At 42.5% G+C, this 72,089-nt stretch overlaps 1 long non-coding RNA gene across 1 annotated transcript; it reads left to right on the top strand.

Moving 5' to 3' along the window:
* Positions 1–13,348: 13,348 nt before the first annotated feature.
* LOC109575022 (uncharacterized) lies at positions 13,349–31,234 on the top strand. The gene is made up of 4 exons (XR_002183165.2): positions 13,349–14,327; positions 14,644–14,821; positions 19,880–20,003; positions 29,951–31,234. It is a non-coding gene; the product is annotated as an uncharacterized lncRNA (long non-coding RNA).
* Positions 31,235–72,089: the final 40,855 nt, after the last annotated feature.

Genomic DNA, 72,089 nt, shown 5'->3' with positions numbered 1-72,089 from the left:
CATATCCAGAGAGAGCCTTCTAAGTAAAACCATACTTTCTTCTGTTGTCAGATGGGACATTTCATCTGAACATTGTTGCTTCATTGTAGGACCTTACTAGAATCCCAAATCTTGAATTTTTCCTTCCATTTTTCCTGATGCACTTTGTAGGCACAAGCCTGAGTCCCAGCAGACCATTGCTCTTCACCTCATCACCTCTGCTCAGACAAGTCCATGTTTTAGGTTTGTATTTTACTGCATCCCACTCCTGGAATCAAATTCTGTATCCATTATGAATCCTCTTGTGGAATAAACAGAAAAGCTGGTTCAAATTTGCTTAAGCAATAAAGGAATTTATTTGCTTTTGTAACTCGAGGTTCAGAGATAAGGCCAACCTCACAGTTAGCTTACCTCCCGGTGGGATTCACCCACTGTGCTCTTTCTCCTTATCTGCATCCTCAAGTTCTTTCCATTTTAGGGGCAAGACGGCTCCAACAATCCCTGTCTTTATATCTTTATCCTCTGATTCTGAGAGGAAAAGCAGAGAAAGCAACTTTGATACCAAGATTGCTTGCTAGAATCCCAACTGGACTATTTAGGTTATGTAGCTCCCTTAAACCACTGGGGAGTTGAATATGTTTAGCTTAAGTCAATCAGTACCCATCCCATGGGTGGTATGTGGTAATAACAGACATCAAATTGAAAACAACAGACTATTAGAAAGGGGAAAGAGGATTCTGGGTAGACAACTAATAATATTCCATCACCAGCCCTCTTAAACTTTCTACTAAGCCTTTTAAAAATAACTTCATGTTATCTTTTTTTTCAAAAGATAGCATTAATCTGTATTTTAAATTATCTTATTTATTACATGTCTCTCTTTGAAGAATCTCAGTCTCCATGAGAACAGTGACCTTATCCATCTTATTCATTTCACTTATAATTCAATGGCTGGCATTTGTGAATATTTGCTTAATGAATGAATGAAGGCATTGCATTTATCCTGCATCTCTGAGACCTTACAGCATAATGTCCCAAACCTCTAGGGTAGGCATACTTTACTTGAGATGTTTGGGATTAAAGCTTCACAGCTGCTAAGTGAATAGCCAAAACCTGAACTCCGGCTTGCTGATCCCACATATCGTGTATTTCTGACTATCCCAAGCTGTTCTTGTGTGCTAAAATAAGCCCTCAGAGTCTTAGCACAGCTGCATTCAGAATACATACAGGAAATACATAAAATATCATGACAGCCAATGTCCAAATAGTCATTTGAAAGATAAAGAGGAGTCTAAAACTGGCATGAATTGATATTTATTTTTCTGCTATTAACTACCAACATGCTCTGAGTGAAAATCATATCTGGCCTAATGCCATATGAAAGAATGGGATTGATCTCATTTTCCTATGGCAATTTCCTATAAGGCACATTATAATTTTGTTTACTGCATGTTGCCTCTGTTGAAGATAAATCCTTTTTATCCAATAGAGTAGTCTGATCAACAGAGCGAAGAATCAATAGTAACTGACTGTTTACTATGAGCGAGGTACTTCATTCATTCACCATCCCTTCACTCATTCATTTACATCTTTCCATTCTTACACTTTTATTGAATATTTATATAGTACCTTCCATGTGGCAGGTGTCATGCTAAGGGAGAGAGAGACAACAGTTAGCACAGTCTAGAGAAACACTGTAGTCCATCGATTAAGGTAACAAACTCTGGAGTCAGAAACATCTGAGTTTGACACTTGGTTCTGCTGTGACCTGTGAGATCTTGAACATATCTTGATTGCCTTATCTGTCTCTTTAATATGCTTCATTGCATGAAATTATTCTTTGATTCAGAGTTGTGCAGCTTGAGTGAGATAATATAAATGCTGTATTTGCTGTGTCTCACACATAGTAGTTTCTCAATTAAATGTTATTTTAAATTACCAGATGATCCCTATCTTCAAGTTGCTAATGATGAGTGAAGAAAACAGACATATATGTCTTTACACTTAATTTCAACCAAACAATCTGACATAAGTGTTATTTTTCCCATTTTATAAGCAAGAAAATTGAGAATTTCAATAATTTGTTCAGTTCAGTTGTCGTTCAGTCGTGTCCGACTCTTTGAGACTCCATGAATCACAGCATGCCAGGCCTCCCTGTCCATCACCAACTCCAAGAGTTCACCCAGACTCACGTCCATCGAGTCAGTGATGCCATCCAGCCATCTCATCCTCTGTCGTCCCCTTCTCCTCTTGCCCTCAATCCCTCCCAGCATCAGAGTCTTTTCCAATGAGTCAACTCTTCGCATGAGGTGGCCAAACTACTGGAGTTTCAGCTTTAGCATCATTCCTTCCAAAGAAATCCCAGGGCTGATCTCCTTCAGAATGGACTGGTTGGATCTCCTTGCAGTCCAAGGGACTCTCAAGAGTCTTCTCCAACACCACAGTTCAAAAGCATCAATTCTTTGGTTCTCAGCCTTCTTCACAGTCCAACTCTCACATCCATAATTTGTTCAAGGCCTCAATTAATAAGTAAATGAGGTAGATGTCAAAATTCAAAGATGCCTGCACCCGAAGCCATTTTCTCTCTAATTGTCTGCATGAGATATTGAGAGACAGTAGTTCTAGTCCTGATTTCAGTCCAGTGGTTCTCAACCTTGAAGAGCTTTTGTAAAGCACCAAATGCCAGGACTCTGGGCTTCCCATGTGGCCCTAGGGGTAAAGAATCCATCTGCCAATGCAGGAGACATAAGAGATGTGCATTCAATCCCTGGGTCAGGAAGAGTCCCTGGAGGGGGGCATGGTAATCCACTCCAGTAATCTTTCCTGGAAAATCCCACAGACAGTGGAGCACGGAGGGTTACAGTCCATGGGGTCACAAAGAGTCAGACACGACTGAAGCAACTTAGCACACACACATGCCAGGACTCTGTTGCAATTCAGTTAAATCAGAATATTAGGATAAAGGCTGATCAGGCATCAAATATTTTCAAAATCTCCCAAGCAGATTCTAATGGCTAACCAGAATTGAGCCCTACTCTTGATTATATTCTTTGCAGCCAAAGATGGAGAAGCTCTATACAGTCAGCAAAAACCAGACCGGGAGCTGGCTGTGGCTCAGACCATGAACTCCTCATTGCCAAATTCAGACTTAAATTGAAGAAACTGGGGAAAACCACTAGACCTAATTTGATTTAGGTATGACCTAAATCAAATCCTTTATGATTATACAGTAGAAGTGAGAAATAGATTTAAGGGCCTAGATCTGATAGATAGAGTGCCTGATGAACTATGGATGGAGGTTCGTGACATTGTACAGGAGCTAGGGATCAAGACCATCCCCATGGAAAAGAAATGCAAGAAAGCAAAATGGCTGTCTGAGGAGGCCTTACAAATAGCTGTGAAAAGAAGAGAAGCAAGAAGCAAAAGAGAAAAGGAAAGATATAAGCATCTGAATGCAGAGTTCCAAAGAATAGCAAGGAGAGATAAGAAAGCCTTCCTCAGCGATCAATGCAAAGAAATAGAGGAAAACAACAGAATGGGAAAGACTAGAGATCTCTTCAAGAAAATTACAGATACCAAGGGAACACTTCATGCAAAGATGGGCTCGATAAAGGACAGAAATAGTATGGACCTAACAGAAGCAGAAGATACTAAGAAAGGGTGGCAAGAATACACAGAAGAACTGTACAAAAAAGAGCTTCATGACCAAGATAATCATGACGGTGTGATCACTCACCTAGAGCAGGACATCCTGGAATGTGAAGTCAAGTGAGCCTTAGAAAGCATCACTATGAACAAAGCTAGTGGAGGTGATGGAATTCCAGTTGAGCTCTTTCAAATCCTGAAAGTTGATGCTGTCAAAGTGCTACACTCAATATGCCAGCAAATTTGGAAAACTCAGCAGTGGCCACAGGACTGGAAAAAGTCAGTTTTCATTCCAATCCCAAAGAAAGGCAATGCCAAAGAATGCTCAAACTACCACACAATTGCACTCATCTCACACACTAGTAAAGTAATGCTCAAAATTCCTCAAGCCAAGCTTCAGCAATACGTGAACTTCCAGATGTTCAAGCTGGTTTTAGAAAAGGCAGAAGAACCAGAGATCAAATTGCCAATATCCGCTGGATCATGGAAAAAGCAAGAGAGTTCCAGAAAAACATCTATTTCTGCTTTATTGACTATGCCAAAGCCTTTGACTGTGTGGATCACAGTAAACTGTGGAAAATTCTGACAGAGATGGGAATACCAGACCACCTGACCTGCCTCTTGAGAAACCTGTATGCAGGTCAGGAAGCAACAGCTAGAACTGGACATGGAACAACAGACTGGTTCCAAATACGAAAAGGAGTACGTCAAGGGTGTATACTGTCACCCTGCTTATTTAACTTATATGCAGAGTACATCATGAGAAACGCTGGGCTGGAAGAAGCACAAGCTGGAATCAAGATTGCCGGGAGAAATATCAATAACCTCAGATATGCAGATGACACCACCCTTATGGCAGAAAGTGAAGAGGAACTAAAAAACCTCTTGATGAAAGTGAAAGTGGAGAGTGAAAAAGTGGGCCTAAAGCTCAACATTCAGAAAACTAAGATCATGGCATCTGGTCCCATCACTTCATGGGAAATAGATGGGGAAACAGTGGAAACAGCGTCAGACTTTATGTTTTTGGCTCCAAAATCACTGCAGATGGTGACTGCAGCCATGAAATTAAAAGACGCTTACTCCTTGGAAGGAAAGTTATGACCAACCTAGATAGCATATTGAAAAGCAGAGACATTACTTTGCCAACAAAGGTTTGTCTAGTCAAGGCTATGGTTTTTCCAGTGGTCATGTATGGATGTGAGAGTTGGACTGTGAAGAAAGCTGAGTACCGAAGAATTGATGCTTTTGAACTGTGGTGTTGGAGAAGACTCTTGAGAGTCCCTTGGACTACAAGGAGATCCAACCAGTCCTTTCTAAAGGAGATCAGACCTGGGTGTTCATTGAAAGGACTGATGCTGAAGCTGAAATTGCAATACTTTGGCCACCTCATGCGATGAGTTGACTCATTTGAAAAGACCCTGATGCTGGTAGGGATTGGGGGCAGGAGGAGAAGGGGATGACAGAGGATGAGATGGCTGGATGGCATCACTGACTCGATGGACATGAGTTTGAGTGAACTCCGGGAGTTGGTGATAGACAGGGAAGCCTGGCATGCTGTGATTCATGGGGTCGCAGAGTCGGACATGACTGAGCGACTGAACTGAACTGAAGTGAACAACTCAGTAGTCTTCCAGCCTTGACAGTCTGATCCTTCTCTGTGAAAGAATATGAAAATGTTAGTCTCTGGGTCATGTCTAACTCTTTGTGACCCCATTGACTATAGCCCATCATGCTCCTGTGTTCATGTAATTCTCCAGGCAAGAATACTGGAGTGGGTTGCCATTTCCTTCTCCAGGGGATCTTCCCTACCCAGGGATCAAGCCTGGGTCTCCAGCGTTGCAGACGGAACCTTTACCATCTAAGGCACCAGGGAAGTCCTATATAAGGCAGCAATTGTTAGGATGAGATCAGCCTGATGAAGCTGAGACATTTCAAGACTTTCTATGGGACTGGGGTTCCATAGTCACAACAGTGTACTTTAAGGGGAAAGCCAGTGTGGGCAGAAATCCCTTTGTCTCAGGCCATAGGCATGGTGTTATAAGACGTAGCACAGTACCCACTTGGCATACCCAGTGGCCGTGTAAGTGCTGGTGAAGGACGGTGGTGAGAGCTCAGTCTCCTTCAATGGTGCATTGACAGATCAACAGCATCCTTCACACATGCTGGAGGGAGCAGCCTGGGAAATGTCCCAAATAAATGCAGCTGCTCTTTGTTTCTGGAGAGGATGCCAATAACATTTTGTTCCTTGGGGTTCTCAAGAGTGAAACTGTGTGCATAGCTATAAAAACAAACAAACCCCTCGGGATAATTATCATACTAACCAATATGTCATATAGACATTTATTTAAGCTAATTAATCACAGCTTGTATTTTGAGCTATGTTCTCCCAGACTTTATATTGAGATATTCAATGAAGGGAAGAAGAAGAATTTATTAGGGGATACCCTCTGGGACATTTTAGTCAAAGTCAAAGCTTCTGCGGCTCCCTAAATAGGAGTCATTTCAGGAACTCATCCCAGAATCTGGTAAATCTAACTTGCTCACTCTCTGATGTGTTCCCCTTAGCAGTTCTGTAGGATACATGGTCAGGTATCACTGTGCTTATTTCACTGAGTTGGAAACTGACATGTCAAAAGGTTAAGCGACTCACTCAGTGACTAGAAAATGCATAGCCTCCATTCAAGCATACATCTCTGGATTCTCAATTCTCAGGTTATTCAGTTGAGTCAAGAGGAAATTATACTACTCAGGCACACCATAGATGAGAAACCAACCAACCAAATGAAAGCAGAGACATTCTAGTAAAAACACTGGCATTGGATTCTCGTTACTGACAAGCTAAGGTTTTACTACTGCACTCTCTCTCTGGAAACCAAGAAGAACATGTACCAGGTTAGTAAGTGGGAGCCAGCCTCTGGTTGGGTCAGATCTTTCTCTTTTCTCTTTACCCCACTCCTATCTCAACTAGCAAGCGATGCTGAGACTCTATGTATCCAATTTCTGGCATAGGACAACTAACCCAAAAATGTTCCTTAAAGGTTGAATAAGAAAATTTCTATCCGTGAAAAGATAGTTGAGAAAGAGACATCACAGCTAAGCATGGGTGTGAGAATTCTCGAGGCCAGAATATATGACTCGGGCTCCGACAGAGTCTGCAACAATGATGAGTGTCCTAAAGTGCTTACCATGGTACCAGACCCTGTTCTAAGCATTTTACATATATTAATCCACTTAATCTTTAAAACTCTATAAGACAGGTATCTATTACTACCTCAATTTTTAAAAGGAAAATAAATGAAGAATAGAGAGTGTACGTAGTTTGCTCAAGGTCACACAACTCAGAAGAGAAAGAATCGGCCTCTGAGTTTGGTGTCTTAATCAACGTGCTCCTAGTTCAAGTATTAGTCGCTCTGTCCTGTCTGACTTTTTGCGACCCCATGGACTGTAGCCTGCGAGGCTCCTCTGTCCATGGGATTCTCCAGGCAAAAATACTGGAGTGGGTTGCCATGCCCTCCTCCAGGGGATCTTCCTGATTCAGGAATCAAACCCACGTCTCTTATGTCTCCTGCATTGGAGGCAGGTCCTTACCCCTAGCGCCACATGGGAAACTCACTCAGTTGTATTCCAACTGTTGCTATCCCATGGACCGTAGCCCACAGGCTCCTCTGTCCTTGGGATTCTCCAGGCAAGGATACTGGAGTGGGTAGCCATTCCCTTCTCCAGGGTTTCTTACTGACCCAGTGATTGAACACAGGTCTCCTGCATTGCAGACAAGATTCTTTACCATATGAGCCTCTAGGGAAACCCATACTGAATGCTAGGATTCTATTAAAAATGAAACTTTTCTTCAGAGAAAGACTTCTAGTCATGCTTTAAAAATACTATATCTTCTATTTCAACAGAAAACTTGCCTTTTGAGGTTTCAATTTTTTATTCTGGACTATCAACACAGCTTTTAACATGAAAATCTCAGCAGAGGAAGCAGAATAGAGGAGCTCTTCAAATCCAGAACTAGACTAGATCAGTTGATCAGGGATATAGGTTTGCCAAGGTGGGTGGTGAAGAGAGTAAAGCAATCTTTTTATAAGTCAAATATAGAGATTGTCTAAAAAGTGCTCACAAATCACGGTATGCAAAGACACGTCTGTGGAATCTGTACTCAGATAACTGAAATACTGAGGAGCTGGACCCTCATGGAATGCATTCACTTTTCTCCCACCCACTGACTTCTAACCTTCTCTGTTGGGGTCTTTCTTCCTCACATCTTGATGGGACTTCAAGCTGACCCCTTCCTTTTCCAGTCGGTCAGGTTTCAAGGGCATCTCATTTTCAGGTAAACAGTCCAGCTGGTCTAACCCAGCACTTCAATCTCTCATGCATTTCGAATTGCCCCTCCTGCCTGCCCCGGGGCTCAAATACCTGCATTAAGGAAGGGAGAAGAGTATGGACCATTTCTTATTCACCCTCTCAAACTCTCTCCCCTGCTGATACTGCTGCTCTTAATTCCTCAGAGGGCTTCCGCCACCTGCAATGTGGGAGACATGGGTTCGGTCCCTGGATTGGGAAGATCCCTTGGAGAAAGGAACAGCAACCCAATCCAGTATTCTGGCCTGGAAAATTCCATGGACAGAGGAGTCTGGCAGGCTACAGTCCATGGACTTGCCAAGAGTCAGATAGGACTGAGCTTCTTTCACTTCACTTAACTCCGCAGAACCAGGTAAGGGCAGGGGCAGAGCCTTACCGCCCAGCACTGTAGCAGTGTGGTTGCGAGCCCTCCACATGGCAAATCTTGGCCTTTTCTTTCACTCATCCTTTCCTCTAGTTGACAGCTCCCAGAGGAGACTATTATCTCCCAGCTGGCCACTCATGACCCCTTCAGCTCCTGTGTGACAGCTGACCCTTTAGTCTTCTTCTGCTGGGTTGTCTAGTCCCTGAGGGCAGCCACCTTGGGTGGGTCCTTTCAAGGCAAACAGAGCCTGGCTTCCACCTGAGGTGGCCCCCTGAGCCATAGATGAAGGATGACGTCCACCCTCTCCCACCACAGAATTCAGTGTTATTTACTGTCCCACCACCCTCCTTCTTCCCCCAAACCATTGGGTACAATTCCATCAATTTTTCCCCTTTGGACTTTCATAGGCCCTGTGACCTGCCGACTCCGGAGAACACTTGTCAAACTCTACCCCAAATTTTTAAATCCATGGCAGTTTTGAGTTTCTATAGTAATGCAAGCAGCTAGTTTGGGGGTAAATGTGCAAGATTAATTCTCCCCTCCTGGCCAAAACCCTGGTATCTTCTACACTGTCTCCTACAGTTAATTTGAGTAGGGGGAGGGGAAGAAATATTTTGGGCTCAGAGAAATCCTCTCTTACTAACCTTTCAGCACTGCTGTTGCCTTTTTATGTGTAGGTGAAGATGGTGATACACTGTGGATTGCAAAACTGGTTCCAAACTCGTAGCAAGTCTTGCTGATGACCTCACATCTACTGCCCTCAGCTTTGAAGCCTGACAGTCAGGTCCATCCTACTTCACATCCTGCTGCAGAAGTAAGACAGCTGGCTACTTCTGTAAGGTGCTTAGAGGCATTTTGGTCACCCTAAGAGTAAGCAAATTAGCACCTCAAGATGACTTCCAACATACAATTTTAATATTTATAAACTGAAACTGTGCTTGCTGATTTTTCTAACCATAGAATGACTCCTAAAATTTCTTGAAAAGTAGGGGAAATTTTTTTCTTTCTTTTAGGCATATGGAAAAGTAAGGTGTGTATAATATAGAAAAGGCAATGAAGGACCCTTAGTTCTACAAATATACCAATCACGTAAAAATAAAGAGGTCTTAGCAAAAGTGTGAGCAGAATGTGAGCTTCTAAAAGTAGTCTCCACCCCCTGCACCAATGCTGAGCCAAAGAAGAACTTGAATAAATAAATTCCATCTTTACTTCTGGAGAGGAAGAGAAGTATCATGAGAATGTACTATTAAATGCCTAGTGAAACTTCAAATTCAAAGAAACAGAAAAATATAAATCTCTCTCACATTACAGGGAGATTGATAGCTAGATGATCTCCTCTATTTTGACAGGTTGATATATAAGCTGTTCTTTCCATGTCATTCTTTTTTCCTTCTTACAGAGTCCGTGTGTGAATCATCACGCTCTGGGTGAATCATAAAACTATACAAGTGAACACGGATAATTACATGACTTTTAACTGGGAGGGAATAATGGCTTTAGTTCCCTGATGGAGCCATCTTACCCAAGCATAGATTTTCTCTCAATGTGCAGCCAAGAGTCATGCTTCCTTGGTCAGAGGGTCTGATTGTCTGATTTCGTGGAAGGTTCAGGCTCAGTGACCAATGAGACTCCAAAGGGCAGCAGATGCAGCTTTCTCTGAATCCCGGTCCCAACCAAGGGGAGCAGCCCTTTCCCAGGGCTGGCAGTGCCCTAGGCCCCCGCACTGCCCCTGGCTCTCCACCCTCCATGGCCAGATCCCTGGGCCTGAGCCTGGATGGTGGCAGGAGGTCAAGGCATATAGGAACAAATTTTCCCCCTTTCCACTCTCACAGGACATCAAGTTGGCACAAAAAGTGCCAAAGTACAGGAGACTGGCTTAATAACTGGGATTTAGTCTCTTCCTTCAAAATAAAAATAACATGCCTTCAAATTGCAACACGTTCCCTTAACAATACCGCACAGATTATTTCTGGAACAGTGGTTCCAGCTGTGGCACCTTCCTCCCAAGTGTTTCACATGCATTAGCTCACTGAGACCTGACACCCAGGGGGCTGTTGTTGTTAGTCACTAAGCTGTGTCCAACTCTTTGTGACCCCATGGACTCTAGCCCACCAGGCTCCTCTGTCCATGGGATTTCCCAGGCAAGAATACTGGAGTGGGCTGCCATTTTCTTCTCCAGGGGATCTTCCTGACCCAGGGACTGACCCCACCAGCTCCTGCAGGCGGATTCTTTACCACTGACCCAGCAGAGAAGTTCCCCTCTCCCAGGAGTAGATGGCACTAACATTCTGAGCCCTCTTTTAAGCCATGAGTCACTCCATTGGTTGTGACTTTCTTTCAGTCACATAGCTAATTACTCTCAGCGTCACGACTTAAAGTCAGTTTCGTCACCCTTAGAATCCTACCACCTTAATTGAGAGGAACACTACATAGCACTTTTGAAAGAATGGTTTATTTTTTTCTGATTACATAAGTAATTTATATTCATCAAAAGAAAACTACAAAAAATACGGGAAAAAGAAAGAAAATTGGAAAAACACTAGGAAGCACCAGGAAACAGAGAAAAATCACCCATATTGCCTGTCAGAAACGACGGCTGCTTTTAACATTTGGTTGTTTGTGTAATCTCATATGTCCATTTTCCTTTAAAAATGGTTTCATATTGTGCATACTGGTTTCTTAGGAAGTTTCTTTCATTTTCTTCCCAATTATAAAGGTAATACACGCTGATTATAGAAAAACCAAAAATCACAATCATAAAGAACATCAAAACCATCCCGTAATCCCACCCACCAAGAAGTAACCATTAAAAAGCAACTTCAGTGAATTTGACATTTAGAAAGCCCATAACCTTGCAACATGCCCCTAAAGCAAGAGTAAGATGTTTTTGGGAAAATGAAGGAACTAATACTTTGCCATTATCCTGATTTAGAAATGAGGCTGATTTGTCTAGAATGAATGCCTCTGCATTTCAGTCTCCTTGTTTGTATATATAAGAGTTTCCAATTAACTTCACAAGAATATCTTCAGGATCAATATTAAAACATTGGTTGAGAATTTTGAGTGTTCTGAAAGAAATCTACACTCTCCAGGCCATGAGCCACACTCATTCAGTTGGAGGTCCTCCTGCCGGGCCAGGCCACACAGAATTGGGGCCGCATGAAAATAGAATAAGGTGGTTTGGCTGGAGATCACCCTCCGGCTTTTTCTGGGCCAGAGAATGGAAGGAGCTGACAAAGCAGAGCAGGGTGTGTAAGATCACTGTTGCTCGTGTCAAAACCGTCCAAGTCCCGTCCATGTGCAGGTGCTAAAGACTCTGGGAGGGAGACAGCTCTCTTTTCCAGGGCATTTATATTGACTTTTTTCTGAAATTTTCTTTTTTGTTGCTATCTCTCTAAATCGCCTTGAAAATAGTCATCAGTATGGGGAACAGGGCAGCGTCTGACTTACATTTTTCTTAGGGATATGGCTGTGCTGACAAGAATTGAGTCGACACAGTGGCTTAACCAGTCAACTGGCGGCACTGAGATTGGAAGAGGAAAGTGTTTCGATGCTACAGAACAGGAAGTCTCAATGGGAACTTACAAGACAGGTGGATTTTTTATTATGGTTGCACAGAGGCCCCTAGAAGCAAGCACTCAGGTATGTGCTAGCTTGCTAAAATAAAACAGAACCAATCAAACTGATAAAAACCTTAATCATACTCCCGACGTGTACCAACCCACTGTTGTCTCGTGTTATTCCCAGGCCATGTGCTTCTCAAGGCCTGCTCCTTCTCCTGCACATCCTTGTGGATACAGCAAATGGCACCACTGTTTACTCAATTGTTCTCAGTCCAAATTCCTCAGCATCATTCTTGAACACTCCCCTATCCTCACTCCCCAAATCTAATTACCAAGTCTTGCTGATTCCACTTTCTAAATATATCTCAATCCTCCACTTTTTTTCCATCCCCAGTTTGTCCAAGCAACAGTCATGTTACCTGGCCCACTGCTATCGACCCCTCACTGGGGTCCCATTTCCATTCTTGTCATCCCCCAGCCACAGCAATCCTTTGAAAACACAAATCTGACAGTGTTCCTCTTCTACCAAGAACCCGCTAATGTTTCCCCACAGTTCTTTTAATCAAAGAGAAATTTCCACGCAGTAAAATCACTCCATGGAGTATATGATTATGGAGATTTTCACGAACACAGACTGGTACAACCACCACAGCATGCAAAATATAGAACAGTTCTTTTGAGTAATTACGAATAAAACTGTTATAAAAACTCACAGAGTCTTCTGTGTGAAAATAAGTTTTCATTTCACTTGGATGTGGTGTTTCTGGACTGTATGGTAAATGTATATTTATCTTCGTGAGTAACTGTGAAGCTATTTTTCAAAGTGGCTGCACCCCTTGCATCCCTATGCTGGTGGGATAAAGTCCAGACTCCACATTAGGTCCTCAGAGTCCTCTACCCCTAGCTCCTGCCTGCCTCTCCATCCACAGCTCTCTCTATTACAGCCCCCCTTTCCATGCTTTATCACCCAATCTCACTCAAACTTCTTTCATTATAGTGATAAACTCTTACTAATATCTAGGACTTCCTATATGCTCAGTCTTTTGCCCAAGATAACCATGCATCCATCTTTACCTGAAGAACTTTTTAATCTGACCAACTTGCTGGTTTAAACATCACCTCTGCCAAGAAGCTTTCCCTGAATCTCCATTAGGATCCCCCATGTATGGATATTTCCCTCATTCACTCAACAAAGGTTTGATGAATAATAACCAGGATCTAAGTTCTGTTCCAGGCACAGGGGAGAAATCAGTGAATAAAATAAATTTAAGTCCAGACTCTTTATGAAGCTGAGAGATTAGAACATCGGGTGACAGCCAGCGCTATAAAAACCTAAAGCAGAACATGTGGGGTTGCTATTTTAAGCAGGACAATCGGAGGACACCTCTGAGCAGAGGACATCTCTGGGAGGAGAAGTGTGAGTGAAATAAAGAAGGAGCTCTGAAAATAGCTGGGGAAAGATCATTTCAGGCAGAGTAAACAGCAAGGACCAAGATGTTAAGATAGGGACTTCCCTGGTGGTCTAATGGTTAAGACTCCATACTCCCAATGCAGGGGGCATGGGTTCCATTCCTGGTCTGGGAACTAAGATCCTGAGAGCTCCAAGACATAGCAAGGAAAAGAAAAAAAAATTTTTTTCTAAGTTAAGCAGAGACATTACTTTGTCAACAAAGGTCCGTCTAGTGAAGGCTATGGTTTTTCCAGTAGTCATGTATGAATGTCAGAGTTGGACTATAAAGAAAGCTGAGTGCCGAAGAATTGATGCTTTTGAACTGTGGTGTTGGAGAAGACTCTTCAGAGTCCCTTGGACTGCAAGGAGATCCAACCAGTCCATCCTAAAGGAGATCAGTCCTGGGTGTTCATTGGAAGGATTGATGCTGAAGCTGAAACTCCAATATTTTGGCCACCTGATGCAAAGAGCTGATTCATTTGAAAAGACCCTGATGCTGGGAAAGATTGAGGGCAGGAGGAAAAGGGGACAACAGAGGATGAGATGGTTGGATGGCATCACTGACTCGATGGACATGGGTTTGGGTAGACTCCGGCAGTTGGTGATGGACAGGGAGGCCTGGCATGCTGTGGTTCATGGGGTCGTGAAGAGTTGGACACGACTGAGTGGCTGAACTGAACTGAAGACAGAAAAGAGGTTGGCATGGGAGGCTGACATGTTCGGGAAGCAGCCTGGAGACCCTTGATGGGAACCTAGAAAGGTAGGGAAGAGGCACGGAAGATGAGGCTGCATATCGGGGTGTTTGCATAACGCCCTCCACCCCATCAAAGCATCTGCCACGCTGCATTGTTACTCCCTCTGAAGTTGCCTTCTCCTCTCAACTGTGTGCTCTTTGAGGCCAAGAATGGTGTTTGCTCTGTTTATTACTTGTTGCAAGCTCTTACGCTGTGACTCCTGCATGGTAGGTTCTTTTTTTTTTTTTGAAATATAGTTAGTTGGTTTACAATGTTGTGTTAATTTCTCCTATGCAGCAAGGTGACTCAGTTATACATAGATAAAGCTTTTTCCATTATGGTTTATCACAGGATAATTAATATAGTTCCCTGTGCTATATGGCAGAACTTTACTGTTTATCCATCCTGTATATACTAGTTTGCTAATCCCAAACTCGTAATCCTTCCCTCCCCCACCCCCTCGCGTGGCAACCACAAGCCTGTTCTCTATGTCTGTGAGTCTTGTTCTGTTTCGTAGATATATTGATTTGTATCATATTTCAGATTCCACACATGAGTGGTAGGTTCTTAAAAAATATTCAAATGAATGAGTAGTTGGACTACTTCAGCGGCACAAAGACTCTTGACTGAATGACAAATTCTCGAGAAGATGGCATGAGCCCATATTACCAGCAGAGAAAAGGAGGCTCAGATTACTGAAATGACTTTCCCAGAGGCAGAGGTGAGTAACGTGGCTGGAATTCAGCTTCCTCGTGATTATAGCTCCCTCTCACAATATCTGCTCACAATATCTGTCTTTTCTGAACCAAGAAGTAACAAACTCTCATACTCAAACATTGTTCTGCCCATTCTCATTATGTCTGCTGACCTTGAATCTGAAAGAATATTCTGGACCATTCCTTAGAGGTAGCAGGTCTTTTGTGTTTTTTAAGCAGTCCAGGAGCTCGCAAATGTTTCTTTCTTTTTTTTTGACCTACAGAATGATTAAAAAAAACTGGGACACATGATCTTAAAAAAACAGTTGCTTGTTTATTTTGAAGAAGTCTAAAGCTGCGGCAGTGCTGGCTCTGTAATGTCTGTGGAAAAACCCATCAGACTGAGGAGTGACTGTCCCTTTATGCAGAGGCGCACCTCCACTTTGCCACAGCCCTCAATACTCCTTGGTGCCTTGTGTCTGGTCCATTTCAAAAGTTTCGGTTACTTGCCTGGAGGGTAACAAAATGTGGTTTCCTGCCCCATAGCACATGCTGCAAAGCTTCAACACTTTGGCCACCTGATATGAAGAGCCAACTCCTTGGAAAAAACTATGCTGGCAAAGATTGAGGATAGAAGGAGAAGGGGGCGGCAGAGGATGAGACAGCATTACCGACTCAATGGACATGAGTTTCAGCAAACTCTGGGAGATAATGGAGGACAGGGAAGCCTGGCATGCTGCAGTCCATGGGGTCGCAGAGAGTCGGACTTGACTGAGAGACTGAACGATAACAAAGCACAAGCTGTCGGGTCCCTCAGTGGAGGGGCTTTGAGAACCAGGGCCAGGCCTCTGCGTATTCTATTTCTCTTTCCAGCACATGTAGGTGGTTGAGTTCAGAATAGGATGACTAGGTAGAGTAGGCTAAAAATCGGGAAGTCAGAAAAGAAAGGTGATGCCCCCAAAGAGCTGCATGCAGCAGAAGAGATTACGAGAAGGCTGCAGGGGAGCCCGTGTCCCTCCATCCAGCTCAGGGCACCGGCCTTTGGGTCTTACCTGTTGATAAGCCCACAATGGTTTACAATGTCAGCCAACAGAGCCCCTGCTTCCCCCTTGACTATATAACTCAGTATTCCAGCTGCTGTACACTGTCTACATTACCGTTCTATCAAAGACATCAATGCATATCATGTAGTACCGACTCAAGTCATGGCCTGGCTTGGGAGAACTCCAGAAGAGAGCTGGAAGGAATTTTCCATGCCAAGTTATATAATCCAGGGTCTACCACAAATCCTGGCACACAGTTGCTGAATAAATACTTGTTCAAGATGAATGAACCTCGTGCGAGTTACTTTTCTTCCCACTTCATCTATAAAGCAAGGGGTTTTCATTTAGCTACTCTTTAAGATGTTGTAGAGCTCAGATATCCTGTAGTTCTATGGATTTCTAAGTAGTTACAGGCAAAGTGGAGGTCAGCAATAAATACCAGGGTCTCATCCATTTCCTGGGCAGAGTAGAACAGATTTTAATGATCGCAGAAAAAGAATCAAGAAGGCTCTGATTTTCCACTGCTGAGCTGAGATAATGCCATTAGTCACAACTGTGTTTCTCAGCCTTGGTGTCAGAGCACGTCGATCCAGAGTTTACACTCTGCATATGAGTGAAGTTTATTGGTTAAAAATGAATTCATCAGAAATTTGCCTCCAGGACTCGAGACATGTGGCTGAAATGGGTGTGATATACAGGTGAGGCCAGCCTGCACAGGCCGGCCAGGTGGCTGGGGCTGCCCGGCTGCTAGAATTTAAAGAGCCCTCCCAGGCCCCTTGCTGGATGATTTCCTTCTGTTAGCCTGCTTCAGTGCCTAAATCCCCACTATTGGTCATACCTCTGAGTTAAGGCCCTGAAAGATGGAGTCCAGATGCTCCAATATGCAATGAGGGATTTTAAATCCAAATATTTGCATTCATTACATTCATTACCACTTTGGAAGAGTAATTTTCTCCAACAATAATGATGATATTTGCCATCTATTATTGAGCACTGATCCTGTCCCAAGCCCTTTACACATGCTGAATGCTTTTTATTTTCATCCACACAACCCCCTCTGTGACAAGTACTATATTTAGCCCTGTTTATAGGCTTGGCAAGAGCCAGAGGTCATACAAGCCTAAGTGGAGTCAAAACCAGATTCTAGATTTTTTTTCTCTCTCTCTCAGGATAGAACTGACACACAGTTCAGTGCACAATCTCAATGCACAGCTGGGTACATGTTTCCATATGCACACCCTTACACAACCATCACTCAGGCTGAGACAGAGAACATTTACAGCACCCCAGGAGGCTCTTCTCCTGGGGTGTCCCCTCACCCAGAGGGACACGTGGGCCTTCCCAGGCAACCCCTCCTAGTCAGTCCCTCAGCACCCTTCCTCTGCAAAGGATTCAGAACCTGGAAATCTACCTATTGGGCTACGTGAAGGGAGGTGGTGGCCCAGACACACTCACATGGAGGGGAAAAAATCCAAAAAAAAGAATATTGGGAGAGGGCAGGGTACTGAGGTAGCAGGAGGGAGCTGTCCCTGGGGAGAGGTGAGGGCTTGTCCCCAGGTGCCCGGGGACACCCAGCTACTGCCTGGTCGGCTGGGAAGCATCTCCAGAGCATGAGGACCTAAGCGTGCAGAGACTGTCGCAGGAGTGCCGGTCCTGCATATCAAGCAGTGCTGGTCTCTCCCACTGCCGGGAATCCCAGTCTCTAACAAGAACAGAATGCTGACAAGTGCAAAGGAGATGTGTTTGCTGGCACAGAGTCCATGGGGCGGGAAGACAGGCCAACGCAGGGCTCCCACAGGAAGTTTCAAACCCACTTTATAATTCTTAGTTTAGCTATCATCAACTCTTCCCAGATCCAAGGCTGTGTTTTCCCTTTGCCATGTTTAAATCTAGCTTCTCCCTCCTATTGTCTTTCTGTCTGTCCTACAGATCAGGATGCTAGTTTGGAATTGTATAACCTCCTCGGGCTTCTGCACAGCCCTGATAGCATCCTCTATGAGACAGCTCTTCTGCCAGCTGTCAAGTGTTGACCGGCAGCTTGTATTTGATTATTCTTATCGGTTCTTCTTTAATGATGCATCACCCTATCTCCAGATCTGAAGTCCTAAATAATTGGCAGGCATTAGAAGACACACCTCAGGGAAACCTGGTAACTTAAACTGCAGGGCAATTGAAGATAAAGAGCTGTATATGTAGGTTTTTGCTGATGGAAAATGAATGACATTTTGCAAATGGATGGAAGGGTGAAGAAAGAGGGAAGTCAAGGTGGTGGAAAGGAGAATGAAGAGGTAGGTAGGTAGGAGAGGGGGAGAGGGAAAAGGGAGAAGAACAAAATAAAATAAAGAGCATGAGAGGGAGAAGGATGAAGGCGATAGTGAGAAGGTGTGGAGGGGGGAGACGAATTGAGAACAAGTGGAGCAGGGAGATGGCAGATGTGGTTCAGACTTTCAGAAGATAGGAGAGGAGTCTGTAAACTCCTCTTCTTATTTTTGTTACTTGTTTACAATACCTGAGTAGCTGATCACTACCAGGCATCTAAGCCAGTGGATGCTTACAGAAAACTAGATGCCAAACATTGCAAATATTAAATAGTCTGCCCTGTGATGTCCCTAAATGCACTCACACTTAACAGATAATGGGGTCATTATGTAGATAGATCAGGAAATACATTTGGCCCTTGTCAGTCACGTCCCATTTTACATAGCTGCTGCTGCTGCTGCTAAGTCACTTCAGTCGTGTCCGACTCTGTGCGACCCCATAGACGGCAGCCCATAAGGCTCCCCCATCCCTAGAATTCTCCAGGCAAGAACACTGGAGTGGGTTGCCATTTCATAGCTGAGAGATTATAAAAGATGGGAGAGAGAGAGGCAAATAGAAACAGTAGGGCTGCGTACTCTCTTCTTTACAAATTCAGTTGGAGAGATTTCTTCAGCTCTAACCAACCATGCTACAACTGGACATGCTGCGTTTCCAGAACATTCCATTAAAGGAATCTGGGAAGAATGTAATGCATCTTGAAAAATTTTCTATTTAAGCCATTTAAAATTTTTGTAGTTATGTTTATTGGGAGTAAAGTGCTATTTGCTCAGTCATGCCCAACTCTTTGCAATCCCATGGACTGTAGCCCCCTAAGTTCCTCTGTCCATGAAATTTTCCCGGCAAGGATACTGGAGTGGGTAGCCATTCCCTTCTCCAGGGGATCTTCCTGACCCAAGAATCGAACCCCAGTCTGCCACATTATGGGCAGATTCTTTACTGTCGGAGGCACCAGGGAAGCCCTATAGGGAGTAAGTAAAAGTGAAAGTCGCTCATATCCAGCTCTTTGCGACCCCATGGACTATGCAGTCCTTGAAATTCTCCAGGCAAGAATACTGGAGTGGGTAGCCTTTCCCTTCTCCAGGGTATCTTCCCAACCCAGGAATCAAACCAGGGTCTCCTGCACAGGAGGCGGATTCTTTGCCAGCTGAGCTAGCAGGGAAGTCCCAGAAGGGAGTAAACCCTCTTGTTAAAACTGAGCTCCCCAGAATGGTGAATCCCTCCCCTTCTCCTCCATGAATTCTACAGGACCCAACTTTTCTTGCATGAGTTTGTTTCCGAAGTTATAGAAGGCCTCAGAGATCTGCTAAATGGTGGGTCTGTTTGGTTGTTTTGGGGGCAACAAAACATTTTACATTTTATCATTCAGTTACCATTCAATAATGTCCCCTGCTAGTTAAAAGACTCCTACAGTTGAGGAAGTTAAAATTCTGCCATAAAGAAATTCATTTTGAAGCATATAAAAATAATGGTTCAAATGTATAATGATACTCTACTTGCATTTTTCCTATGTGTGTAAGTATAGTGCTGATATCATATAAAAAATAAAATTCTGAATCTAGTTATCTAAATTTAAATCTTAGAAAACCTGTTTAAGGAAGGCATCTTAGTGAACTAGAAACACTATAAACTACATGCCTTTATAGTTTCAGTACTTCCTTATCTACTGAATGAGTATTATTTTTTGGGTAATTCATATATTTATTTATTCATTATTCCCTCCAGAAATATTTTGTTGAACTTAGTATGTGCCAGAGTGTACTAATACCTGAAGATGTGGCGAGGAAAGGCTCATTCCATACTTCCATACTGATGCACAGAAATGATGAGAGATAATCGACGGCTATTGGTATTTATTTCATGTATTTATTTATTTTTTTAATGATTTTTTGGCTACCCTAGGCTAGGTCTTTACTGCACTCGGGCTTTCTCTAGTTGTGGCGGGTGGGGGCTAGTCTTCGTTGCGGTGCTGGAGCTTCTAATTGCAGTGGCTTCTCTTGTTGCAGAGCTCAGGCTCCAGGGCGCGCGGGTTCAGTAGTTGTGACGCATGGGCTTGGCTGCTCAGCAGCAGGTGGATCTTCTCAGACCAGGGATCTAACGTGTGTCCCCTGCATTGGCAGGCTGATTCTTACCCACTGCGCCACCAGATGACTTCCTTATGGAGTCATCCATACTTCCTCATAAAATGTAACTAACTGTACCTAATTATTTCAAAACTTACTTATGTAATATCGGCCTCTTCACATTAAACTATTAACCCTACAAGAGAAATGACTGTGCTATCATTCACCTTTCTCTCTCCCATCACTAACCCAAAACTTGACACATGGTATTGACTCAGTGGGCTTCTCTAGTGGCTCAGTGGTAAAGAAACCATCCGCAAATGCAGGATACTCGTGTTTGATCACTGGGTCATGAGGATCCCCTGGAGGAGGAAATGGTCACCCACTCCAGTTAGTCTTGCCAGGAAATCCCAGGGACAGAGAAGACTGGAGAACTACAGTCCATGGGGCCGCAGAAGAGTCAGACACGACTTAGCGACTAAAGAGCATTTACTCAGCAAATAGTCCTCCAATGTATGCATTTATCATAAGGTAACATTTGGGTTTCCCTGGTGGCTCAGAGGTTGAAGTGTCTGCCTGAAATGCGGGAGGCCTGGGTTCGATCCCTGGGTTGGGAAGATCCCCTGGAGAAGGAAATGACAACCCACTCCAGTATTCTTGCCTGGAGAATCCCACGGACGGAGGAGCCTGGTGGGCTACAGTCCACGGGGTCGCAAAGAGTCAGACACGACTGAGCAAGTGACTTAACAACATTTAAACAGCACTTAAATCCATTATCTCATCTAATCTTGATAACAACCCTGTGAGGTAGGTCCTCTTCTCCCATTTTACAGTTAGGGAAATTGAGAAAAAGAGAAGTGAAGAGACTCGCCACAGGTCACACAGCATAACTGAAATTCAAATCCAGGCAGTGCTCTGGTGCTAGAATCTGTGTATTTATCCACTATACTCTATTGTCTATGAATGGTCAGTGAATAATGAATTCACAAATGAATAAATGAATTTAAGTAGTTTACAGGCTCTGGACTATAGGATCACTAATTGTGATAGGAAGATGTTAGACTTTTCCACCCGAAGTTTAGTACAAGGTCTTTTAACAGTTATCAGAGTATCATCAAGCACCCTCCATTTGTTACTGAAAATGTGCTATCTGCTGATCAGGAATGCCTGAGACTAGTGGCCTGTGTACACTCCGCTATGCTTTGCACTTTTCTTCCCTCCACTTGAGTTGTGTCATTCCCAAACCTGTTTGTTCCTTTTGTACTCACTCTAAGCACATAATTGAATTAAAAATTATGTAAATGCATAGAATATAACTGGAAAAAGAAGTAAAGCTGTTGTTTCTATGAAAACTATCCTGATGTAGATATGCAAGGATGAGTCCTATCTGTATGTCAATTTTTTTAAATAAACAGTGAATTTGTTTTCACTATTTCAGCATTTTATTTTAATGCTGAAAAGGCAAGTTAAAAGTTTTGGAAATATTTTTTAAATGCAAGAAGTTTCATTTGAAAGTTGCTTCCAAATAATGTGTGGAAGAGGCGATGAAGATGGTACAAGAATTCTAAAACATCCTGAAGGACTTTTCACTCAGATGCCTTTGCCTGTGGCTTTCAGGTCAGTTCAGTGGCTCAGTTGCATCCGACTGTTTGCGACCCCATGGACTGCAGCATGCCAGGCCTCCCTGTCCATCACCGACTCCCAGAGCTTGCCCAAACTTATGTCCTGAGACTAGTGGCCTGTATGCTGTTTGCTATGCTTTTGCGTTTCTGTTGCCTCCATTTGAGTTGTATCATTCCCAAACCTGTTTGTGCCTTTTGTACTTACTCTAAGTACATAATCGAATTAAAAATCAAGTTGGTGATGCCATCCAACCATCTCATCCTCTGTCGTCCCCTTCTCCTCCTGCCTTCAATCTTTCCCAGCATCAGGGTCTTTTCCAATGAGTCAGCTCTTCACATCAGGTGGCCAAAGTTTTGGAGCTTCAGCTTCAGCATCAGTCCTTCCAATGAATATTCAGGACTGATTTTCTTTAGGAATGACTGGTTTGATCTTCTTGCTGTCCAAGGGACTCTCAAGAGTCTTCTCCAACACCACAGTTCAAAAGCATTAATTCTTCAGCACTCAGCTTTCTTTATGGTCCAACTCTCGCACCCATTCATGACCACTGCAAAAACCATACATAGATTTGATTAGAAGGACCTTTTCAGTAAAGTAATGTCTCTGCTTTTTAATATGCTGTGTGGGTTTGTCACTGCTTTTCTTCCAAGGAGCAAGCATCTTTTGATTTCATGGCTGAAGTCACCATCTGCAGTGATTTTGAAACCCAAGAAAGCCTATGGCTTTAGATTCTCACATAGAGAAAGCACTCAGGGACATTAGGCTGTAAGGAATCTCAGTCAAGAAACCCATTTTCCTAGATATCCATGCAGACTGACTTTAAAAAGTAAGGGAATGAATGTGCATTTATACATTTTAAGATAAAATGAAGTACTTTGAAATGTGTCCCATAGGGTTAATAGAAGCTTGTGCCTTCATAGAAGTCCTTGAGTGTACCTTACCAAACATCAGATAAGGGAGTGGCTTATTAAAAACCCCTCTGTTTTTTTTCTCCCTGTATTTTAGCTTTAAGTTTTTTTAAATTTATGTATTTTAATTGGAGGCTAATTACTTTACAATATTGTAGTGGTTTTGCCATACATTGACATGAATCAGCCATGGGTGTACATGTGTTCCCCATCCTGAAACCCCTCTCCCACCTCCCTCCCCATCCCATCCCTCAGGGTCATCCCGGTGCACCAGCCCTGAGCACCCTGTCTCATGCATCGAACCTGGACTGGCGATCTGTTTCACATATGATAATATACATGTTTCAATGCTATTGTCTCAAATCATCCCACCCTCGCCTTCTCCCACAGAGTCCAAAAGACTGTTCTTTACATCTGTGTCTCTTTTGCTGTCTCACATATAGGTTTATCATTACCATCTTTCTAAATTCCATATATATGCGTTAGTATACTGTATTGGTGCTTTTATTTTTGGCTTACTTCACTCTGGATAATAGGCTCCAGTTTCATCCACCTCATTAGAACTGATTCAAATGTATTCTTTTTAATGGCTGAGTAATACTCTATTGTGTATAGGTACCACAGCTTTCTTATCCATTCGTCTACTGATGGACATCTAGGTTGCTTCCATGTCCGGGATATTATAAACAGTGCTGCGATGAACATTGGGGTACACGTGTTTCTTTCAATTCTGGTTTCCTCGGTGTGTATGCCCAGCAGTGGGATTGCTGGGTTATAAGGCAGTTCTATTTCCAGATTCTTAAGGAATCTCTACACTGTTCTCCATAGTGGCTGTACTAGTTTGCATTCCCACCAACAGTGTAAGAGGGTTCCCTTTTCTCCACACCCTCTCCAGCATTTATTATTTGTAGACTTTTGAATCGCAGCCATTCTGACTGGCGTAAGATGGTACTTCATTGTGGTTTTGACTTGCATTTCTCTGATAATGAGTGATGTTGAGCATCTTTTCATGTGTTTGTCAGCCATCTGTATGTCTTCTTTGGAGAAATGTCTGTTTAGTTCTTTGGTCCATTTTTTTGATTGGGTCGTTTATTTTTCTGGAATTGAGCTGTAAGAGTTGCTTGTATATTTTTGAGATTAATTCTTTGCCCATTGCTTCATTTGCTATTATTTTCTCCCATTTTGAAGGCTGTCTTTTCACCTTGCTTATAGTTAAAAACCCCTCTGTTTTTAACATGCCTTTGCTAATTGAGCTAGTTGGGTTTTTTTTTTCTTCTTCTTCTTCTTTCTTTAATTGCATATCCTCCAAGCTTCATGTAACCTAGGTAATCTATAACCAGATTTCTTAACCACCCCTATAGATAAAGTCTTCCACATATGGGTCTCTACAGTAATGGGGGTGTGCGGTGGGCAGGGGCTTGTTTTTCAGAAACTGAAGTCAGCTCCTGCCCAGTTCAAACAGGTCAAAACTGGTTGGGTCCACCGACTCCAAAGCTAGGACTGCCCCAGTGGCTGATGGGTGACCTTTTAATGTCAAAGGGATTAAAAACTCCATCTTCAGGTCATGCTGCACACCTCCATTTTTGAACATGCATCCCATGAAGACATGCAGAACAATGGTTCACCTTTTCTCCGCCTCCAATCCCCTTTCTTGCCTAAGACCCCCTGGCTCATTAATCCCATAAGCATATCAAACCCCTCACCTCTGGGGAGGCAGATCTGAGTCTTGCCCTCCTGCCTTCTAGACTGACTGCCTTGAGGATAAACTCTTGGTTACAAACCTGGTCTTGTCAGCTTTTGGTTTGCCTGGTTCACTAACAACTTTAGGCATGTATGTATCCTCCTCTAGGATTCCCCTATTCAATCAACATCTGAGTAGGTGCACATGGATTCCAAGAAACTTCTTCAAAATCGTGTGTTTCATCCTGAAGTGTACATGGAATTTGCATCCCATTCTGTGGTAGATATTAATACTGCTCATAAAATATTTCCAGTTCTTCTGGACACATAGTAGGATTGCACTATCCTGCCCCTCTTTGAAGATGAGTGGGGCTCTCTAACATGCTTTGGCCAGTGAGGTGTGTGTGGGCATGACAGGGGTTTCCAGATGGCTGTGTGTGTGTTGGAGGGGGTTCTCACTCATGTCCGACTCTTTGCGACCCCATGGACTGTAGCTTGCCAGGCTCCTCCGTCCATGGAATTCTCCAGGCAAGAATAATGGAGTGGGTTGTCTTTCCTTTCTCCAGGGGATCTTCCCAACCCAGGGATCAAACCCACAGCTCCTGAGCATCTCCTGCATTGCAGACCGATTCTTTACCACTGAGCCACGGGGAAAGCCCTCTAGATGACTGTGTTAATACCTAATCATGATGTGCTATAGTTGTCTTTTCCTCCCCTAAGACAACAGGCAAAGTTCTACAGAGATGCTACAATGAAAACATGAAACATAGGCCCCAGCTGTCATGGATGTGTTCTGTGAATGAGAAATAAGCTTTTTTGCTTTAAGTCACCAAGATTGGAAATTGTTTGTTATCACAGCATAATCTGATCTATCTTGAGTAATACATATTCCATGATGCATCTGTATTCATTTAAATTTGTTAATAACCCCCCTCCAAATCTGAAGATACACTGAGCACCGCAGAGAGACATACCACCTTGATTTAGTGACTTTGTAGGCTGTCTCCGATCTTTTCCCACATGAAAAGCATACAATCAGAGCCTTTAGGATCCCTTCAAATGCTGATATTAAGTCATGCTGTGTATGAGGAGAGAACAGGCACCCTATGAATGTTGTGCCTATGTCGCTTAACTAAACCAAATAAAATTAATTTGATTGGAGAGCTGTTATATCTGATTGTGGAGCAATTGATTAGATTTCCATAGAGTCAATCTGATTTCATTGTTATTGTTCCAGTTGTCTTAAATGAGGGAATTGGATTGCACAGTGATCCAACTGATTTGTTTTGGCAATTGGCCTGCCAAATGTTGGCCATGTAGCCAGCACCACTGTTTGACCCTGGGACAGGATGTGTAATTAATTCACTTGAATGTTGAATTCAAGCATTTTTTTCCTACAAGCTGCTATGTGTCAAGCACTGTCATATACTGAAAAATATTCATCAGCTGTAAATATTTAAAATGTACAATCGCCCCTGAATACATGCCACACCAAAAGGTCTAAACATTCTACGATGCTGTAAACTTTGACTGGGTCAGGCTTCAATTTTAAACTCTTTGTAGGCCTTTTTCCCTGTAGGGCTTCATTCCAACGTTGCATAAGGATCAAAAATGGATTGTTCCTGCCCCTTAAAAACAACTGATTCGAATTCCATTGATTTAAAAGGAAACTACTTATGCAATGTTGGAAGAATAGACTCGAGGCTTCAGGGGACCAGTGACTTGTCTATGCACCCAAACAATGCCTGAGTTTGTTGTTAACAATATTTGATGACTACATGAATGAATAATTAACTAATGATTGAGGAGTCCCAATATTTCTTTATTTCAGTTATTTTTCAGTGAAGCAACGTAACTTCTGAACATGTGAAGCAATGGAACTTCATGATTAAGTGCTTTGGCTTCGCAGTTGGTCGAGTCTGAATTTGATTTCTGATTTTGCCGTAGTTGCAAATTGCATTTTCCAAAGATGGTCAAAATAATACCTCCCACTCCACATAGTCTTTTGCAATATGAACTTGACACTCCCTCATAATGAGGTAGCCAATGTCTCCACTCTGTTGAATCTGTGTGAACCTTAGGACTGGTTTGAGCAATATAATTCAGCAGAAGCGATGATGCACCAGCTACAGACGTAACCCTTAACTGGCTTGGCAGCTTCTGTTTCCTGACTGTTGGAAGCCAGCCACCATATAAAAAGCACAATCCTTTGAAACATCAAGGTTCTGATTGAATTCTTGCATAGATAATGAAAACACAGAGAAGGAATACCTTTTGGGAGAGAATTGGATGGGTTCATTATCAAGCATGTTGGATATGCCTTGCCTTTGGAACTCATCATTTTAGTAGGGAGTTGGCTATATGGGTTTGAAACTCAAAAGAGAGATATAAGCTGGAAATATAAATTTGGGAGTCAACAGCAAATAGATGGTAACTGAAAACGTGAACACAACTGAGAGTATCTTTTTATAAAAGCATATAGGATGAGAAAAGTAAGTGGTCCTGGGGCATAAATATGAGGAACAGAATTATGTAAAAAAAGGGCAGGGAAAGAACAACTGAAAAGAGATGAGGGACAGAGGTACAGAGGGTAGGTGGAAACCCAGGAGACTTCTGTGCCACTGATCCTGGGAGGGGACTTCAAGCAAGAAGGTGTAGGGATGTCCCTGGTTATCCAGGGACTAAGACTCTGCACTCCCAATGCAGGAGGTTCCATCTCTGGTCAGGAGGTAAGATCTCATGTGCCTTGGGACGACTAAGCCCACAGACCACAACCACAGAGCCAATGCCACACAGCTAGAGAAGAAGCCCGTGCACTGCAATTACAAATCCTGAGTGCCGCAATTAAGACCTGACTCAGCCAAATCAATAAATTAACTAAAGTATGTATTTTTTGGAAAAAGTCTTTCTTCTTTAAAAAAAAAAAAAATAGTATGGAGGAAGTTACTTGGTGGTTTAGTCATTAGGATTTGGTGCTTTCACTTCTGTGGCCTGGGTCCAACCCCTAGTAAGAGAATTAAGATCCTACAAGCTGTGAGGTATGGCCAATAAACGAATAGATTAAAAAAAAAAAAATACAGTATGGATTTAATGTAACAACAAATGGTACCAAATCGAAAGTCCAAAGACTGACTCCTCATCATCAGGCTTTCCGATGTCATGTGCCACATGAAGAGGCTCTGAAGCATCATCTGTATTCAGTCCAAGTAATCAGACTCAGTTAAGTCATGAAACACATCAGTTTGCATGAGTCTACTCTTTCTGCTGCTGCTGCTAAGTCGCTTCAGTTGTGTCCGACTCTGTGCGACCCCATAGATGGCAGCCCACCAGGCTCCCCGTCCCTGGGATTCTCCAGGCAAGAACACTGGAGTGGGTTGCCATTTCCTTCTCCAATGCATGAAAGTGAAAAGTGAAAGGGAAGTCGCTCAGTTGTGTCCGACTCTTAGCGACCCCATGGACTGCAGCCTACCAGGCTCCTCTGTCCATGGGATTTTCCAGGCAAGAGTACTGGAGTGGGGTGTCATTGCCTTCTCTGACTCTTTCTGCAAGGAGAGCTAAATATGGAGAAGCAAAGTGGGGAGAAGGAACATTTGAAGGGCGAGCCTGCAGAAACCAGCTCCAGCGATGTTCAACAGGGCTTTGGGCTGTGAAGATGTTAAAGCAACAGATAGATTAGTGAGAAAAGAGCAGACAGACTCAGGCTGGCTTCTGCAGGGCCTCCAAGAACTCCCACAGACAGCTGAGATGGTACTAAATGCAGCAGACAGTGATTGGTACATGAAGCTGAGGGATTGTGCTTATTTGTAAGATGCATAAGTGATTTCTGACTAATTCAAGATTTTTCAGCTACTGTAACTGGTGACAATTTCCAAAAGAGATCCAGAATTTACAAGGTCTTCCCAGTTAATATCTCTCTTCCACAACTTTCTTCCGAGAGAGAAAAAGGAATTAATGATCTCGCTTCTCCTTGGGCTAAATCGTGGCAAGGCAAGGTTGAAGAATTTCCCAAAGTCCTAAGCAGAAGCAATCTTAAGACTTCCATGAATTGCTAAATAATTCAGAGACGACCTCCCCGATACATAAGTCATCTACAGTTTTTAAAGGACTCTCCTATTTCATGTTTGTGATAACCCTGGAAGGAAAACAAGGCAAGTCACTTCCATTTTACAGATGAGGAAACTCAGATACTAGGGAGTTTGACTTAACCAGTTCCTATCACTAAAAGCAGCAGAGCAAAAGTAGAATTTTCATTTTTTCTCTCCTGGTCTTCCGGTGAATTCTGTGGTTGAGATGAAGCACAATGTAACTTGATCTTCCAAAAATGGGGCTTGCACAATTACTGTGCCTGCAAAGTTCATGGAAAATAACCAAAAAAACACATTCTGGGATAGCCTGGGACTTCAAGGTCAAGAGAAATATTCAGTGCTGTTTTAACCAAGTTGTTTGACAGCTAATTTGAGTTGCTGAGAACATGATGATATGTAAATATCATACTGCGGTTTGATTATTAGCATTGATTATTAACAAATATTTCTTTGTAAACCAAGTTTTCCCTGTCTGGTATGAGGGTGGCCTGGGGGCTCAAGAGAGTGTTCCTAAGAAAATGGTCAATGTGTTTCCTTTCTGTGTGTCCCCTCGAAACTAACAAGACCTCCTTTTCGAAACTGAAATACAATTCAACACAACTATGAAGAACGTGAAGTTGTTTTTCACTGCTTTCCCCCTTGCCTTTATCAGAGACCAGAGTTTTGGCATCTTTATTGTGTCATTAATTTTAGTTATGTTCTAAACACAGAGTATGGAGGTCTTCAAGGCTATGATGACTGACAGTATTTAGACATGTCCAACTAAGTTTCTTTTGTTTGGAGAATCTTGGAAAGATAAATAAATCACTGAAACTTTCATTATGAAAACCACCACTTGGCCATGGTGGTGCTTCTCCTGGGAAAGTGATGAAGATTTATGGCGGGATGGAGGGGACAGCCAGGAAAGCAGTCCCTGCCAGGAACTGAATCCCATCGTGGACTGAATTGACTGAAGCATCCAGCTGAACTCCAAGCATGCCCCTGTTCTCTGTCTCCTCTGACCTGCCCTCCTTGGCAGTTTTTTTTTTTTCTTTCTTAGTAAAGTTGTGACCTAAAGATACTTCCTTCACTTTTGTAATCAGTACTGGATGGTGGTGAGGAGGCAGTGGCCAAAGGCAGTCAATTGATAATGCTTTGGCCAACACACTCAAATCCTGCTGTTTGATCCTCAGGGCCTCCCACTACCCTGTCTGCCCTGAAAGTACCTGTCTTCCCTGGTGGCCTAGTGGTTAAGACTCCATGGTCCCAATGCAGGCCACCCCGGTTTAATCCATGATCAGGGAACTAGATCCCATATGCCTCAACTAAAGATTCTGCATGCCACAGCTAAGATCTGGCACAGCCAAAAAAAAGTAGCGCCTGTCTTCTCCCAGGACTCCTTTGTACCCCAGGTATAGCCTTAAGATAAATGAAACTGAAAGGGGTTTTCTTTTTCTTTAGGAATTCCCACCTGGAGCAGGACCCAACCTTCCGTGTCCCTTGTTTCTGTTCCCTCCCTGGATTCCAAGGCCATCTGTGAACAATGCTTATGAAGATCTCAGAGGTCGCTGAGAAAATCAAAGAAATTTGCATGCAAACTAATTATTAAATGACATTTAGGAATTACTGTTAACTTTGCTTGTTAATGCCATGGTGGTTATCTAATTTTTTTAAATGTATGCAAGTTGGACATACACTTAGAGATGAAATGGCATAATGTCTGAATTTGCTTTTAAAATAAAGGAGGAAGGGGTAGGTCAGTCAGGATCCTATCAGGAGACAGAATCTATTCCACGTATTGTTAACAGAGAAAGAAGTATTAACCAGGTCACTGGAAGGCAAAAAGAGAACCTAAGATATCATTAACGCACCAATTGAAGGAAGTAGTTACTGCCCTAAGGCTGGGGAATAAAGGGAAGTGGTTGCACTTGGCAACCTAAGGCTTGACAAAAGGTCCCTACTCAGCTGGAACACAGACCTCTGAGAGGATCTCTAGTGTCTGAGCTCAAGGAGGGGCGCCAAAGTCACTCCCCATCTCCAAGTACTCTGGCAACTGGGGCTGATGCCTTTGAAGAGGGCAACAGGCTGGTTGTGTGAATGTTGGAGAAACTGCAACTAAATACCACTGTCAGTCTGGAAAGGGGCTACTGCCTCAGGAAACGGTGGTGATGTTGACAGGAAGCCAACAGGAAGAGGCAAGTCCCTTCCTCCTCCAATCTCAGTCTCCCTCCAACACTGTGGCCAACAGGGAGCCAACTGGTGAAGCAGAGATGAGGTTTGAAGAGTCCCAGATTCTCAACGAGGACATGAAAGGTGGGCCTGGAGCTGAGGTAACAGCCTAACAACTAGCATGAGGGAGACACATCAAAGGAGACAGGCAAACAGAGACTAATCATTGAGACTCAGTGGTGCATCCGTGAGGGTTGACATATTGTTCTCTATGCTTCTGTATATATTCAAAAATTTTCTATAATATAAATAATATAATGAAAAAAAAATCTGGAAGTTTCACTTTGAAAAAACCTTCTTTAGGCAGACTCACAAATATGAAGAACAGAGTTGTGGTTGCCAAGACAGAGGGGAGAGGGGAAGACATGGATTGGGAGTTTGGGATTAGCAAATGCAAGCTATTATATACATGTATAATTGAATCACTTTGCCGTACACCAGAAACTGTGTATACGCAGTTTATACCACATTGTAAATCAATTATACTTCAATAAAACAAAGAAAACTTAAACTGTTCATATTATTATCATTTTATGGAAAATATTGAAATAACTTTAATGAAAATTAAAAAAAATTAAAATCTATCTACAATTATGTCATCCCAAAAAAACCCCCAAATTTTCTGTTTTTTCAACAGCATTTTCAAGCAATTTCAAACAGCATTTTCAAGATGTGGTTTATTAAGAATCTCAAACCCCAGGGGTAACTGGCCTCCTCAGTACACTGAGAGTTTTGTTTTAACCATCCTCACCCTTTCTCTATCTATAGTCAATTTTCTACTTTAAGACAGAGTGAGTTTTCAGTCTCTATCTCCATCTAAGGATATGACCTAAAGATAGATGATAGATAGACTGATTGATACATAGACAGATAGATAGGTGATAGATAGATATCCCTTTAACTTTTCTCCATATATCTTTTCCTCTCATCATTCCTGCCCCCTTTTTGAATTTTCTCCAGTTAGTCCATGGGCATACTGTAACCCACAGGGTCTAGTGGAGTCACAAACAAAGGCTATAACTGGACATGACCAGTTAGCCCAAAAGGTGCTCTCTGTGTCTCCCAGTTCGAGGTGGGGCATTTTATTCTTTCCAGGGTACAGGTTGCCTCTCAGGCCCAATGTGGAAATGGTCATAACGTGGTTAGATGGCAACTGGAAGAATATGAAGGATTCTATGCAGGCTCCTACTTGTTGAATTTGAACAGTTTAATGTTTCAGAAAGAATGCCCTTGCCAGAATGCAGAGAATGGATTAAAGAGGAGCAAGACTGGAGCCAAAGAGAAGAGTCAGGATTCTAAAACAATGATCCAGGCAAAGTGGATGATAACCTGAAGATAATGGTAACATAAGAAATGCTGGGCTGGAAGAAGCACATGCTGGAATCAAGATGGCAGGGAGAAATATCAATAACCTCAGATATGCAGATGACACCACCCTTACGGAAGAAAGTGAAGAGGAACTAAAAAGCCTCTTGATGAAAGTAAAAGATGAGAGTGAAAAAGTTGGCTTAAAACTCAACATTCAGAAAATGAAGATCATGGCATCTGGTCCCATCACTTCATGGGAAATAGATGGGGAAACAGTGGAAACAGTGTCAGACTTTATTTTTTGGGGTTCCAAAATCACTGCAGATGGTGACTGCAGCCATGAAATTAAAAGACACTTACTCCTTGGAAGGAAAGTTATGACCAACCTAGATAGCATATTCAAAAGCAGAGACATTATTTTGCCCACAAAGGTCCGTCTAGTCAAGGCTATGGTTTTTCCAGTGGTCATGTATGGATGTGAGAGTTGGACTGTGAAGAAAGCTGAGTGCTAAAGAATTGATGCTTTTGAACTGTGGTGTTGGAGAAGACTCTTCAGAGTCCCTTGGACTGCAAGGAGGTCCAACCAGTCCATTCTAAAGGAGATCAGTCCTGGGTGTTCTTTGGAAGGAATGATGCTAAAGCTGAAACTCCAGTACTTTGGCCACCTCATGCGAAGAGTTGACTCATTGGAAAAAACTCTGATATTGGGAGGGATTGGGGACAGGAGGAAAAGGGGACGACAGAGGATGAGATGGCTGGATGGCATCACTGACTCGATGGATGTGAATTTGAGTGAACTTCGGGAGTTGGTGATGGATAGGGAGGCCTGGCGTGCTGCAATTCATGGGGTCGCAAAGAGTCAGACATGACTGAGTGACTGAACTGAACTGAACTGAACAGATGGAAAGAACTGAAGGGTCTGAGAATGTTAAGGAGATGGAATCAGCAGAACTTAAATATGAATGGGAAGTGGAGCAGTGAGGTAGATAGAAAAGTCAAAAATGACATCCATACTCTCTATTGGTGAAACCAAGTAAGTGGTGATGTTCTCACTCACTGAGAGAGAAAATTTGTGCAAAAAGTGGAAGGAGGAGATGCTGAGTTTATTTGGGGGAGACTTTAATGTAAAGATTCTGAGGGATATCCAGGTAGAGGCATACAACAGCAGTTGGGTATACAGTCATAGAGCTCAGGTTCTGAAGGATCTGGGCTGCAGATAGAGATGGAGAGTCATTTTTTGCTTTTGTGATTATGTGTGTGTGTGTGCTTGGTCACCCAGTTATGTCAGACTCTTTGCAACCCCATGGACTGTAGCCCGCCAGGTTCCTCTGTCCATGGGACTTACCAGGCAAGAATACTAGAGTGGGTTGCCATTTCCTTCTCCAGGGTATCTCTCTGTCCCAGGGATCAAACCCAGGTGTCCTGAATTGCAGGTGTATTCTTCAACATCTGAGCCACCAGGGAAGCCTGTTGTGATTTTGTTTTTAATTCCACAAATATACATAAATATAATGATTTGTAAGAAATTAAACAACACATGTGAATTGAAATATCTCTTGAATACTCTCTCCATATTCCAGGTACTTCCTTAAAGGTATCTATTATTGTTGTTTTCACATATATTCTTCCAGAATGCTTCCTCTGCCTTTATACACATATATGAACTTACAGAACTGTGTTTTGTTGTTGTTCAGTAATTCAGTGGTGTCTGACTCTGGGAACCCATGGACTGCAGTATGCCAGGCTTCCCTGTCCTTCACCATCTGCCAGAGTTTTCTCAAACTCATGTCCATTGAGTCGGTGATGCCATTCAACCATCTCATCCTCTATCATCCCCTTCTCTTCCTGCTTTCAATATTTCCCAGCATCAGGTTCTTTTCCAATGAATTGGCTCTTTGCATCAGGTGGCCAAAGTATTGCAGCTTCAGCTTCAGCAACAGTATTTCCAGTAAACATTCAGGGTTGACTTCCTTTAGGATTGACTGGTTTGATCTCCATGTTGTCCAAGGGACTCTTAAGAATCTTCTCCAGCACCACAGTTTGAAAGCATCAATTCTTTGGTGCTCAGCCTTCTTTATGGTCCAACTCACACCCGTACATGACTACTGAAAAAATCTGATCTGATCTGATCTGAATGAGTTGATAGAACAAGGCCTATAAGTGAGTGAGGAAGTGGGGTTGGCAGAGGAACAAGTGAACTACGATGGAAATCTAGCTGATGTCTCAGCGAATCTCATGGGAGCACTGCAGATACGCCTTCAGAGTCAACCTTTAAGGTAAACAAACTGAGCCACTGTACTTTTGCATTAATCAGTCACTGAGTGACAGCTACCCCTAAGGAGAGGATGTACTTAAGAAATCATGACTCCTTTGCTCTAAAGGCAATTCCTTTAGAGTGAAACTCCACTGTGGTCTTTCAACAGCCAATGCTCCTAGTGATTGGAGAAATAAGTGCATTGATCCTGAAGTGAGGACCCAGGAGACTATACCACACAGTCCCCACTATACAGACTCTATGAATAGTTCCAAAACGTACTTTTAAACCTAAGGGTATTTCCTGGTAATTTCTCCTTTTGAGTAATTAGGTTAATTTCATTCTTTTTTTTTTTTTTTGCTCAGAGAAAATACCTATCAGGCTCTCTCTCTCTCTCTTTTTTTTTTTATGAGAATTTTGCCCTTGCTTTTATTTTTTTTTTTAAACTTTACATATTTGTATTAGTTTTGCCAAATATCAAAATGAATCCGCCACAGGTATACATGTGTTCCCCATCCTGAACCCTCCTCCCTCCTCCCTCCCCATATCTTTTCAATGGTTGCATAATATTCCAAAAGATGGTGGACCACAGTTTCTTTAATCTTTCTCTGTTGATGAGCATTCAAGTTGTTTTCAACTCTTTACTGTTAGAAACAATCCTACAGATCAAATGGATTTCCAGTTTTGGATAGTGATGGAATAAGTCCCTCCCAAAGGATGTCCTTTCCCCTCTCAGTTCAGTTCAGTTCAGTCACTCAGTCATGTCTGACTCTTTTCGACCCCATGAATCGCAGCATGCCAGGCCTCCCTGTCCATCACCAGCTCCCGGAGTTCACTCAGACTCACGTCCATCGAGTCGGTGATGCCATCCAGCCATCTCATCCTCTGTCGTCCCCTTCTCCTCCTGCCCCCAATCCCTCCCAGCGTCAGAGTCTTTTCCAATGAGTCAACTCTTCGCATGAGGTGGCCAAAGTACTGGAGTTTCAGCTTTAGCATCATTCCTTCCAAAGAAATCCCAGGGCTGATCTCCTTCAGACTGGACTGGCTGGATCTCCTTGCAGTCCAAGGAACTCTCAGGAGTCTTCTCCAATACCACAGTTCAAAAGCTTCAATTCTTTGGCGCTCAGCTTTCCTCACAGTCCAACTTGCACATCCATACATGACCACTGGAAAAACCATAGCCTTGACTAGATGGACCTTTTTTGGCAAAGTAATGTCTTTGCTTTTGAATATGCTATCTAGGTTGGTCATAACTTTCCTTCCAAGGAGTAAGCGTCTTTTAATTTCATGGCTGCAGTCACCATCTGCAGTGATTTTGGAGCCCAGAAAAATAAAGTCTGACACTCCACTATTTCCCCATCTATTTCCCATAAAGTGATGGGACCAGATGCCATGATCTTCATTTTCTGAATGTTGAGTTTTAAGCCAACTTTTTTACTCTCCTCTTTCACCTTCATCAAGAGGCGTTTTAGTTCCTCTTCACTTTCTGCCATAAGGGTGGTTTCATCTACATATCTGAGGTTATTGATATTTCTCCCGGCCATCTTGATTCCAGCTTGTGCTTCTTCCAGCTCAGCATTTCTCATGATGTAGTCTGCATATAAGTTAAATAAGCAGGGTGACATGTACAGCCTTGACATACCCCTTTTCCTATTTGGAACCAGTCTGTTTTCCCATGTCCAGTTCTAACTGTTGCTTCCTGACCTGCATACAGATTTCTCAAGAGGCAGGTCAGGTGGTCTGGTATTCCCATCTCTGTCAGAATTTTCCACAGTTTATTGTGATCCACACAGTCAAAGGCTTTGGCATAGTCAATAAAGTAGAAATAGATGTTTTACTGGAATTCTCTTGCTTTTTTGATGATCCAGCGGATGTTGGCAATTTGATCTCTGGTTCCTCTGCCTTTTCTAAAACCAGCTTGAACATCAGGAAGTTCACAGTTCATGTATTGCTGAAGCCTGGCTTGGAGAATTTTGAGCATTATTTTACTAGCATGTGAGATGAGTGCAATTGTGTGGTAGTTCGAGCATTCTTTGGCATTGCTTTTCTTTGGGATTGGAATGAAAACTGACCTTTTCCAGTCCTGTGGCCACTGCTGAGTTTTCCAAATTTGCTGGCATATTGAGTGCAGCACTTTCACAGCATCATCTTTCAGGATTTGAAAGAGCTCAACTGGAATTCTATCACCTCCACTTGCTTTGTTCGTAGTGATGCTTTCTAAGGCCCACTTGACTTTACACTCCAGGATGTATGGCTCTAGGTCAGTGATCACACCATCATGATTATCTGGGTCGTGAAGATCTTTTTTGTACAGTTCTTCTGTGTATTCTTGCCAATTTTTCTTAATATCTTCTGCTTCTGTTAGGTCCATACTATTTCTGTTCTTTATCGAGCTCATCTTTGCATGAAATGCTCCCTTGGTATCTCTAATTTTCTTGAAGAGATTTCTAGTCTTTCCCATTCTGTTGTTTTCCTCTATTTCTTTGCATTGATGGCTGAGGAAGGCTTTCTTATCTCTTCTTGCCATTCTTTGGAAGTGTGCATTCAGATGCTTATATCTTTCCTTTTCTCCTTTGGTTTTTGCTTCTCTTCTTTTCACAGCTATTTGTAAGGCCTCCCCAGACAGCCATTTTGCTTTTTTGCATGATAAAATCTGGATATAATACAAAATCTACTACTTGAAGCCACTGGAGAGGGAACAGAAGCAGAAAAACTATAGTGGGGAGTGAATGCTTAGAGGAAAGAAGTGCTATGATGTCAGTTCCCCATTTCTGCAGCTTTAGCCCAAGACTGATGCAGTCCATTTGGCATCTGGCAGCCTAGTGGTGAGGGCACTAATGGAAAAAGCCACAGTGTTTCTGGCTTGTAGAATCAGAAAAGTGAAGCTGGGAAGCTGTTACTAAAGTGAGTATAGGAATCCTGGGAGGGAACAGAAAGGAGCCTGGGAAAGGATCCCTACATCCTGTCTAGCCATATCTCAGTCTGACCTCTGAACCAAGTACACATAGAAAAGAATAAAGCAGCAAATGATCTGAATCAAGACTAGAGCTGCCACCCCAAAGAAACATAATTTGCAGTCCAAGCCTAGTCAAGGAAATTGCCTGCTAAAGCAAAGACAACAACACACACTAGAGAAAAGGAATGGAAACCAGAAACTTCATAACTTTACTTTCATAATATGTGACACATTCACAAATAACTTGACATATAAAGAATTAAGAAAATGAAGCACATTCTCAAGAGAAAAGAGAGTGAACTACATCTGACCCTGAGATGAAGCAGATGTTGAAACTAACAGATAAGAAAGTTAAAGCAGCTATTTTAACTATTCTTGATAAAACAAAAGCAAAATATGCTCCCAAAGCATGAAAACACACAGGAAAATTAGCAGAGATAGTTAAACAATAAAAGAGTGAAAATTCTAGAACTAAAAAATAGCTTAAATTTTTAAATTATTGAATGGATTAAATAACCAAATGGAGATGTAGAAAAAGAATAAGCGAACTTGGAAATAACTCAATGACATTATCTATGTAGATGAGCAAAGGAGAAAAAAGACTGAAAAAATGAGCAAGGGGCCTCTCAAATAATATCAAATGATTAATATACAGTCATTTCAGAAGAAGAGAGAATAAATAGGGCAGAAAATAATATTTGAATAATGGTCAAAAGTTTCCCAAATTTGTTGAAAAACAAAAACTTAACTTAGGCAGATTCAACATGCCTTGTCAACACCAATTAGGATAGACACAAACGTGGTAGCATTGAAATACATCACAGTTAAACTATTGAGCTATTGTCCTAATAAAGGACAAAACTGGAAAGCAGCAAAAGAAAAATGATGCATTACAATAGGGGATTAGAATCCCATTAAGAAATGAATTTTCATCAGAAACCATGGCGGCCAGAAGAGAATGGGACATCATTAAAGTGCTGTAAGAAAAAAAAAAAAAAAAAAACTATCAACACAGACTATCTTATCCAGCAAAAATATTCTTCAAAGATAATCGCAAAATAAAAACTATTTCAGATAAAAGAAAACTAAGAATTCATTGCTAGCACATCTACTCTGTGAGAATGCTAAGGGAAGTTCCTTAGCTGAAGGGAAAAGATTCTAGATGGAAATCTAGATCCTCAGAAAAGGATGGAGAGCATTTTTCTTTCAACTAAAAAAATAAATCTGTTAAATGCAAAAAGTATGACACTGACTTGTGGGATTTACAATACAGGTATATGTAATACACATAACTATAAGAAAAAGGGCAGAGCAGAGGTGGATATGGCTCTATATATTTGCAAGTTTTCAATATTTTACACAAAATGTTATTACGTTTATGAAAAGTTAAGAGTATATATTGTTGACTAATGATTAATAGTCAATCACTAAGGAAAAAAATGCAAATAAGCACAACTAAAAAGCCAATAAGAAAATCTAAATAAATTTAAAATATTCAAATAATTTTTAAAGGCAATAAATGAAAAGCATAGACTAAAAGATAGAGGAAACAGGTAAAAAACAAAAAATAATATTTGGTTAGCCTACCCAAACAGATCAATAATCACATTAAATATTAACAGATTAAACAATTTAATCAATAGAAAGAGATTGTCAGAAAGAACTTAAAAACTACTGCCTATAAGAGACTCACTTTAAATCTGAAGACATAAAGAGGCTCATAGTAAATGAATGGGAAAAAAATATATGTACTATGCAAATAAAAGGCCCAAGAAGACTGCCTAAGAAGTGGCTATGTGAATATTGGACAAAATAGATTCCAAAATGTTGTGGATTGAATTGTTTCCCAAAAAGATATGTTGAAGTCCTAACCACCCCTGGTGCCTCTGAATGTGATCTTATTTGGAAATAGGGTCTTTGCTTATATAATCAAGTTGAGATGAGGTCATAGTAGATTAGGGTAGACCCTAATCCCATTATGGGGCTTCCCTGGTGGCTCAGATGGTAAAGAATCTGCCTGTAATGCAGGAGACCTGGGTTCAATCCCTGGGTCGGGAAGATCCCCTGAAAAAGGGAATGGTATTTTTGGCTGGAGAATTCCATGGACAGAGGAGCCTGGTGGGCTACAGTCCATGGGGTCACAAAGAGTCAGACACAACTGAGTGACTAACACTTTCACTTAAACCAATGACCAGTGTCCTTATGAAAGTGAAAGGACTCTTTGTGACCCCATGGACTATACAGTCTGTGGAATTTTCCAGGCCAGAATACAGGAGTGAGTAGCCTTTCCCTTCTCCAAGGGATCTTCCCAACCCAAGGATCAAACCCAGGTCTCCCAAATTGCAGGCAGATTCTTTACCATCTGAGCCACAAGGAAAGCCCAAGAATACTGGGGTAGGTAGCCTATTCCTTGTCCAGCAGATCTGCCTGACCCAGGAATCGAACTAAGGCCTTTTGCATTGCAGGTAGCATTTACGAACTGAGCATTTACCAACTCATTTACCAACTGAGCTATCAGGGAAGTGTCCCTATAAGAAGAGGAAAATTTGGACATAGAGACATGAAGACAGGGTCAAAAAGACTGTGTAATGACAGAGGCAGAGATTGGATTGACAGATCTACAAGCCAAAGAATACCAAGGAGTGCAGGCAACCATAAGAGACTGGAAGAGGAAAGGAAGTATTCTTGCTTGGAGCCTTCAGAGGGAGAATGGCCCTGCTGATACCTTGATTTTGGATTTCTAGCATCCAGAACTGACCATATAATTTCTGTTGTTTTAAACCACCCAATTTGTGGTACTTTTAGTTAACCCCAGGAAACGGATACATAAGACAAAAAGCATTATTAAAATAAAGTGGGCTGTTTCATTATAACAACAGGTCAATTAATGAGGAAGGTGTAACAAACATAAATGCATATGAAAGTAAAAACAATCACAGAATTCATAAGAACAGATAGAATTAAAAGAAAAAATTGAAAATTCCACAACCTTAGATATTTTATCAATCCTCTTTCAGCAATTACTGGAACAACAGACCAAAAAATCAGCAAAGACATAGAAGATCTGACAAATACACTACCAACCACATAAATATATAAAGGAAAGAAGAGTTGTTAGCCTTGGAACATTCTTTCCTGCTTTCTGCAATTTTCCTGGTGTCCTCAATTACAGTCTTGGTCTTTTTTCTGATATGTAACATATTTACTCTATTTCCCCCTCAAATTTGTGGCTGCAAATGTTTTTATTTTACTTTTTAAAAAATATCTTTCATCTTACATCATTTATGCAGCATTTCTTTTTACTCTTTCTTCTTGGTCAACTATTTTAAAAGTTCTCTTTTCATATCTTCTACCCATTTCTCCTTTTTGTTCTGTTTTAAATTTATACTTCCTCTTGCAGATTTCTGGTTTTCTTAAAATAATAGTGGCAAACATTTCCAAATGCTCTAAATATATTGTCTTTTAATCATTTTACCACAACCCTATGAAGTCTGTACTATTATAACCATTGTAGAGATGAGGGCATTGAGGCACAGGGAAGTTAAGTAATTTATTCCAGGTCACACAGCCAGTAAATGATGGAGCCAGATTCTAACCAGGCAGTCGAATTCCAGCATCTGTTCTCTTAACTATTAGGCTATGAAGTCTGTCTCCCTAGACTGCCAAATTAAATATTTTAGTTCTTATTTTATAATAACTCTCCTTGTATTTCCTCTTTATCTACTTCCTCATTTTCAAAGGTTTTGTTCATTCTATGACATATTATTATTCATAAATTACTTCTTCTTCTTAAAGTCTTTGGTTATGAAAAAAAAAAAATTTTCCAAGCCTCCTGTGGTAGACTGAAAAATGGCCCCTCAAAAGATATCCATGTCCTAACCCCTGGAACTTGAGGAAATTATTTTATATGGTAAACTCTCTGTAGATGTGATTAAGAATCTTCAGATGGGAAGGTTATCCTGTATAGCCCGCCAGGCTCCTCTGTCCATGGGATTCTCCAGGCAAGAACACTGGAGTGGGTTGCCATTTCCTGATCTTCCTGACCCAGGGATCGAACCCAAGTTTTCTGTACTGCAGGCAGTTTCTTTACTGTTTGAGCCACCAGGGAAGCCCTGGATCACTTGGGTGGGCCTTGAATGTAATCACATGTATCCTTAAGAGAGAAGCAGAGGCAGATTTGACACACAGAGGGAGGAGAAAGCAATGTGAAGTCAGCAGATGGAGATTTGAAGATGCAGGCCTCGAAGATGAGAGTGATACAGTCACAAGCCAAAGAATGCTAACAATCTCCAGAAGCTGGGAAAGCAGGGAAGAGTCTCCCCTAGGGCTTCTGAAGGAAGGAAAGCCCTGCTGACACCTTGATTTTCCAGTGATACTGATTTCAAGTTTATAGACTCCAGAATGTGAAAGAACAAATTTCTATTCTTTTAAGTCTCCCAGTTTATTACAGCAGCCACAGGAAACACATCCTTTTCTCTCAGTTTTCTTGCTGCTTCTTTCAGGAAAAGAGAGAATTTTATTATATCATTTTTTAAAATAGTAAATATAGGCCCATTTTCATTAAATAGTTTCCTACTCAGTTTAGGAGTTTCTTGATAGAACACAGAGGACAGAGCATATGTAAACATGTTTCCAGAAATATAAAGTGTGGTTCAATACCTAAAGATGATCTTCAGAAACTGGTTTTTAATTTTCAACATTTCCAAAGATCCAGGAAAGCCACAGGGTGACTTTTCTGCCTCTATTTAAGAGATCTGAACCATCTCTAACACTGGCATGACCTCTCCATCCTGTTGGGTTGTTAACTCATTGAGGGCAGGAACAGATTCCCCAAACCCGCTGCTATCTGCCCCTGAGTCTCTGGCCAGAAACTACACATGGAAGATGAAGAAAAAATGTGTATCAACAGCTGTGTTTTCCTTCTTCTTGCCTTTGCTGAGAGAGAGAGAGAGAGAGAGAAAGAGAGAGAGAGAGAGAGAGAGAGAGAGAGAGAGAGAGACTCATGTTTAGGTCCATACTCTGCACAGTTCTTAGCTCATAAGAGCCCTTTATCAAAGTCCATTAGATATATAAGGTGTTTGTTCACTATCATCATTAATATCATTTAATAATGTGACTTGTATTATGTTTAAAAGAGCAAGAACAAAAATATTAGATGCTGTGATTTGTATGTGCTTTGAACTTGCTAAATAGCTTTGAAGGTCAGAGGAAGCAGTTTGATAATAACAAGATCAAGAATTAGAACATATTTTTGAACTTTCAGAATTGAAGGCAGTAGGGGCAGGATATAGACGTTCAGGAAGTGGATGATGGTGTAGAGAAAATGGTGTCATTTCAGAGTACAGCTGAATATATAGAGCTAACCCCCTTTCCTCCTCATTTTAACAAACACTTGCTTGGCTGAGTTCTACAGCTTCCAGCTCTGCTTCAGAAGGTCTTTGTTGATCTTTACAAGGACAATTAAGTGGCAGGAATGTGTAATATAGTGAAACATTGCCAAAACAAACAGCACTCTTAAAACGTTACGTCGAAGTGGCCATTGTTGCTGGTGTTTCTGCAAGAGTCAGAAACCACTTGCTAATAGCTTAATTCCATTTCTCTGCAGACAAGCCGATCCGATTGCAGAAGAGGGACCCTGTGGTCTGCTGGTTAGAGAAAAGTCCTGGAAGCCTGAGCGGGCCCACGGTTTACAGCATAGCTGAGCAACTGACTCACTCTGAAACCCAGGGTTGCATCGTTTAACCTCACGGGGCTTGTTGTCCATCCAGCTGGAAAATGTGGAAAGATGTGAGGCTGAACTGAAAATCATTTGCGGCCCTGCTGATTTGCTGGGCCACAGGGCACAGTTTGAGACTGCTGGTCTGACTGAGTACCAGCCCCGTGGGCTGTGACTGGGAAAGGCACACCTTGCAAGAAGCAACTAGAGTTCATGCTGATGAGAATCTCCTCTACAGGAGAGAGAAGCCTCTCTGCAGAATCAGTGGCTGAGGATTTCTAGTCTCTGTTCCTGTCTGGTCTCTGTCAATAATCAGATTTCCCTAAATGGACCTTCAGTGGATCTTAGTAGTATCTAGATCCCCAGCTTGCCAGCTCATGGTGACTGTGCTCGGCAGGGTAAATACCCTGCAGTGCCCCTTGCACCTTGTTCCAAGGATCTGCAGAGCCTGTGGGGACTGAGGGTCAGATCAGATTTGCTGAACCAGAGAAGGACTTGAGGGAACAGAGGAGCAATCTCTGGTTTCCAAACAGGAGTTAACATAAAACACATATCTTTGAATGGAAAGAAAATTGATTGAAATTTGGTGAGTTAAGTTAAAAGGGAAAACAATTCGAGGAAGGGACTGTTTATCTCATAGGAAATTGACATTTGGTATTGCCTTCAGGTTTCTGAAAGGCAATAAAGTATCCCAGGAATGATGGCTTCCGATCTGGGAACTTAAAAAATGTTGGTAGCGGGAGACTGGCCTTTGAAGGTGACACGTCTGATAAAACCTACAAAAGTCTTGATGGGTACTAGGTAGTTCACTATAAGCCACAAGGGAATTTCCAAACTGCCCGGGAACACAATAAATTTTGCTTGAATTGACTCTTTTATTCCCAAGGCTAATAATATTTGGTTTGTGTTTAAAACACCTTTTAGCTCAGCTAGCAGGTCAAAGGAGAATTATTTGGGGTAAATAAACCATTAGGATAGAAGCAGAAATAACAAGATAAACATGGCTGTTTACTCACTGTTCACAAATCCACATACAGCAGTTAATAGAGTTGAATATATATATTCCTGCATCTCATCATGGATGAAAACAATCATCTCAGTAAGAGTGGCTGAAAAAACACTCAGAACCCACATGAAGTCTATCCTCTGCCTTGTGATTCTGGACATGACTTCAGGGCCTGGCTCAATGTTTGAAGCCTTTGAATGAGTCTATAGAATGAAGCCTATAGGATGAGTCGTGTCCGACTATTTGCAGCCCCAAGGACTGTATCCTGCCAGGCTCCTGTGTCCATGGAATTCTCCAGGCAAGAACACTGGAGTCGTAAGCCATTCTCTTCTCCAGGAGATCTTCCCAACCTAGCAACTGAATACAGGTCTCCTGCACTGCAGGCAGATTCTTTACCATCAGGGAAGTCCTATGGGATGAGTACTTGATTTTACCATTAACTCTCAAAGAATAAGGGAGTGACACTTCTTTGAATATTTCTGAAAAGTTTTCATTTGTGGAATTATATTTTTATACTCAAATCAAGTATACAATGATAAAATTTAAAAGAATGAGGAAAACAAAACCAAAAATGAAACACAAAAACAAGCTTACCTGTATTTTTAAATCAATGACAGTCTTACCAAAGGAGAGGGAAAAACCAACTTAAACAATTTTTGAACATAGTATCTTTACTATATACCCTTAGAATGAAGACAATAAGAACTGTAAATGAATATGAATTCTAGTTAATTGAACTGTTTGCCACAGGTGAGTGGTTTGGTTAAGTATGAAACTACTCTTAGTATATGATAGGATTAAAATGCAAATATAATGAGGATAAAGGGACCAGATTTCTCATGGTCAGAGAAAGTTGTGCTAGATTAGAGTTGGAGGTTTTAGTATGACCTCATGGTTTATTTTATACCTATATCTTTACTGATACATATTTTACTTCTATATGTTTATAGGTACGTGTATATACATTATTTATTATTTATGTCCACTGAGAAGGCCCAGAAGCAATGACACCACAGTAGCAATGAATACACCTATTGTCTAGATTTTAGTTTCTAAATCCCACACCATTCTTCACTAAAGCAGAGTGACTTGAGGAAATGGCTGATTTCATGGCTGGGACATGATGAGTTCAAGATGAGTTCAATTTCAAGATGAGTATGGAACATTTTCTTGTATAATAAACTGTATAAGAAAATCTCAGAGAATAAGGCACAGAAGGAAGTCTAAAGAGGCCCCCTCTGCCAAATCTAGGGTAATTTGAGCATGAAAATACATGATATTTACAGATTATCTATTGAATAAAATAGAAATCCATAAATTCATACTGACATGAATTAATGAATAATTGGAGTAAATGAAGTAGAAGGGAAAACTAATCCCTATTACAGATTGCCACAAACTAAATATAAAAGGAATAGAGTTTTAAAAATCACTTCACAAACAGCCTTATGAAAAGCAGTTCAGCAAGAATCATCAATAGATGCTAAAACTGGTAAGTGAAAGTTTGAGAAGTTTGGTAATGATATATCTACAGAGTCTCAAAATATCTTCTCACAAAATACTTATTAATGACAAAAGGAAATGGTGAATTTAATGATAAGAACCTGCCAAACACCTCCTGAACCTCATAGTCCAACTTACCATTGCCAGTAATGGCACAAATTGACATTATGCACCTACCGATGTGATTTGCTGGGAAGAACAAGGTGACTTCTGCAGTGCTCCTGCCAAAAATACGTAATTTCACTCTCATCATGAGCAAACACTGCAGACGCCTGAGTCAGGTTTTCGTCTTTGGTGTGCTTACACTTTTCCATGAACATTTCTAGCATTGCATTTATCCCACACACTATAAATACACATTGATGACGCTTCTCCTAGACTGTGATTCTTAGGGTCAGGGACAGCTAATATTTCTCTTTGTTCGCCTCTAAGTATACTGCCTTCCCACATACAACTCAATCATCACATATATTATGCATGCATGCTCAGTCGCTTCAGTTGTAGCCAACACTTTGTGACCCCATGTACTGTAGCCCAACTGGCTTTTCTGTCCGTGGGGTTCTCCAGGCAAGAATACTAGAGTGGGTTGCTATGCCCTCCTCCAGGGGATATTCCCAACCCAGGGATCGAACCTGTGTCTCCTGCATTGCAGGTGGATTCTTTACCACTGAGTCACCGGGGAAGCCCTCACATGTATTATACTGTATTTCAAATACTCCTTTGCATGGCTTTCTCCCTTGTCTTAGTGAGGAAGTCCAACTAATAATGGCTGAAACAAGAAAGAAACTTGATTACCCTATAGAAAATTAAGTCTGGACATGCACAGTTCCAAAGTTGGATCACCAGTTCAATGATGTTATAGCACAGGGTGACTGCACCACATGCATCTCTGATTTGACTGGTCTTTCCTTCAATTTCAAGACGGTTGCCACTGCTCCGCACATCATGGTCTTCTGTAACAGGACCGTAAGAAGTAAGGAAGTAGGTGACTGGCTTGTGTCTTTCATCAGGAAGAGAATTCTTCCCTAAATTCTCAGTAGACTTCCCCTTAAGTTCCATTCACATGTTCACTCCTAGATAAATTACCAATCATCCCCTCTGCTCAGAGATATTGTTGTCTGAACAAAACTGGGATTCCATTAAGAAGAAAGAATGGGGGTTATCTACTGAGTGGACAGCATGAGTGCCTGCCATACTCCCCTGGTTGGTTGGTTTAGTCTCTAAGTCATGTCCGACTCTTGCAACCCCATGGACTGTACTCTGCCAGGCCCCTCTGTCCCTGGGATTCCCCAGGCAAGAATACTGGAGTGGGTTGCCATTTCCTTCTCCAGGGGATCTTCCTGATTCAGGGATCAAATCCAGGTTTCCTGCATTGCCAGCAGATTCTTTACCAACTGAGCTACAAGGGAAGCCCCTACTAGACTGTAAATTCCTTGATGGCAGAAACTCTTATTCATTTTTTTGCACCTCCAGCATCTGACAATATATGCTCAATAAACATGTATTGAATGAATCAAAATGCCCAAACATGGTATAATATAAAAAAAAATAGCAAGCATGGACAACAACATTATACACTTGTACAGATTCTTACCATCTTGGACCCTGGTTTTTAATTTTCAATTCCCTCCAAGAGGGAAGAGAGGACTGAAGTTATAACAGTTTTGGTATTTTAGGGTGGTTAGTTTGGCAAAAGTAAGATAGAGCATGTGAAGTTTGTAAGGAAAGAGGCTGATCTCTCCCTATAACAGAAAGGGAGAAGTTAAAGCATCTGTTGGGATGCTTTATATGTTAAAATTTGGACAGCTGAAATTGCATATCATGGGAAATTTCTACAAATGATTGCTCAACATTCTGTTCTCCCATCAAGATGTGAACATCCAGAAGAGACAAAGAAACCAACTCTTCTAATTATTAGGACCAAGGAAACCTTTCATAGAAGGCCTGTAATGGACATCCCTCACACTTTGAATAGAATCAGGCCACAGGCCCATTCCTGAGGCAGTTACTAGAATGGGGAATGCAATTAGTATGACCAGTTTAGGTTAACCATTCAGGGTGGGGTGGATGCTGATAAGAAAATCTGCATGACCAATGGGCCAGTTTAGGAGTTATTGCCACACAGTAGGGTCAAATGTTTTGAAAGCCTAAACCTGTTTTATTTATGGTGGCAAAAGTAGTTATGAAAGTAAGATGGAAGAGATACTTTGAAGAGGAAACAGTCATTAATTTAATATGGGGGAGGGGAGAAGCAAGTGAAAGAAAGGAATCAAAGGGGTTTTGAGGTTGAATTTCTCCTCAAAATTGATCTATAGCAACAGCAGAGATATGAGGAACCACTTACTATTCCAGAAACTTGGAAACCATTCCCAGACTTAAAGTTCAGTTGTGGCTAACAATGAGCAAACAAACAAAACCCAAAATAACTAATATAGGACTCGGAGCATTTTACTATGTGGCAAGGCAGGGGTAAGGTCAACAACAAACATAGAAAATTCTTAATGTGGCTTATGATCATTTCATCTCCCAGAAAGTTGGAAACGTGATAAGGAGCACCATTGCTGGTGCTGCTGCTGCTGCTGCTAAGTCACTTCAGTCGTGTCCGACTCTGTGTGACCCCATAGGTGGCAGCCCACCAGGCTCCCCCGTCCATGGGATTCTCCAGGCAAGAACAATGGAGTGGGCAGGAGCACCATTATCCTGCACCAAATTTTGATCAGTTGAGAAAAATTAGCTACGAAGAAAAGGGAAACCAGGCAGAAAAGAGCAAACTCTTTAAACTCAGAGGAAAGCAGGGAAGGACAGCATGAGCTCAGTCCAACATGGACTTCAACGTTAGCAGGGTGGATTCTCCGAGTTCAGAGAAAACATAGAAGGTAAGAGACTCCCATGAAGACAGTTGGACTACAATTCCACCTGACACAGATGGTCCAGGACTGGGAGGGGTGGCCACAAAAAGTTACATGGTTGCCCATGTCATCTCTGATGACCCAGATTTTAAAAGAAAATCCATTAAAAGATGGAAGGAGTCATCATCGAATGGTGTACTAAAACCTTGGCTATGGAACTGGATAGAATTGAAGGGCACGGGGAGAATCCTGGCACTGACTCTTGGTAGCTGTGTGGCCTTAGCTAATTTGCATAACTGCCCTGTGCCTTTATTTTCTTATCTTTAAAACTGTATCTAAGAAGTCCTCCCCTAAAAAAAGAACCTTTCTACACTGTGGATGGGAATGGAATTTGGTACATCCACTATGGAGAACAGTATAAAGGTTTCTTAAAAAACTAAAAATAGAGTTACCATATGATCCAGCAATCTCACTCTTGGGCATGCATATATCTGGAGAAAACTCTAATTTGAAAAGATACATGCACCCTAGTGTTCACTGTAGCAATTTTTACCATAGCCAAGACATGGGAAAACCTAAATGTCCATCAACAGAGGAATGGATAAAGAAGATGGAATATTATATATGTGTGTGTGTGTGTGTGTGTGTGTGTGTGTGTGTGTGATGGAATATTACTTAGCCATTAAAAAGAATGAAAAACTGCCATTTGCAGCAACATGGATGGACGTATTAAGTAGTGACATAAGTCAGATAGAGAAAGACAAATATATGATATCACTTATGTGTGGAATCTAAAAAATGATACAAATGAGCTTGATATTATTCCCATGTCAAAGTAGGAAAACTAAGGCTCACTGGCCTGAGAGAGCTGTTTATAAAACAGGATCAGCCTCACAGACTTAGAAAACAAACTATGGCTACCAAAGGAGAAAGGGAGAAGGGAGTCATAAGTTAGTAGGCTGGGATTAACATATACATACCACTATATATATAGCAACCCACTCCAGTGTTCTTGCCTGGAGAATCCCATGGACGGAGGAGCCTGGTGGGCTGCAGTCCATGGGGTCGCTAAGAGTCAGACATGACTGAGCGACTTCACTTTCACTTTTTACTTTAATGCATTGGAGAAGGAAATGGCAACCCACTCCAGTGTTCTTGCCTGGAGAATCCCAGGGACGGGGGAGCCTGGTGGGCTGCCGTCTGTGGGGTCGCACAGTCAGACACAACTGAAGCAACTTACAGCAGCAGCAGCACATATAAAATAGATAATCAACGAGTACCTATTGTATAGTACAGGGAATTCAATAATCTGCAATAACCTAAATAGGAAAAGAGTCTGGAAAAGAATAGATATATTTTTATGTATAACTAAACCATATTGCTGTATACCTGAAACTAACACACTATCATAAATCAAGTATATTACAATATAAAATTAAAAAAAGAAGCCCCCGTCCCAGCAGGTTGTTACAGGACAAAGAAGATAATAAACATAGAGCACACACATTACATAGTGCTGGTCACAAGGCAAATGCTCCACGTATTAATATATATACATGCTGTTGTTGTAAAAACAACAAAATGTGGTTGTTTCCACCCTTTTTAATAAAAAGAGAGAAATTAAGAAAACCAGAAACATGCTCCATCATTCCATTTTCTAGATGAGTCTCTCCGGCATGCCAGAGAATTCACTCAATGGAGAGAAACACCAAACAAAAACAGCCCCAGCAAGCTTGCCCCAGCTCTTCTCCCCAAGTGGAACCACAGTTTCTTATTACTCTCAGAAAAAACATTCCAAAAACGTTCCGTATCTAATTAAAGGCTAAACAGGATGAACACAAAAATTTTAGAAGTTGGTCGAATAGGGCATGTGGTGCAGGAAAAGCCTGATGACAGAACCAGAAGACACACTCAGTTCTCCCCTCCTTTCCCCTTCCTCCCTTCCTTTCTTTCCTCCCTTTTCTCCGTCTCTCCCTGCCTTTCTTGATATTTTCCCATGTCAGATAGGGAGACTGAAGCACACTGACCTGTGACGACTGAGGACCAGCCAAGAGAGGAGCTCACCTAAGTATCTGGTGGGGCTAACTCAGATCAGCAGGTGGGCTGTGGTGAAATTTCTCTCAGTGAACGGGGAGAACCCTGGAAGGAAACGATGAGAACGTGGCTCACTAGACCCCAAGTTTCAAACAGCGCTTCGACATGGATGCCCAAATAACACACCAGTCACCTCAGTGTGGAACTGGAGCCACCTTCTAGAATGGGTTATGAAAGGAGATACGAGTGAGCTGCAAAAGGCGACTTAGAGAGCCACGCTGGACTAGCCCTACCTCAGTCTGTTTTCTGACGGGTTTACTAGACCAAGAACCAATAAGGAGTGTTGTAGACACAGTGGATCTCGGTGTCATGAGGCAGTTGACATGGTTTCTTATGAAATTCTTGTGAAGAAGTAGAGACTGTGTACTAGGGGCAAAGAAATTCACATGGCTTCCTAATTAGTTGGACAACCAGAGGCAAAGGATGCAGGGGAACGGTCCACAGCACCCTGGAGGGTGACCCGGAGGGTGGTGTCCAGAGAAATGTCATTTGTACCATCCTACCACACAAGGACACGGTTGGCAGGAGACTTTAGCTTTATATGACATCCCATTTTCAAGGCAGAATGTGCTTAGTGTTACCTGTGTAAATGAAAATTAACTTTAAAAAATGTTAATATAATAAATAAATAACAAATACAATATAATAAAAATGCAATAATAAAATATGAAATACAATTTATAACATTTAATTATTAAACTAATATATATTAATAAAAGTTTATTTTTTATTAAAAAAATTTTAGTAATAATATATCTTTTTGATGTTTCCCCATCTTTTTCAAGAGAAATCCTAATCATCTATGTTACTTGCGCTAGAAAAATGGTTGCAATTATTCACCCCTTCCTATATTTGCATCCTTTGCAACAAGGCCTTGCAGTATCTCCCATCAAGAGATGTCTCTGTCCCTTGAATGAAGCGGTCTTGTGACTTGCTCTGGCTAATAACATGGGGCAGAAGTGATGGCATGCCTATTCCAAACCTAGGTTTTAAGTGGCCGTGTGTGTTTCTTCTTTCTTTCTGGCACCACTGTGTGTACAAGCTCCGGCTAGCCTGTTGTATCATGAGAAGCGCATCATCTGGACACCCAGCTGACAGCCTGCAAACTGCCAGCGTGCAAGTGAGGCCATCCAAGACCAAGACTGCCACCCGACTGACTCATGAGCAAGCCCAGTCGAGATGAGACAGGCCTGGGCCACTTCGGCAGAACTTTCCAGCTGATGTGTTGACTAGTGAGTGGTCATAAAAGTTTACTATCTTAAGTCGTTGGGTGTTGAGGTGGTTTGTCATGAAGCAAGAGCCAACTGTTACAGTCCATGCCTGTTCTACTCTGTCTTTCCACTCTGGTGCTCATGATTCTCTGCTTCAGCCATGCTCTGAACGAAACACTATGTTGACTTCTCCACAGCTCTGCAAAGGCAAAACCTCTGCCTGGTCTACCACCTCCTCCCTCGGGCGTCCTTCTTCATCCGGGTGACTCCTCCTCCTTGGAGACTCCTGTCAGGCCCCGCCCCTGCCAGGCGGTTCCCAGAGCCCTCTCCGCACACCCCTTCCAGCCTCCTGTTGGGTGCCCCTCCTGCGGCATGCTGCTGACGGCCCTTATCTATACCTTTATCACAGCACTCCTCCTGGGTTACAATCACCCGTTTACTCAGCCTACCGTTCTTGCTGCACTGTGAATTCTGTGAGGAAAGAAGTCTTATCCTTTATCTGTTATTCCAACAAACAGTGCAGTTCTTCTCCAGTAGTTGTTGGTGTTCACTGCTCCATTGTGTCCCATTTTTTGCAACCCCAAGGAGAAGGCAATGGCACCCCACTCCAGTACTCTTGCCTGGAAAATCCAGGACGGAGGAGCCTGGTAGGCTGCAGTCCATGAGGTCGCAAAGAGTCGGACACGACTTAGCAACTTCACTTTCACTTTTCACTTTCATGCATTGGAGAAGGAAATGGCAACCCACCCCAGTATTCTTGCCTGGGGAATCCCAGGGACGGGGGAGCCTGGTGGGCTGCCGTCTATGGGGTCGCACAGAGTCGGACACGACTGACGCGACTTAGCAGCAGCAAGGAGTATAGCTCACCAGGCTCCTCTGTCCACGGGATTTCCCAGGCAAGAATACTGGAGTGGGTTTCCATTCCTTTCTCCAGGGGATCTTCTCAATCCAGGGATTGAACCTGGCTCTCCTGCACTGCAGGCAGATTCCTTACTATCTGAGCCACCAGGGAAGACTCCCCAGTAGTTGACGTTCTATAAATGTTTGTTACATGATATCAATTAAATGTAAAGAGAGAAAGAGACAGAAAGGAGGAGGAGATGGGGAGGATGTGTCTATTTAGCCTTGAAAAAAGAAGATATAAAGGGCTGATAAATCTAGTAAAAGATATCGATAGCTTGGGAAAAGCTTCAGGTTACCAGTTAGATCTTCACTGGTCCGGACTAACCAGCTGATGAATTTCAGCTCCCTTAATCATCTCCCCTTAGCAGGTGACATGTGTTCCTTGAAGCAGGAGATACCACCAATGATGAAAACTGAAGGGTAGCTGAAAAGACACATGAAATCTATCAGGTGGGAACCAAGATCATGAAGTCCTATGTCTGAGAGCCTGTCTCCCATCCACAATTGAGTCACTGATTTGATCATTTTCAGGAACCAGAGAAAAACAATCTTAGACACAATGTAAGGACAGCATGTATTCATCACTCCAAGGAAAAGACTTCAAAGTGACATGATCACTCTCTTCAGATAACTTTTTTAAGGGTTGCTATATGGAGAAGAAATTTGCTCTCTCTCAGTCCCGAAAGGCAAAGTCAGAACCAATGGAGGCTGAAGTCAGACAGATGTATGGGAAAATTTCTTAATCATTGTGTGTGCATTAGTTACTCAGTCGTGTCTGACTCTTTGTGACCGCGTGGACTGTAGCCTGTCAGGATCCTTTGTGCATGGGATTCTCCAGGCAAGAATACTGGAATGGGTTGCCATTCCCTTCTCCAGGGGATCTTCCCAACCCAGGGATCGAACCTGGTCTCCTGCATTTCAAGAGATTCTTTACCATCAAAGACACCAGAGTGAACAACTCTTGAAAAATAGTGCCATCTTTGGCCTTGGAGATGTCCAAAGAGAGACTAGCTGACAACAATATCAGCAAAGCTGCAATAAAGTTTCATGTTATGGGAGTAGATGGAGCCCCCCCTCTGACAGGCTATTCACCAAAAGACAGTCCCATGTGGGAATTACCACATCCCTACTTCCCACAGGCTACCTGACAACCACCTGCCCAATTGTAAACACACGTGAAGGTGTCTGCCTTACTCTAAAGAGACTCTTTCATGCAAAAGCACCTCTGCCTCAGTCACACTTGCTCGGAAATCCCATCCCCTGGCTGGAGTTGACCAATCCGGAATAGATATTTGACACCAGTCTGAAATTCAAAAATGAAAATTTGGGTACTGAGGGGTGACTGCCTTCTGAAGAACATAGGCAGCTGCTCTGCAGAGAAATACGGTAATAAGTGCTGACTGAGCAACTACTATATGCCAGGTACTGTTCTAGGCACAGGAGAGCCTGCAGGAAAAAGAGCAAACAAAATTCTTGCTTTCATGAAACTCACATTAAGTAGGGGCCAGAAAACAAAGATGAGAGGCAAATAGAGAGTAAAAGCACATTCCTGAGTTCCCTAACAGACCCCAGAGACCTGGTTCTATGAGAAACACCAATGGCTCTTCAATAAATGTTGTGGTTTGCTTATGCCAACTGGAGGTGGTTTCTGTGATTTCCAACCCCAAGACTCTACGTGAAATGCATTTGATTCCATATCTATTCTCTTCACAACCACTCTGCAGCAGGGGAACAGGGAAATTTTAAAGATCAATAGGTCAGAAGCTCATGGAAGAGAACATTTTTCTTGCTACCCTTCCATATATCAGTTCTCAGACTTAGGGTCTCCAGGTTTCTAGTTTCCATTAGGAAGACAGAGGGAAGCTGCTTCCCCAGATATTCAGGATGGCAGAGCAAAGGTTACATGATAGGCAGAGTTTTATGATCTCGGCTGCATCCAGGTATTATTATTATTATTTAATACATCTATATAACAGGGCAATCAGCAAGGAAGTACATTCTCCACCCAGGCTTACAATAATAAATAAAATCATTCCAAAACAAGGAAAAAAAAGCTCTTTTCTCCCAAGAGCTTACAGGGGAGAGGCAAGTCAAACAGTACAGGACATAGATATGGCCTGAGATGCGTCCAGAGAGTTTTAAATAGACCGTGTCACCATGTGGTTGGGTTTCCAGGGGCTTTTTGAGAGCATGAGGGGAGAGCTATTTGGATGACCATTGGGCTGGCATGCGCAGCAGAGGGGTGCAGGTTCTAGGACATTGTGTGCCCCATTCTCCAAGAAGCCTGTGTTCCTCAAGCTTTTAGTTTTGGAATTTTTCAACTTATTAAGAAAGTAGAAGAGAGATTAAGGAGAGAAAAAAAAAAAAAAAACTTGCCATTTTGCCAAATCTGCTTTTATTTTAATGACTTCTACAGTGAGATGCAGATCTTCTTTCAATTTTCTACTTGCTGATTAATTTCCTGTTGACTCTGAAGGTAACTGAAAACCTTTTGGATGAAGTAGAAATAGCCTTACTTGCCAGTGATTCTTGGTAATGGGATGGAGTCGCTCAGGGCCAGCCTTGAGGAGCTTCCTCTGAGCTCTGGGTAGGTGGGTGGTTTGGGCATGTGTTAATTTTAAATGTGTTCACTCATAAACATATTCAACATAAAGGCATGCTTTTCCCTCTTACAGTGTCCTAGGGTAGGGTGGGGATGGGCAACAGGGAGGTTCAAGTCATGTTCCACTCTGAAGGTCCGTTCTAGTCTAAGTTGTGAAATCAGCTCTGTCTGCCCTCACCCGCCTTCCCAGGCCCCTTTCTTTGACTTTTCCCATCAGTCTTGATACTTTCCTCTCTCTTCCAATGTTCAGGTCTCTATAAAGTTTTATTCATCATACCCAGTTACAACCTGCTGGAAAGAAAATACTTTTATATTAGTCATGTACACTTGAATATGAATTTAAGCCCAGTTACTTCTCCTGAGGGTGTGCGTGCCTGTTAAGTCACTTCAGTCGTGTCCAACTCTTTGTGACTCCATGGACTGTAGCCTGCCAGGCTCTTCTGTCCATGGGATTCTCCTGGCAAGAATACTGGAGTGGGTTGCCATGCCCTCCAACGAATCTTCCACACCCAGGGATTGAACCCCTGCATCCCTGTCTTCTGCACTGGCAAACAGGTTCTTCACCGCTAGCACCACCTACATATTAACCCCTGCATTGGAAGGGCAGACAGGTAAGAGAAAAGTAATAGGCTGGTTGTCCCAAGACCCCACTCTAGTCTTGTGTTTCCTAAGCCAGACACTTCCCTTCTCAATTTTGATTTTTTTAAAAAATTCTATAACATCAGAGGCTCAATAAGATAATTGTTGAATCTCCTTCCTGTGAATTTTAAAGCTTTTGACTTGTATTCCCAATATGAGCAGGGGGCATCTGAGGAGAGCTGGAGCCTCCCCAGGCCTCTAAGTCAGTCACGCTGTGCTCAGCTGCCTTCATCTGGATGCAGGGGATCCGAGGCACCATCCAGAAACTGAGATGTGCTGTGTGCAGATTTTCTCTCTGGGAAAGTTCCTGCCAAGATTTTATGCGAGTAAGGTCATGATCGTTCTCCTGGGCATTTATCCACGCTTGAAATTCCTAATACTAACTTCGTGATGCTCACCTAATCCAGCATGACTGCCATCACGACAGCTTTAAGCTTTAGCCAAACGTGTCTGTGTAGAACCACCAGTCCCCTTGTGTCCCCAGGGGCTCTTCTGAAGGGACAGAGGTTCCCAACCTGGGCTGCACGTTAGACCCCCTGAGGAGCTTCTAAAAGTCCTGTGCCCAGGCCACCTCCTAGACCACTCTTGTCAGCCCTTCTCCCTGTAGTGGACTAGACAGCAAGATTCTGAAAACCCTTGTAATTCTGGTTTTCCTCAGAACTGAGGACCCCTGTTAAGACCTCTGAGGTGGAGCTGTGTTTTCTAACCCCTGCCAGGGGTTAAGTAGGGGTCTTCTAACCCCTACTCTACCTTACCTCTCTTCTTCTTCTCAAAATCTATTTAATTTTGAGATTAAGGAGTCTCCATTTTATTACTCAGTATTTCACTGGGGAAATCAGACTTTACGCCGTCTTTCATCTCAACTTCTTGTTTGACCTTGAATAACCCACATGTCGGCCTCCTGAGTGTCCTAGTCCTTCAGATTGTAGGATTTTTCTGTCCTTTCATATGTTAAATTCCATTAAGCCACGTTCACCCAACATATCTAAGCATTCCTAGGGGACCTAAGTTTCTGTGGATCCCTCTTGCTTCCCCTAAACTTTTTCTCTCTCTGTCTTATCTCCTGCCACCATTATTCTCTTCCTCATTGTTTTTCTCCATGATTGACACCATCTCCACTCCTTCATCCCCTCAAAGCACCGCTAATAAAAGACTGCATGTCACTTTATGGAGAGTCGTGTGCTAAGGAAGGGCATTAATACACAGAACAGCAGGCATCGCCTCAAAACTGAACATCAGGCTTCATCGTCAGGCAGCCATGGAAAATTCCAGTCACACTGAATTATATTTTACTTTTGGGGCCACATCCACTCAAGAGACTTTTTCTCTCACTGTTAGTCTCTATTCCCCCAAATTCCTGACAAGAGTTTTTATGCAGGGAAATTTACCTGTCCACGTTAGACTACACTAGTCTGGGCTGACTTGAACACGTCCCTATCCTCATTTGTTTGGCTGAAACATAAAGGGGTGGACAGTGGGTAGCACACCATCCTTTAGCCAGGTCACTGTTTTGAGCAGAGCCCCCTCCTAAGTCATGACTTCCACGTGTCTGCCCTCATTTGTTTGCCCTCATTCTGGTCTGAGCTCAAGTTCTTGATTTACTTAATAATCAGCCCATGGCTGGGTAATGCCAGACCATCCACTATGACCTTCTGCCAGGTGCTGGTTGGGTCAGCACAGCATCAGAGTTGGGAGGTTGGACCAAGGATGATCCAGCAGCTCCACTTAGGGATGCACAAATTCAAAAGCAGCCTGGTATCAGCTGGGAAGGGTGGACTGGTTCATGGTGGGCACTCAGGCCTCCTGGGTTCACATCCAGACACATGGTGCTATGGCCCTGGGTAAGTTACTAACGTCTCATAATATTGTGTTATCATTAACTCTGAGGCTAATAATAGAGGATAAGATAATGTATCCTATCTCATCAGTCTGATAGGATAAATGAACAAATACATGCAAAGTTCTTGGAATAGTGTCTGGACATTGGTACATGCTCAGTCTTACTATGGCCCAGGGTCCTACAGCCAGACAGAAAATACCAGATCCAGAATCCAAGCCTTTCAGTTTCCATTCCCCCATGGTTCTTACTCTGCCAGGCAATAAAGGAGAACATGTAGGCGAGTCCACAGACCTTGCCGAAAAGCTGAATAAACAAAACTAATACACCTGAAACAATTAGGAGTGGCTATTAGGGAATGACGAAAGGGATAAAACAGAGATTCTCGAGCTTGGCTACACATTAGCCTCATCTGGGGGATTTTTCCAAATTCTGATGCCTAGACCATTCCCCACACCATTAAATCAGGATCTCTAGGGATGGGACCCAAGCATTAACATGTTTCAAACCTCCTAGTTAATTTCAAAATGTAGCCAAGAAGGAAAATCACTGGCTGGAGCAACCATCATACCACGATCGGCCACCTCAGCTTACAGAGGTGACACAATTTGCTTCTGATAATGACAAAGGCTTTCAGGAAAGCCTGAACCTGACCAAATCTTATGATTCCTCTTCCAGTCATTATTTTTTTAAGCTATCATTGATTAGGACTTTATTATGTGCCAGACTGGACACTCATCATACATTACCTCATTGATCCAATACAGTGATCCTATGAGACCAGTCCTATAATTAGCCCCACTCTACAGATACAGAAGCTAAGGGTTGGAGAGATGATGTCACTGAGCCAAGGTGACACAGATGGATCTGGGACTCAGACACAGGCCTTCCAACCTAGGGCCTACAGAACCAGAGCCTGATTCCATCTCACTGTTCTGCCCCCTGAAGCATCCTTTTCCAGAAATGCTTCTCTCACCTGCCACTCACAATCTGAGGGCAGAACTCTCCCCAACCTCTCACCATCATCACCTCCACCTTCTTCAGCACCCCTAACCCCCATGCTGGTCATTTTTATAAAATACAGCTTTTTTTTTTGCCTTTGATTTAATCCCTCCACCCTAAAAGAGATCAACTGTCTCCTTTCCTTACCACAAACATTTACACAGCCTTTTTCTTAGTAATTCCCACTTTGGGTTTCCTTTATGGTTCCAGCTACTTTAGTACCTAAACTGTTGTATTTCCAGCCTGCTTTGTAGCCATCTGGCCTCCTCCCACTCAGAAATATTTGGCAGAGTATAAGGCAAATCTTTGTCCCCATCTGCTGTGTTCTCATCTCCAGTCTTGCAGAGTATAATCAATCATCTTAATCACTTTGCTCTGAAAAGTCTTCATCAAAGGAATTTGCATTTTATTTTCCTTTTAAAGACCAAACTCCTTGTCTCATTTATTGCATATATTTCATATATATATATATATATAGAGAGAGAGAGAGAGAGAGTCTATTGCTGATTAACAATATTTCCACAAATTTATAAATTTCAGATTTATGCAAACCCTGCATTGATCAAGTCTATAACACTATCTTGCCAACAGTATTTGCTTACCACATGTCTCTGTGTCACATTTGGTAATTCTTGCAATAATTCAAACCCTTCCATTATTATTATATCTGTTACGGTGATCTGTGATCATCTTTGATGTTACTATTGTAATTATTTTGGGAACCTCAAACCACACCTGTATTGAATTTAGTTGATAAATGTTATATGTGCTCTGACTACTCCACTGACTGGCCGTTCCCGCATCTGTCTCACTCCCTATTCCCTGAGCAACAATACCGAAATTAGGCCAATTAATAACCCCACAATGGTCTCTAAGTGTTCAAGTGAAAAGAAGAGTCACACATCTCTCACTTTAAATCAAAAACAAAAAAATGATCAAGCTTAATGAGAAAGGCAGGTCTAAAGCTAGGGCTCTTGTGTCAAAGGTAGCCAAGTTTTTAATTTGAAGGAAAAGTTCTTGAAGGAAATTAAAAATGCTATTCTGGTGAACACATGAATGATAAGAAAGTGAAACAATCTTATTGCTGATGTGGAGAACAGTTTAGTGGTCTCGAGAGAAGATCAAACCACTCACACCATTTCCTTAACTCAATGCCTAACTCAGAGCAAGTCCCTAACTCTCTTCAATTCTGTGAAGGCTGAGAGAGGTGAGAAAGCTGCAGAAGAAAAGTTTGATAATAGAAGTTGGCTCTGAGGGTGAAGGAAAGAAGTCATAACATCAAACTGCAGGGTGAAGCTACAAGTGCTGATACAGAAGCTGCAGCAAATTATCCAAAAGATCCGGCTAAGATCATTAATGAAAGTGGCTACACTGAACTAACAGATATTCAATACAGAAACATTCAGTATATATTGGAAGAAGATGCCATCAAGGGCTTTCAGAGCTAGGGAGGAGAAGTCAATGCCTGACTTCAAAGTTTCAAAGGACAAGCTGACTCTCTTGTTGGGAGCTAATGTAACTTGTGATAAACTTGAAGCTAATGCTTATTTCGGAGAAGGCAATGGCACCCCACTCCAGTACTCTTGCCTGGAAAATCCCATGGGTGGAGGAGCCTGGTGGGCTGCAGTCCATGGGGTTGCTAAGAGTCGGACACGACTGAGTGACTTCACTTCCACTTTTCACTTTCATGCATTGGAGAAGGAAATGGCAACCCACTCCAGTACTCTTGCCTGGAGAATCCCATGGGTGGAGGAGCCTGGTGGGCTGCAGTCCATGGGGTCACTAAGAGTTGGACACGACTGAGTGACTTCACTTCCACTTTTCACTTTCATGCATTGGAGAAGGAAATGGCAACCCACTCCAGCGTTCTTGCCTGGAGAATCCCAGGGACGGGAGCCTGGTGGGCTGCCGTCTATGGGGTCATACAGAATCAGACACGACTGAAGCGACTTAGTAGTAGTAATGCTTATTCACCATTCTGAAAATCCTAGGACCTTAAGAATTACACTAAACCTGCTCTTCCTGTGCTCTGTTAGTGGAACAAGAAAGCCTTGATGACGGCACATCTGTTGACAACATGGTTTACAGAATATCTTAAGCCCGCTGTTGAGATCTACTGTTTAGAAAAAAGATCCCTTTCAAAATATTACTGCTCATTGACAATGCACATGGTCACCTAAGGGCTCTGATGGAGATGTACAAGACTAATCTTATTTTGTGCCTGCTAACACAACATCCATTCTGCAGTATAACGATCAAGGAGTAATTTTGACTTTCAAGTTTTATTATCTAAGAAATACAGTTCATTAAGCTATGTGTGCCATAGATAGTGATTCCGTTGGTGGATCTGGACAAAGTAAATTGAAAATCTTCTGGAAAGACTCACCATTCTAGATACCATTAAGAATATTTTTGATTCTTGGGAAGAGATCAAAATATCAACATTCACAGGAGTTTTTGAAGAATTTGATGACAGCTCTCATGGATGACTTTGAGGGGTTCAAGACTTGAGAGGAGGAAATAACTGCAGATGTGGTAAAAATAACAAGAGAACTAGAATTACAAGAAGAGCCTGGGACTTCCCTGGTGGCACAGTAGATAAGAAGCCATCTGGCAATACAGGGGACGCTGGTTTAATCCCTGGTCTGGAAAGATTCCACGTGCTGCAGAGCAGCTAAACCCATGAGCAACAACTACCAACCCAGTGTTCTAGAGCCCACCAGCCACAACTACTGAGCCTGTGCATTTCAGAGCCAGCGAGCCACAACAAATGAGCCCCTCTGCCATAGCTACTGAAGCCTGTGCCCGTGCTCCACAATAAGAGAACCACCTCAACGAGAAGCCTGTGCACTACAACCAAGAGTAGCCCCTGATCACCTCAACTAGAGAAAGCCAGCCCAGCAATGAAGATCCAGCACAACCAAAAATTAAAAAAAATAAGAATAATAAATTAATTAATTAATTAAAAAAAAGAAGTAGAGCCTGAAGACATGACTGAATTTCTGCAATCTGATGATAAAACTTGAATGGATGAGAATTTGCTTCCTATGGATGAGCAAAGAAAGTCATTTCTTGAGGTGAAATCTACTGGTGAAGATGTTATGAAGGTTGTTGAAATAACAAGGATTTGGAATATTACATAAGCTTAGTGGATAAAACAGGAGAAGAGTTTGAGAGGGCTGACTGTAATTTGGAAAGGTCTACTGTGGGTAAAAGCTGGCTTAAAGCTCAATATTCAAAAAACTAAGATCATGGCATCCAGTAGGATCACTTCATGGTAAATAGATGGGGAAACAACAGAAACCATGACAGACTTTATTTTCTCCAGCTTCAAAATCACTGCAGCCATGAAATTTAAAGACATGTGCTCCTTGGAAGAAAAACTATGACAAACCTAGAGAGCATATTAAAAATTAGAGACACTACTTTGCTGACAAAGGTCTGTATAGTGAAAGTTATGGTTTTTCCAGTAGTCATGCATGGATGTGAGAGTTGGACTAGAAAAAGGCTGAGCACCGAAGAATTGAGGCTTTTGAACTGTGGTGTTGGAGAAGACTCTTGAGAGTCCCTTGGAGGACTTGAGAAGACTCTCAAGAGTCTCTTGGAGTCCCAAGGAGATCAAACCAGTCAATCCTAAAGGAAATCAGTATTGAATTGGAAGGACTGATGCTGAAGCTGAAACTCCAATACTTTGGTCACCTGATGCAAAGAACTGACTCATTGGAAAAGACGCTGATGCTGGGAAAGATTGAAGGCAGGAGGAGAAGGGGATGACAGAGGATGAGATGGTTGGGTGGCATTTCTGACTCGATGGACATGAGTTTGAGCAAGCTCCGGAAGTTGGTGATGGACAAGGAAACTTGGTATGCTGTGGTCCATGGGGTTGAAAACAGTCAGACATGACTGAGCGACTGAACCAATTTACTGACTGTGGGTAAAATGCTATCAAACAGCATCGCATATTACAAAGAAATCACTTATGAAAGAAAGACTCAATGGATGTGGCAAATTTCATTGCTGCCTTATTTTAAGAAATTACATTTGAATCAGTTCTAATGAGGTGGATGAAACTGGAGCCTATTATACAGAGTGAAGTAAGCCAGAAAGAAAAACACCAATACAGTATACTAATGCATATATATGGAATTTAGAAAGATGGTAACGATAACCCTGTATGCGAGATAGCAAAAGAGACACAGATGTATTGAACAGTCTTTTGGACTCTGTGGGAGAGGGCGAAGGCAGGATAATATGGGAGAATGATATTGAAACATGTAAATTAGCATATGTGAAACAAATTGCCAGTCCAGTTTTGATGCATGATACAGGGTGCTCCGGGCTGGTGCACTGGGATGACCCAGAGGGATGGGATGGGGAGGGAGGTGGGAGGAGAGGGGTTCAGGATGGGGAACACATGTACACCCATGGCGGATTCAAATCAATGTATGGCAAAACCAATACAACATTGTAAAGTAAAATTAATTAATTAAAAAAAGATAATTCTACTCTAAAAAAAAGAAATTACCACAGTCACCCCAACCTTTAGCAGCAAACATCAACACTGAGGCAGGGCCTTCTACCAGCAGAAAGATTACAACTTGCTGATGATGGTTAGCATTTTTTTTAGCAATAAAATATTTTTAACTGTATGTACATTGTGTTTTTAAACTTACTGCTATTGAACACTCCATAGACTACAGTATAGTGTAAATCTAACTTTTATATACACTGGGAAACCAACAAAATTCTGTGACTCCCTTTATTGCAATATCCACTTTCTTCCTGTGGTCTGGAACTTAACCCACAGTATCCGGAGGTATGATTGTAACACAATTTGTCAACGTAACCCAGGGCAAAGAAGGGGCAAATCCTCCCCTTAAAACAAAAAACCCTCAACTCTAACTTTTATGCAGTAGAGTTAAATGTGGGCTTCCCAGGTGGTTCTAGTGGTAAAGAACCCAACTGTCAATGCAGGAGACAGACACGAATCAGTCCCTGGGTTGGGAAGATCCCCTGGAGGAAGGCACAGCAACCCACTCCAGTATTCTTGCTTGGAGAATCCAATGGATAGAGGAGTCTGGTGGGCAACAGTCCATGGGGTCACAAAGAGTCAGACACGACAGAAACGACTTAGCATGCATTTAGTATGCATTCTGAGTCAAATGTATGTGGATACGAAAAATAGGACTTTTTGTGTTAATAAAATACTTATATTTGAAGGGAAATGAATCCTTGTTATGAAGAGGTAGATTTCACTTTGAACTTTCAAAGACAGAGCAAGCCATGAACCAGAGTGGAAGCCCTCTCCTTCTTTTCTATTGGCCAAAGCTCACCTCTACATATACACTGCCTCCCTTAGCCAGTCATCTTAGAGACCAAAACTCACCCTTTTTGATGTTCAATCAGAAGTTAGCCCAAAGAGAAAGGCCATTACACAGAACACAAAACAAAATAAAGTGCCAAATGATGTAGAACTTAGTTGTTTTTCTAGGGTGTGTTGGGCTTAACCTCGGCAAAAGGTATAGAAGCAGGAATATGAAAGTTAATCAGAATTAGTTTCAGCTGTATGAAACAGAAAATTATAATGACTTGGGACTTCCCTGGGTGTCCAATGGTTAAAACTCTGTGCTTCCAATGCAAGGGGTGTGGATTCAATCCCTGGGAACTAAAATCCCACATGCCGGGTAGCATGGCAAAAAAAAAAAAAAAACCGAAATGACGTGAAGAAGAAAAAGATTCTTTCTCTGTGTATTAAGAAGGCTGGAGGTAGCCAGAGCAAGATTGGTAATTAATTCACAGGTGTAGGGAAGCAGGCTCCTTCTCTGGGTTACTCTACCACGTGCAATCTCCATTACCAAAGTAACATCACTGTCAAAGTGGTTGCTGGTGTCCCGGTCACTGCATCTATCTTCCAGTCAGTGGGAAGGGAAAAAGGGAGAAGAAAGCCACCTGCTTCTCCATTTAAGGCCACGCTGTGGAGGCTGCACATACACATACCCGCTGACATCCACTGACCAAAAGAGAATCATATAGCTACACCTAGTTGCAAGAGAGGCTGGGAAATGTAGTCTTTATTCTGGGAACTTAGTGTCCAGATAAAATCAGGCACTTAAAAGGGGGAGAAATGTCTATCAGTGGACAACAAGCAGCCTCTTGTACAGGTCCAGTGACCTGCTTGCCCCTTTAAGAGAGGGCTCACTGCCCTAGCTCTTGGGAGTGCCAACAGCAACAGCCTTCAGCCCAGCTCAGCCACAGAGCATGCCTGACCCCAGGGCCTGCCCATGTTCAATGGCTGATTGAGGTGGGTGCCTGGAGGCTGGCCTTCCAGCCCAGTGTGGGACAACTCCAACAGCCTATTTTTGCCCCAGAGCCCCCCAAAGGTTGGCTGAGGTTGCTCCTGGGGAAGTTTGAAGTTCAATTTCTCCTTTATCCCAATCTGGCTCTAGCCCTTTCACAGCTGTTGTCTCAAGGACACCACCTAATAAACTTCCTGTGCCATAAACTCTTCTTCCCAGGGAATCCAACCTGCCATGACGGGGAAAGAGGACTTCTAGAGAAAAGACTATAGGAAGTAAAGAAAGAGAGTCAGTAATTAGGGATGTACATGAAGCTGTTAGTCAAGGTTCTCCAGAGAAACATAACCTACAGGATGTGTGTGTGTGTAAATAGAAAGGTTTACCATAAGGAACTGACTTCCCCAATTTCAGAGACTGTGAGACCCAATCTCAGGCAGGCCAAGTCCACACATAAAATGAACTATCAGAGACACCCTCTCAGGGCCTAGGAAGTTCCTTCTGGATCCTCCAAGGATTTCCCTCTACCCCCAATACACACATGCACACATGTGCTCACACCCACACATGTACACAGGCTGAGGTGGTGGACTTTTGCACCTACGGTGGTGTATGCCAGCAAGCTGCCTGATTTCAGCATCCCCTCCCAGGCCCTGTAAAGCAAAAGACTTTACAGAATTCTTGGGTAAAGAATCATTCCAGGCATTGAATAGTAACTTCAGGAAAGGTGAGAGAAATCAGGATCCAAAAAACACAAAAAGGAAAGTGTCTCTCCACCCAGGGCAGAGATGGCAGCAGCAGTTTAGAGGCTCACAAGGCCCTGGGCCATGTTTGTGCAAACAGTAGCCAAGCCAAGCAAGCTCATTCTTCCTTACTTTTCAAGTCCCGGTGAAACAGAAAAGAAGAAGTCATCCCTGGGGGTTCAGCAGGAACGGGCTGAGCTGTTGCCCAGCACAACCTCCCGGCTCAAGACTGGTCTAAGTCCATCCATTCTTCAATGATCTTTACCCTTATTTGTCATCGTCAACTCCTTTTTTTTTTTCTCTATATCGATCTAAGTATATATTACAATCGCTTTTGTCTTTTCTGTTCAATTACTGGCAGCCCAACTAGGAAAGTTTAATATGTACCTAAGAGGGTCAAGGGAGAAGGCATTGGCACCCCACTCTGGTACTCCTGCCTGGAGAGTCCCGTGAACGGAGGAGCCTGGATGGCTGTGGTCGATGGGGTCGCTGGGGTTGCTGAGGGTCAGACACGACCGAGCAACTTTACTTTCACTTTCATGCATTGGAGAAGGAAATGGCAGCCCACTCCAGTGTTCTTGCCTGGAGAATCCCAGGGACAGGGGAGCCTGGTGGGCTGCCGTCTATGGGGTCGCACAGAGTCGGACAGGACTGAAGCGACTTAGCAGCAGCAGGAGGGTCAAGGATGGCTTTCCTTCTCATGTGCACTCAAAAAAGTCAATATCAAGATCTCATTAGAATGTTCTCATAACTTTCCTATCCAAAATATACATAGACAACATACATTCTATAAATGTATACTATGTCATATAACATAAAAGAATATATATGATATAGTCTATAAGTAATAGTGGGATATTTAGAAAATATCAATTACTGGTTCTCAAAATCCTTGTTAGAATATATCCAAGCTACAACAAAGGAAACTTGGAAGACTCAGGATGTGGTTTAGGGCTGGGTGGCTTGTACTGATCACTAAAAGAAAGCCCAATCCCCCTGGGAAATGAAGACTCAGAGAAATAACATGCTTTGTCCCCAAACAGCAAGTCAGTTGTGGAGTTGGGTTTTGAACACAAGTCTTGACCCCTATGACAGACACATCATAAATATGTTTTCTTGGCTTCTTAACTTCATACAGTAAACCTGTCATTTTCAGAAAAACAGTCTCACATGCAAGCGGGACTTTCCATTGTTTGCTAATGGATTGGCAGATGATACTTAAATTCTCAGCCTGACTTTTCTTCTCATTATATCCACAATGGGGTCATCAATATCTTGCCAGGCACAGAGAAAGAAAGGTTTCTGCTCATGAATCTGGATTCCTCAGAGTTAGCTAAACTGCCCCAAACTTCAAAGATTTGTGATACCTGACATTTTATTGCATTATATAATAGTCATCCCTTCTCCACCCCTAGCCTCCATCAAAAGTGCAATCATGTACATAAAGAATGACCTTTTTAAAAAAGAAGTTGAGCCTTCTTCCTTGAAACAAATACAGCTATGCTTCTGGTGTTGCAAACCAATATAGGCCATCACAGCCCCTCCCTCCAGGAAAATTAATAATCCATGAGGGTTTTCAGGAATTGCTAGAAGGATGACACCCACCCTTTCTAGATTTCCCGGAAGAATCCTGATTTCTTTCTGACAAATAAGTTCATTAAGCATGTAATGAAATTTGCTTTTGATTTTTAGACCTTTGTAAATGTTTCATGTCCATCAAAACATTCATCAGAAAAAAAAATAATAACCCTGTGTTGGACCTTGCATCCTGATAGTGTGTTCGGAAATGTGGGGGCTGTAACGCAGTGGGAAGAACAAACCAGAAGACAACAGCCTCCAGGCAGAGCATCTCTGCCTAGGCCGGGCGACCGGCTCCTCCCACCTGCCCGGTCCCCAGGGCACTGACAGCAGGCAGCAGACACTGACGCTCTGCTCCCGTACACAGGCGTGGGCAGCACCCTAATTTCTCCCTACAAAGCAAATTTCATCTTGCCTTTTGCAGAAGATGCATTTGACTCATCTTCCCCTCTGAGGGTTACGGGATGACTGGCTACAGGCTGTAAATTCAACTGAGTCATGAGTGCAGAATTGCCAGTTATGCCCATTCAATCATACTTAACACTCAGAAGTTCTATGAAACCCCAAACACACCAAAGCTACTTTGGTGTGGAAAGCAGGATCCTACTTTGGTGTGGAAAGCAGGGTCCAGATCAGACCAGCCGCGGAGGGCGTCTCCCCACTGCTGCTCCCTCTGCCGTTTTCCCTGAACCCCGACCAGCTCCTCTAGTTGCATTTCCTTTTTTTCCAACTAAAAATAAAGAATGTAGATTAAAATTTTTTTTCTTTTGGTTTCTAAATACTGTTCTTTTTCTATTATTGAAGTATAGTTGATTTACGATAATTGTATTAGTATCACATGCATGGGCTTCCCTGGTGGCTCAGCAGTCAAGAATCCACCTGCCAGTGCAGGTGACATGGGTTTGATCCCTGGGTCAGGAAGATCTGCTGGAGAAGAAAATGGCAACCCACTCCAGTATTCTTGCCTAGACAATTCCATGGAGGAGCCTGGAGGTGGCAAAGAGTCAGACACCACTGAGTGACTAAACAACAAAAACAATCAGGTGTATAGCAAAGTGATTCAGCTTTTTCTTTTTCTTTTTTTTTGCAGATTATATTCCATTAACTTTCCATGTGGTGCTAGTGGTAAAGAACCTACCTGCCAATGCAGGAGACGTAAGAGACATGGGTTCAATCCCTGGGTCAGGAAGATCCCCTGGAAGAGGGCATGGCAACCCACTCCAGTATTCTTGCCTAGAGAATCCCATGGACAGAAGAGCTTGGTGGGCTACAGTCCATGGGGCCGCACAGAGTCAGATACAACTGAAGCGACTTAGCATGCAAGCATATGTTATTACCTGATATTGGGTATAATCCCTGTGCTATACAGTAAATCCTTCTTGCTTATCTGTTTTATGTTAGCAGTTTCATTCTTTCCACCTTTCTGTCATCCCCTCTGCACCCCTGCACCCCCAGTCCAGTCAGATCTGTGTGTAAATGGTGAGCAGCACAGTCTCTCTCCTCCCCGAAGCTGCTGTCAGTTTCTGGCTGCAGGAATCACAATCTTGTCAACAGCCCGAGCCAGAGTGTCCTGTGCTCCCCACCCTTTCTTCCTGTCACCTTCCCATTCATTTCCTGTGAGCTCTGACCCTTTCTTGGGAACATTAATTAACCATGATGCTTTTTCATTAGAATTCTAGGAAAGTGGATATCCGTATGACTCACACTTCTGCAGTTTAAAGCAGTATTTACTATATTTAATTGAGCAGATGAGTTTTGGTTTTGTTTTGTTTTGTTTTTTTTACTAGACATTCACTGTATGGATTTACAACCATCTGTGTGAAACCATTCTGGGAAAGAAAAAAAAAATCAGCACCACTGGTTATAATGAGGCTTTGCCATATCACTAAAACTCTGAGTGAAAACATATGGGATGGTTATCTTTAAATGATCTCATAAATGTCTTTACTTAGGAATACAACAGATTTCTTTTATAATGCTCGGTTTAAAAATAAAACACCACCCTTGGAAATTATATTCTACCACTCTTGGCTTGACAAGAAAAGGCTTTTACAACTTATATTGTTTGAAATTTCAAAGGAGTCTACAATTTATACAATCATGAGCTTGTTAAATAAGCTATGTAAATTTATGAGGACCAGGGTCTAAATGAATTCAGGCCTAAATAAATCAAACCCTAGCTAGACCATGATTTAATTAAACATTGACAATATGACTCATGGCACTTAAGTTTACTGATGTTTATTGCCAAAAGAGGCATCATAGCTATGACAGAGAGAAATGCAGGAGGCCTGACAGACTGTTCAAGGTTAAAATAGAAGTATCAAGATGAAAACGGCATTGTAGGAGTTTCTATAGCTGCTCAAATAAATGTCTTCAGAACAGTTTGACAGCAAGTAAGCTCACAAGGTAGTCATAAAAATTCATAGATGTATATCTTTATTTTCAGCTTTTATCCCTCTCATCTAGCGTTTGGGGGTTTTGGGTTTCTCTTTACCTTCTTATGAATGTATATCTATATAGATACAGATGTCTACATATTTTATATAGAGATCTTATGACTATATTTTATATATCTTTTCAAGCTTAATGTTTGTTCTTGTTTTCACTTCTAATACATGACTTTTATATTTTCTGCTTTTTGTCTATTTTCTAGAATAGACTGGCATCCCTATTTGTGTCTGAGATGCTCGTGCAAGCTTGGTGACGAGCTTCCTTTCTGGAACATACGCAGGTCACCTTTCACTTGGGGGGCCCCTCTTCAGCCTGTCATCCCCCCCAAGTCCCAGAGACCACAGCCAGGGTCCCCTAGGCACAAGGCAGGTTTCAGGGGAGGGCAGGTGCAGCAGGAATGTGTCTGAACCAAAACCAGAACGAATGAGCAGACGGGTATGTGTGCTTATGGAATACCAGAGCACTATTTGAAACCCAGATTCTCCTAGAACCTGAGGGCACACGACCTTGGCAATCAGCGATCAGTATCTGACTCCCAGCTCCCAAACGGAGCAGGTGGAAAGGAGGCTGTAGCCCCACAAACAGGCTGAGCGAGTGGCATCTGTTTCCACCCTGGCTATCTCCTCCTGTCTCAGCGCAGCCCACGGGCCCATCCACAGCTGGCTCCTCCCTGGGGTTCCCTCTGAGCAGTACCATTGTGCAATGGATTCTTCCACCAACTTCTCCGAGGTAAGCCTTTCCATCCTGTTTGTGTTTTAAAGAGAGTCTTTAATGGCTTCAGGCAAAGGAGTCAGTAATTTAGGAGTTTCGGGACTCTGGCAGGGTGAGAAAGGGGTTTCTCCCTTAAGACAAAAGGTCCGTTGGTGTCCTCCACACCATCCAGGGGTTTCATGGACCTGTGCTCCCCACCTCCCTACAGCAGGATACAGCAGGACCGTCTCCTCTGCAGCCAGCTGGTCTGAGAGCTGCAGGGCTGCAGGAGGCTGGGAAATACTAGGGCTCTCAGGGGAGGACGAGGGGCTGTACTCGCCCACACCCTGACCTTACTCTCGAGATTGGAGAGGGAGCTGGTGTCCCTTCCTTTCATTCTTCAAGATGAGCTTGGTCCTTCCTTCTCGGATTCTTGAACGACTTTTGGGAGAGTCAGATGGAGAGAAACGAGATTTAGGACCATGTTTAAGATTCTGCAGACTTTTCCTCAAGGATAGCCAAAGCCCAGGGCCTACAAGCCCCAGGGAGGTGAAGCGGGGGAGAAAGGACACAGTTCATAAAGTGACAGAGGCACGTGCTGTGAGTAGAGCTGAGTTGATGAAGCTGATTTGGGGAGACTGGCAGCCCTTGTATTCTCTCTTTTCCTTCCAATCCTCCCCTAGAAGCTGGCAACCTGAGAGCTGAGCCGGGCCCGTGCATTAGCCTACGGCGCCACCTAGCCACCCCAGAGGGTACTCAAGAAACACTGTGCCAGGAGGTTTTAGGGGGTTTTTTGTGTTGTTATTTCCACACCCAGAAAAGGGGGTTTCCATTTCATTCACGGAGTTCTGGGAAATGGAATTTGTATAAAACCTTTCTTGCACACGATGGAAAACATTTATTAGCGTCTGAGAGAATGTGGCCTAAAAGCAATTGTAATAAAAACTTAGGAGGGTAAGAGTTCAGTGTTCTACACTTGCATTTTTCCCTAGTAACAGCTGTGACTGCAGTTTTTGCTTCAAGTTTATTCTGCCTCAAGTTATTGAATCTACCTTACATTATAGACTTTATTCAAATGACAAAGAGCTACTGTTTCTCCTATTTTCTTTTCTTTTTCTTTTCTCCTCCAGGTCAGATTTAGCTCTGGGGGAGGCCTGGGAATCCTGAAGGGAATGGATGCTCATGAGAGACTGATTCTATGGGGAAACTTGGGACAATATCAGTCAAGGGACATTATGGCAAATGTATGACATTGCTGTACCCGCTGCCATCTTTTCAGTCAGATGAAGCTGTCCCTGCTCCCACAGACACAGCTCCAGGAGGAAATACAGGAGCTTATCAAGACAGCACGTACATCCTCACCATAGATGCTGTGGTCCCGCCGGCGAAGCTGGCGCTGGTCTTCCCATCTGAGATGGATAAAGCTCTGAGGCCAACAGACTCAAGGTTGCCTCTAAAGCTTATGGGGGGGGAAAAAAAAAGATGTCTTAATGACTGCATTGGGAATAGGCAGTCATTGCCTAAAGGCTCAGGAGATCTTAGAGATTGTAAACATGATGTCTGGAGCCAAATGCCTGGATTTCACGTGTACTTCTCTGTTACCTAAGCCCTGCCTCAGTTTTCTAGATAATGAGTATAATCCTAGTATTTATTTCATTAGGTTCTGGTGAAGATTAAATGAGATAAACTATATAAATGCTTCAGATAAGGCCTGACACATGGCAGGCACTTCA

Source organism: Bos indicus, chromosome 20, assembly GCF_029378745.1.
Source record: "Bos indicus isolate NIAB-ARS_2022 breed Sahiwal x Tharparkar chromosome 20, NIAB-ARS_B.indTharparkar_mat_pri_1.0, whole genome shotgun sequence".
NCBI classification, from domain to species: domain Eukaryota; kingdom Metazoa; phylum Chordata; class Mammalia; order Artiodactyla; family Bovidae; genus Bos; species Bos indicus.
Note: the sequence above shows the minus strand (reverse complement) of the source record. Positions and strands in the feature narration are given on the sequence as shown.